This window comes from Bidens hawaiensis, unplaced genomic scaffold (genome assembly GCF_021521415.1).
Source record: "Bidens hawaiensis isolate Kalapana, Puna unplaced genomic scaffold, B.hawaiensis_p1.1 tig00042492_1, whole genome shotgun sequence".
In the NCBI taxonomy this organism is placed as follows: Eukaryota; Viridiplantae; Streptophyta; class Magnoliopsida; order Asterales; family Asteraceae; genus Bidens; species Bidens hawaiensis.
The window spans coordinates 27,739-99,827 of record NW_027497537.1 but is presented as its reverse complement, the minus strand read 5'-3'; the positions used below and the strand labels follow the sequence as shown (position 1 = coordinate 99,827).

Genomic DNA, 72,089 nt, shown 5'->3' with positions numbered 1-72,089 from the left:
ACCTATGATCCAATATAAGGGGTAATGGTAAGACCATGCCCAGTAATGTTCTAATACTCTAATTAGGACCAAAACGCCGTAAACGTTTAAATAATGGAATATAGCCGCCGAACCGGCCAAATCAATGATACATTATACAGTGAGACGACCAAGATATGAAACTATGAAGGAATTAAAGGTATACTAGTCAAAAATAATATGAAGTTAATAATTTAAACAATCCATAAAGGATTACAATATGGAGCACTATTTAACCAAATATAACTCCGGGCTAAATTTAAATATACATCATACCGGGAACCAAAATAAATACGGGTTCCATATCATCTATAATATACCCAAAGTTCAAACAGAAGAGTGGAAAAACTCTGCGTGACATTGGGAAACCCGTGGGAAGAATCCTTGTGAAAAACCCTAAAAACCAAAAATCCTTTTCAAAGACCCTGTGCTCAAAGTGCTCAAAGACCCTGCGGGAAGACCTGCGGGAAGACCCTGCGGGAAGACCTGCGGGAAGACCCTGCGGAAGAACCTGCGGGAAGACCCTGCGGGAAGACCCTGCAGAAGAACCTGCGGGAAGACCTGCGGGAAGACCCTGCGGGAAGACCTGCGGGAAGGGAATACTTCCGCCCAAAATGAGCCAGTCTATGCTTCTGGAAGATCTTATCTTTTACCTACCAAGGTATGGGCACAATATTGAAAGTACTACAAGATCAAGCAAAATCTTCCTAACCATTCCCTATGGCCGCCTACCCCCATTCCATCAAATAAACAACAATAAAAACCATGCTTTGACCAACTATTTCACTTTATGGTGTAAGATTTGACACCCTTAAATCAAGGGATTGTAATCTTTTGGATCCCCCAAATCAAGGGATGTGTTCCCTTGGGTTTGCCTATAAATAAGACCAATTATTTTGATGAAAAACACCACACACAAACTCATACAAACCCTTAAACACACTCCAAATTTCTCTCTTTTCATGGCTGAAGAACAGCAGCAGCGCAACACCAAGCAACCGCCTCTTTGCAACCCAATTTCTCTATAATTCTGCCCTGAACCCTCTGAACCCTATATATCGTTGGAAAGCTAGAAGAAATCCTTAAACCTTAGTGGAAAGCCTTGAACGGATCTCTGCCCGGAAAACTCGGTAAGAAGCTTTGAACCTTCGAAGGTCACTGCTGGGAAACTGCATTTTCCAGCAGTACCCACCTCTCTTCTTTTGTTCATATCTCACAAACTACTTGGTATTTTTCGGTTATTCTTGTTTAGAAATCCAAGGAAACTCGTAAGGATCACGAACCATCTTTTGAATATCCATTTCCGGCTTAATTTCAGCACTTGGTAAGCCTAAAAGTCTAATTGTTCTTCATAAAATACTTGCTGGAAAATGGTTCTTTTCTGTCCAGCCACGGTCTCATCATTTTACTTGACCCTAATCCACCTATTTCATGTTATTTGAACATATTGTAGACTCTTAACATCGTGGTTAACGTCAAGGAACTTGGATCTCGTCTTAAATTGCTCAAAAACCGACATTCCCAAGGTAATAAAATCATATTATGTTTAATAGAAAAACATGGATTAAGCCTAAGATACATATATTTAATGAGGTGATAAATCATGAATATAAACTTGAAGTGTGACATATAAGTAAGGATAAATCATGTTAAGTAAAAGATATAAAGGATTTAAAGGGGTGTTTAAGGAAGGTTAAGGTAAAAATGATCTTCAGTAGTAAAACCCATTTATAAATAAACAAGATGATCTAAATGTAAAAATGGAATTTTGGTTATGTTAAACTTTACAAAGGATATAACTAACGTATTAAAAACCGTATCGGGTTCGTCATAAAAGTAAAAATAATAATAGTAATAATAATAGTAATAATAATAATAATAATGATAAAATACGAGTACTAGTAAGATATATATAATATATGCTTATAAGATTTAAAAAGGATATTAATAATACTTATAATATATACATAACAAAATAAGTATACAAGTCATACACATATATTCCTATATATGTGCAATAAATATAAAATACGGGTTTTTGTGATGGACATTGCGAGTAACTGGAAGGGTGGAGGTGCCGGTAGTCGGGACGTCCTGTCTAGGCTGGTAACTGAATATATCATAGATGGGCCCGTTACCTACCTGGGGACTAACGATGAGAGCTCCAAAACCTATTAGGCCAAAGCATGTCACGAACGTCATGATTACCGACTAATAATTTGTATCGAGCATTCCCTAATGCTCGAAGGATATATATATAAAGAGAATATAACGGGCATATATATAACAAGTATAAGACGTTGTCTAACGTCCATATCGCTAAGGTATAAAAATACATATATACCGCCACCTCATAAGTATGTATCGGGCTAAGTATTAATAGTAGTATAAGTATTATGTACTGAAGAATGTACGTATACGATATAATACAGGAAACTCACCAAGTATAACGGAACATTATTCCTCGATTTAAGGTGAGTCTCACAGCCCCTATTTTCACTATTTTCACTATGTTTTAAACTGTTTTCGGGGCGAGGGACACGTGTTTAAATATGTTTTATCATGGTGTATATCTTGATTTACAATGTGCGTGTACATGAGATATTTGGCGCGCTCATGGTACATAAAGTCCCCGGTATATATTGTAACCATAAACTATAGGCAACTATAGCCGAGGAACTCTACAGGTAGTACTACTGGTCTGACCAACCCACTCGTAAGTGGTCGCGCCACTTTATAAGACGGGTGCTTAGTTTTCCGATTTATTTATTCCCTCGTGTACTCGTGGTATGTTATGTGGGGCTTTATGGTGTTTATATATATAGTCAAGGAATGGTTACGAACTCATGTATTCACGTTACACTGCAAGTCATGGATATTGCATTCATGACGTTATGAGAATTATATTAGAAAGCATTTTATCGAGTCACAAAACTTGTGAACTCACTCAGTTTATACTGATTAAATTATTTTACGTGTCTTTCAGGTATTTAGCCACGTGGAGAAGTCACGGTGTCTCACTACGATTTTATGTTTAACTATGAAAATTTCATGTATGAGGATTTTATATTTTGGAGTTTTCATGGTTTTATTCCCCCTTCGGCGGGACATAACTGTGAAATCTCAATATGTTACATGTAAACTTTATTATTGGTATTTTGTAAAACTTATATCATGAATGAAATCCTCATGTATTTTTATCATATAGTTGTTTGCTTAACCGCGCTCTCGAAAAACCTTTCATGAGTCGCACACCGGTTGTTTCCGCCTATGGACCGGGTGTGACAAGGGGTCCCCATGAGAACGAGCATAGCTATCATCCAGGTAAACAAGCATTGTTTTACACCAGAAGGATCCAAGCCCGTTAAGGCACCGAAGCTGACAGTGAGGACTGAACCAGAAAAATAGGCGGTGAACCCGAAGTTTCCGGAGCAAACGGTCATGATTGGGACCCACAATCTCGAAAATGATGAGGTCGTTTTTGAAGCAGTTACTTATCAAGAACATGGATGTCTTTGCATGGCAACCGTCTGATATGATTGGCGTGCCAAGGGAAATCTCAGAGCACAAGCTGCGGGTAAACCCCGCGTACATGCCAATCGTCTAAAAGAAGCGAAAAATGGGTCCATAACAAACGAAAGCAATGAATGAGCATGTCCAAGATTTGTTGCACGCGGGGATAATCCATGAAATTCAGTACCAAACATGGGTGGCAAACCTAGTTATGGTCCCCAAAAGCAACGGAACCTGGCGGATGTACATTGACTTCAAGGATCTGAACAAGGCATGTCCAAAAGACTATTATCCGTTGCCTGAGATTGATTTAAAGGTGGATGCGGTTACATCGTATAAATTCATGTGTTTCTTGGATGCATACAAGGGATACCATCAGATTCGCATGGCTGCCAGGGATGAGGATAAGACAGACTTCCGGACGGATCAAGGAACCTTCTGTTATAAAATGATGCCCTTTGGGTTAAAAAAATGCGGGTGCCACCTATCAAAGGTTGATGGATAATACCTTTAAAGATCATATTTGTCATAATTTAGAAGTTTACATGGATGATCTAGTGATTAAAAACGTGGAGGAAGATCAACTGCTACAAGACATTGAGGACATCTTCAACATGCTGAAGGGAATAAACCTGAATCTCAACCCAGCCAAGTGTTCTTTTGGTATGGAAGAGAGAAAGTTCCTAGGCGTCATTGTGACGTGTGAAGGGTTTAAAGCCAATCCGGAAAAATTCAAGCAGTAGCACACATGCCGTCACCTTCCTCCATTAAGGAAGTTCAAACTCTGAATGGGTGGTTGGTCACTCTGAACATATTCCGGGCTAATCACGCGTCAAAATCATTCCTTTTTGTGTCAACACTTCGAAATTGCCTGAAGAATGAAAGATTCGTTACTCTTCAAATCCAAACACCCGACCCATTTTAATTTTTTGGTTTTGTTTATTAACATATATATGTAAATATATATGTCACACGTTTCGTTGTACATATACATTTTTTCATTTTATTTATTATAATTGGGTTGTATTCGCACTCGTTAAATTGACCGTTTCATTGTCTCATTGTATTCGTTTTTAACATTCATTGTTAATTTAATATGCACGACAATTTACATTTACCTAGAGTTTGTTTTCTATTCGTTTGTTCAATTAACAAGACTCCGGGTATTAATGTCTAAACAATTGCAAACTTTACGACTATAATAGAACTAAATAATCCAAGCATATTATAACTTTTATTTCGTGTCTTATACATCTCAAAGTTCGGGAATCCAAATTCGTAAGTAACAATTGAATTTTCTAATCCAAAAGTAATTTTAAACTTCAAGGTGCAAAGGGTAAAAATTTAACTTAATCCTGTTTTAATAAACCTTGATAGGTGATGGGTTATTTGTGTAAATTCTGTTTTAAAATATTATATTAAAATAACTAACCCAGCCCCCCCCCCTCCAGGCCCGTTTTACCGGCTGCTCCTTCCCGGCGGTCGGAATCCACTTTCGGCGACCTTAATTCTCACCGTAGATCACATCTTTGCCCAATAATCTTTCGTAACGACTTAACCTATCAACGACAATCTTTAATCAATAGTTTAATTGCACCATAACCTCCGGTAATTCGTCAACAAGGCCGTGAGACCCGCCGGCCTAATATTAAATTGCAATAACACTGAATTAACGAGTTTATGTTTCAATTGGTACTATAAAATTGATCGAAACCTTCAACTAAATCTGCAAGAACCATCTTTTTGACATAAAACACTCTCAATAACTCGTATTAATGCTTCAAAGTTCGTTTTTCCGGCGACCATGGTTCTCCATCAATTCGTAACGATACAAGGTAATCTTTACATTATTTTTCTTTGTTTTCGGCCTACTAATAAAAACCCTAAACTAATTTGATCGAACATGGAGCGGATTAGGAGAATTAAATCCTAGGGTTTCTTGTAGAAGAGGATGAACTTGAACATCAATATATGTATATTTGTTTCTATCCATAAACAAACAATATGTCTAGTCCATTTGGTTAACTTCCTTTGTTTGGTCTAAAGCCCGGGTCAGTTTGTTTTTGAATTAACTTTTTATTATTATAAAAAGCGATTTAAGGTTAATAAATTTATTAAAATCACAATAAAACCGAATACAAATTATTTTTGTTAAATAAATCAGTTTTTTTACCAATTTCCATCCAAAAACCCAACATTTTCTTTCACATTCGATAAACTTCATAAAACCCGATTTATATTATTTAGTCTTTTCGTTAATTTATAGTTCACTAACGTAATATTTTCAAGATAAAATCTGTGCTTCGTAAATAATTAAATTCTCATATGAATAATAATTTAGTTGAAATAATATTTAAACAATATAGTTCGTTAACTTTAATATTAGTTTTGTTAGCTTTTAATCTATTAAACTTTAATTTGCTAATAATAATTCGTTAAACCATTAAATATAACTTTATTCGATTTTGTTAACCATTATAATTAGAGTTAAAACTGTCATTAAAATCCGTAAATCTCAAATATTATATTTCTCATAATTGTGTTAAATTATTAATAAAAAATTAGAATAATATTTAGTTCGTTAAAAATTCCGTTAAAGTTCAATATAATATTATCCCATAAAATACATTAAAATAATGCATAATTCTGAAATTTAATTATTTAACTTCTTCAATCCCATTAGTTAGATTTGGTTTTTGTTTTAAATATAGTTCGAGAAGTTCAAACGTTTCGGGTTCTTTAACGCATTTTTGGTTGCTCCAGTTTCATTACTGTGCTTTCGGTTTTCATTTGCAATGTTATAATCAAAGTCAATATGAGTTTCTCACACCCCCTTTTTACTCTTTTATTACTTTTGGGGGTAGCATATGTATCCTACAAAATGCAAAGTATTTATGATTTCGTTTACAAACTACAATTCATTACATGGATTTGTGTGTTTACTTGCTTACGTGCGTTGTTTTCAAGTGGTTGCCTTAATAATAATGATCATACCCCCTTCCCTTGCGCTCAGGACCATTGTTTCAAGTGGAAAAGGGACCTCATTATCCGAGTACGTTGGTTGTCCCCAAATGGAAAGGACCTTCGTTTATTCTTTACACTAAGGACCATTGTTTCGAGTGTAAAGAAGCCTTATTTGCGCTTTTCAAAAGTTTCATGGAATTATATGATTTTTAAGTATTATATCAAACTATGTGAACTCACCAACTATTCAGATAGTTGACATTATTTTATACATATGCTACAGGTTCAAACATTAGAGGATGATACATGGAGAAGATACTAGACTTAGGTTATTTAAAAAATGGGCAAATTGCTTTGTTGTATTTATTTTCCTTTGTATTTCTTGTATAAATTTATGTATTTGAAATATTAATGAATTAATGATAATATTGTCACTCAATAGTGTCACGTGTGTTTTGAACAATCTGTACGTCACACTCGGGCATTTCTACTTTATCCGGGGTGTTACAGATTGGTATCAGAGCCGTGACTATAAGATAGGACACTAGACGTAGTGCCCTAGTTAGTTATAGCTTATTTGTTTAGGTTGCATGATTAGAAATTATGTGAACCTTACTTGATTGTTCTTTGCACATGCTATTGCTTTTAACCATTGATTCGTTTAAGATTCATGTCAGCAAGCACACACACAAGTCCAAGGCTTATGCCTAAAATGAAGATTTTTAATCATTTTTAATCGATTTTATTTTGGTTTTCGATATTCCCTCTTCTTAAAGATGGTTCTACGTGGCGGGTATGTAGTAACTGCAAGGGAGACGTGCTTGTTTTCCGAACTCTTGACACCAAGGTTATTTAAACCAAAGGATAAGCAATGCGTATAAATCCCAGTCAGACACGGGACCCGGTTGCCTACCTGGAGAGTTCGGAAAGGGCATGAACCTATTAAGCCAAAACATACCACACCAAATACCATACGAATCACAACTTTATGCTTTCAAACGTGACCATGTTCTCTTTGTGAAAAGAATATGGTTACACTCCTAAGGATGTCACACAAGTCATGGTGGTTCATGCGATGTGTAACTCCGACCCTCAATGTTTTACAATGTGTTTTAACTAAAAGTCTGACAAGTCGTGGTGATACACGAATAACCAGCTTTTGATTCGATATGATTTCGCATTTTGATTTATATGTTTTAACTAAAAGTCTTACAAGACGTGGTGATACACGAATAATCAGCTTTTGGTTGGATGTGAGTACGCATTTTTGAATTTTAATGGAACATACAAGTTATGATAATTCATACAGCGTGTGATTCCGAAAACTTAATTGTTCATATTATGGATTTGAAAAGTCATTGGGTTATGTGAATAGTCGAGTTTTAATTCGTTTCCCGGGTTTATATACTCATAGAAATTTCTAAAAGTTATGCTATTACATGAATTGTTGAGTTTTCACCCGCTTTTTGTATTTATAAATTCAATTAATATTACAATTTGAAAATTCGAAAGGTCATGGTGATGCATGAATAGTTGATTTTCAACTCTTTTTCTTTATTTGTAAATATCCATTATTTCGTATGTTTTGATTGAAAATATGAAAAGTCATGGTGATGCATGAATAGTCGATTTTCAATTTGTTTTCGTTATTGGTATATATTCATTATTTCTTATATATTATGTTTTGAATTGAAAATACGAAAATTCATGGTGATAATAGTCGATTTTCAATTCGGTTTCCTTATAAAATGCGTTCATTATTATGGATTCAATTGAAAATTCGAAAAGGTACGGTGATACATAAACACTCGATTTTCAATTCGATTTCACTACTTATATTAAGTTTGTATTAAATCAATATTGTTTTATGTTAAAATTTGATATATTTTTCTTGTGTTTATTCAAAGATTTTCGAGGTTGTTATTGATATACGAAAACTAGTTGGGAAGGGTCAGGCGCGGGTTTAAGGCTCGTAAATCCAGAAGGCCATGAGTTTACATATGACATCAAACTAGACTTTAAAAGTATAAACAATGAAGCCGAATATGAGGCATTTCTGGCCGGATTACGTTTCGCTAAGAAACTGGGCTTGCGTCATTTAGAAGCGTGGGTGGATTCAATGTGGATAGCGGGACACATCATTGGGCGTATGAAGCAAAAAATGAAACTATGTCCTCATATCTGTCCCAAGCGGATAGAAGTTTTGGATAGACCTTCGGTCCCCAAGCATCAGGATTTGGTTATTCAAACAGGGGCAGTCTCGTGGATGACACCGATCGGGGATTACTTATCTTCTGGAATCCTTATAGAAGATAAGGTTATGGCACAGAAAATCCGCCATAAAGCCCTGCTTTTTAAGATGCAAGACGGAGTCCTTTACCGGAGATCCTTTCTTGGCCCCCTCCTTAGATGCATGATGCGGAAGACATGAACTACTCGGTCAAAGAAATTCATGAAGGTATCTGTAGTCTCCACGCGGGGCCAAGAATGGTGGTCGCAAAAGTTATGAATGTTGGTTATTATTAGCATGGTACGCACGTCGATGCATTAAAGAAATTCGGAAGTGTGAATCCTGTCAGAGGCATGCGCCATACATCCTCCGTCCCCTGAATGAACTAGTGTCGGTATCGTCCGCATGGCCATTTCAAAAATGGGCGGTCAATATCATGGGTACATTTTCCAGAGAAGTCGGGGTGCATTAAATTCTTGATTGTTGCCATCGATTACTTCACAAAGTGGGTGGAAGCCAAACCTTTGGTGTCTATGATGGTTGCAAGTGTTAAAAAGTTAATTTAGAATTCATCATCTGTTATTTCGACCTTATACAAACTATTATGAGTGATAATGGAACACAGTTTGCAGACAAGGGTTTGCAAGAATGGCTGGCTGAGTTACACATTACTCAGATATTTACTACAGTCGCTCATCCGCAAGCCAATGGGTAGGTGGAGCGAGCGAACAGAAGTATTAAAAAATGAATCAAGGCACGATTGGGCTCGAAAAGAACTGGGTGGGTAGATGACTTTCGCACGTCTTGTGGGCTCATAGAACCCATAAAAACCGGTAATTCTGAAACGCCATTCAACCTTACTTATGGTAGTGAAGCCATGATTCCAGTGGAAATAGGGGTTCCATCCGAGAGAACACTCCTCACTATTGAGAATGAGGAGTTTGTGCTTAAATTTAGACCTTTCAAATTAAAGGCGGGAGTTGGCATTTATAAGAGAAAGCAAATACAAGCGTCAACTCCAAAAATATTATGACTCGCGGGTGAAAATTTTCAAATTCATTATAGGGGACTATGTGTTTCAGAATAATGAAGTATAAAATGCTGAGCTCCCTGGAGACCTAGCCCCAACTTGGGAAGGACCCTATAAGATTCAAGTAGTTTTAGAAAAAGGCGCATACAGGTTAGAAAAGTTTGACGGAACGCTGATTCCGCGAAACTTAAATGGTGCTACTTATAATGGTCTGCATACCATTTTTTATTTCAAGCCTGGGTGCCAGTTGTACGTTTAATCTTAGCATGCGTGCCAGTTTTCGATTTATGGTTTGAATACCACTTTGTTTAATATAAAGAAAAATTCGCTCACCATCTATTCGTGCATGAGTTTTTGCGTATTTTAAATTTCAATGTGAATAAGTAGCCTGCGTGTTAGTTATTCATTTAGGATAAAACTCTGACCAGCGTGTCAGGTTTTAACCATTATGGCATGCATGTCATGTGAGTGGAAAACATGTGTGTTAACTTTTTACGGAATTGTCATGCGTGTCATTCCTATAGTTGACAAGTTTTTATGAATGATCTGTATATTATTTTAAAATGTACTTACAACATATATGGCATGTGATGGCCTGCGTGCCAATAATCTATATGCTAATCCTTTATTTTGAATACATGACAGGTTTAACTTAGTACATTTATATTGTTGTTTACATAGCAAAACAAAATGTTCAAACCTTGTCATTTATTTTTCAAAAAAAGGGATAAAATTACAATGATTATTTACAAAGGAAAATAAAAATACCTACAACTAGATACATTCATATAGAGCAGTTTTGATATACGCTGGAGGAGTTGGAAATTCAAAAATAGTTATGGGTCGACATGGAAGTGTTCTTGGAGATTCTGGACGCCGTTATCATCTAACGCAAACTCTTGAAGGGCGTCCTAGATCTCGAAATGGAGTTCATCAAAAGCTTGAAGTTTGGCTTTATATTCTCCTTCTTGATCCTGCCCATGTAGCTCGAACTCTTCCAGTGGTCGCCCTTCTTCCTTAAAAGAAACTCCCTCTTTGAAACCCGCTTGGCGTTTGGCCTGAGCTGAGGCGTGAAGGAGTTCTGCGAGACAATTCCTCAGCTTAGAACCATCCCCGATATGCTCAATCATCTGTGACGAAGAATGTTATAGCTAGAACATATAGCAATTAGAAGAAGTAAATACAAGAAAGGGATAATTTCATACCAGTGGGAGATCATAGCTCATGAGCCATTTCCTCTCATATATGGCTTGCTCAGCCTTTTGATTAAGCTCTCCTTGTTCAACGATAAGTTTCACGTTGTGCGCAGTGAGACCATGGCTCATGAGCCATTTCCTCTCATATATACCTTCCAACATCCTCTTTTAGCTCCTTCATCTTGTTCTCGGTTGCGCCCCACTCCTCACCCATTGTCATCCATTCTCGATAAATTTTTTGTCCAGTTGACATGAAATTAGCCATATGGTAGCAATGGGGGTTGGCAAGTTCCAGGCAGGGGCGATCGCGTTGATGGGCCCGCTCTGCCGGAGAAATGTTGAGGCTCAAGAAGTCATAACACATATCAGTGTCCGAAATCTTGATCCTTGGGTAAGTGACCACCGCGGTTGGAGAATCAAGAAATCCTCCAGTGGGTTACGAGCCCCGTAAAATATAGACCCCGCCTCCTCTTCTGGATGAGATTGAGAATACTAGGGAGGCGAGTTCCCTGCAGCATGTTGGGGAAGAATGAGACGGGGAAGAAGAAATGTCCATATCTCGGACATGCGGGTCAGATTGGGACACCCGCTCAGCATTGTTTTCAGGAACCTTCCTCTTATCAGAGGAAGGATCAACAATAATATGAACCTTAGGCTAAACGGGGTCCTGGATGACAAGAGTAGAAGACGGTTTTTGAACAAGTTCTGACATGAACAAAAAAAAAAGGAATGTTAGTGAAAATCCGCAAAAGACAGAAAAAACAGCTGAAAATTGTAAGTACCTCGAAGGTTTGCGAAGAAACATTTTGGATCTGATCAAAAAGACTGATCTTTTTAATCTTCTTGAGCGGTGGAGGGAAAGATAAACTAGGACCTTGAGAGCTGGTCCCCGCCTCTTTTGGATTTTAATCAAGACATTTGGCGGAGACGGATGGATTAGCACTAAGCTTGGTTTATTTCCCTTTATCAGTGGCGGCGGATGTTTCCTTCCTCTTGCGCCCAGCATCTATAGAATGATCACTTAAATAACAAAACTGATAGGAAGTGCATAATGAATCAAAGACATGAGAAACCAAATTGCTTCTTACCTATCACAACCATCATTTCAGAGACCACGGGTTCCGGGCGGGTAGTCTTGGGAAAAGAAAGTAATCTCGAGTTTGTCTAGGAACCGGAAGAGCTTTCTTGTCACACAGACGGTGCTTCATGCATCCTGGAACGGCATCCACAAGCATCGCCAGAATTGTTCCCTCATCTGCACAAGAAATAAAGGTTGGAAGATAATGGAGACTTGTCAAAGTAGAGTGACAAAAATACTTACATCCATCAGCCTTCGGGTAATATAGTACAAGGTCTGGGAATGGCCACAAACGGCTCATCCCCGCACGCACTAATGCAGTTTCGTTTATAGGACGCATCGGTGTTAGCGTGTGGGTTATAATGTTATACCAGCCTTGGCCCTCATGAGACGCAAAGGTCAGATCCGGAAGCTTTGCATCAGGCGATCGGCGGGTCATGGAAAGAGGGATAACGTCCTCAAGTATCCAAAGAAACTGTGTACGCCATTCGGGATTGCTGTGAAGGGGATCTATTCCAATCACTCCCTTACCAATAGGCGCACAGTTGAACCACCTGTCGCGGCTGTTCATCTTATAAAACAAAGAAAATTTTTCTATTGTACGGACGATATTGTGCGCCATACAATAGAATTCAAAATGGCGGATCAGCATTAATCCCAGCGTATGCAGTTGTGAAAGATGGATCATGTTCCCCGTTAGCATATTCCCGATGAACTTGGTAATGGTAAAACAGAGGTTCCCGAGAGAGAAGTAGTCGACATAAACAATCATCTTGCCCCAAGGGAGTTTGTCAGCCGTAGATCTAGGAGCAGGGAACTCCGATTCCCATTCTGAGGCGAGGTCGTAGCCATTTACAATATCTGGGAAACTTCTTTCCTTCCAATTGATTGGAATACGTTCAATGGAAGGGTAAGCTCGTTTATCGGCCATTAAATAATCTTCCAGATATTGGTTACAGCGAGCTATTATGGAAAACTAGGGTTTGAAACCAAAACTCAGTTCTCCGGCAAGAATATTAGAAAGCAAAGTGGAAAGGTTTGCAAATGGCTGGATGAACTCATATTTATACTAATCACAATAAATGGATGAACTCATATTTATACTAATCACAATAAATGAGATTTGGGACACCCAGTAGAGAGGGAAAGAGGGGTCCATTAGACTTGTGACACGTCAAGCGGGAAAAGAAAAAAGTAGGGGAACAGTTTTCGATGATAGCCATCAAAGCTGTACAACTATCAAATCACCGTTCTAACTAGCACAGACCCATCGTATCGATAAATAAAAATTATACTAAAACCTAGTTATATGCCAAAGAACTCAATTGTGACAACACTCAAACCACGAAACCAAACATTAGTTGGAATTAGCATACACGTAAGAATATTTCAACTTGATAAAGTGTTTCGCTTATGGTTCGCAGGTCAGAAGTTATACAAGTCTTGGCCTTAATAATAACAAAACCTTCAAAGCACCCGCGTGATAACGTGGGCGGGTAAGATTATTTTCATGGAAAGGCTTACACACTAAAGCAACATGACCTGCGTGTCATGTTATACTATTACAATTGCTTATTCGAGAATAACTCATGAAACCTATAAGTAGGCGTATTATCCAAATGGAATAATAAGATGAAAAAGTCATTCTTATATCATACAAAAAGAAAGTATTTGGCTCCTATTACTAAAGTCATTTACAAATATTTGGCTCCTATTACTAAATACAAAAATTCAAGAGCCAGGCGGATCTTGGCGGAGGCATATAACCCTCCTTGTCCATCTTGAGGAACTTGAAAATGCTCGTGCAAACGCACGACCCCATCGTTACGGGTTAAACAGTCTTTGAAGACGTCTTGGAGAGCAAGATAATTCATCAAATTCCTGAAGGCTAGCGTGTTACTCAGCATCTGTATCCTGATCGTGCAGTTCAAACTCAGATGCTGAGCGACCTTCCGCCCAGCTCGAGAAGAAGTAAAGAGAAGCTTTGCCAAGTGTAACACCCCGGCTAAAGCGGAAACGCCAGAGTGTGACGTACAGATTTCTCAAACACACATGACACTATTAGGTGACCATAATAACATTATTTCGTTTAAATTTTCATGTAAAACAAGTTTATCAAATAATACAAGTTGTAACAGATAAATAAACAAATGATAAGTTGTTTTTTGAATATCTTATAGGCATGATATGTGTCTTCTACTTTCATCCTCGTATCTTTACACCTGTAACATATGTATAAAATAAAGTCAGCTATGAACATAGCTGGTGAGATTCCCACAGTTTGATATAATACATAGAAATCATACAATCCATGGACAAGTGATAAACGAGCAAGTAAAGTCATTTCCAGTTGGTATCAACCAACGTACTCGGGTAATCGCGCAAGTAAGGTCCTTTCCAGTTGGTAACAACCAATGTACAAGGATAATGAGGCCCTTTTCCACTCGATACAATGGACCTGAGTGCAAAGGGGAGCGTATGATCATACTTATTGAGGCCACCACATGCAAGTAAAATTCGAGCAAGTAATCAAGCAACACACAAGTCCATATAGTGAATTGTAGTTTGTAATCGAAATCATAAATACTTGAAGTTTTGTAAGATACATATGCCACCTCAAAATATGAAATCGTTTAAAAAGCGGTTGTGAGAAACTCACCTCGAAAGTGAAGATAAACATTGCAATGAAAACCGAAAGCATGATAACGAAACAGAAGCAACCAAAAGTGCGTTACAGAACCCGAAACGATTGAACTTCTCGAACTATATATAAAAATAAATACGGAAATTTAAAGACTAACTAACGGGATTATTAAAGTTAATTATTGATTTGATTTTAGGAGTGTTGCATTATTTTAATATTTAATTCAAGGCATTTTTGTATTAATAAATATTTTTAAGCTTAACGGGATTAAACTAACGCTAATATGGTATATTACGAGGCACATATTTTAAATGGTGATGTTATCTTGAAAATAATTATGATAACGAAATAAAAGCTAACGACTTATAAACTCATTTTAACGGTTTATTATTTTAATATTGATATGGAAGAATACGAAGCACGGATTAAAATTAACAAAATAAAATTGACGAGTTAAGGCTAACGAATCGTAATAAAATCTAATTATAATGATTTAACGAAACATTTTATTCATTTAAGAAATAAAAGCATTTGCCTAATAACTTGACATTAATAAGAGAAACATGATATTTGCAAGGCATGGGTTAACGTTTTCGAGTTAAAACTATGTTTAACGATTTAACAAATAAGTTAATTAATTAAAGTTTGCGGGGGGATAACTTAACGAAATAAAGTTAGCGGGTTAACGAGTTTGGAAATTAGTTTTTATATAGAAAGGTGAAATATAATTTTTATAAAATTTATTTTGGCTAAAAAAATAATTTAATTTGATTTATAATTATATATGGTATATATTAATTTATATGAGAGGTTTAGAAAAATTTAAACACAAAAGGCATGCAGTGACCCGGGTTCGAAACCAGGACTGCATGACCAAAGTACACAAGCACAACCATTGGACCAAATAGGATTTTTATTAACATAAACAAGAAAAATTATCTATAACCAAATATACTTGATCATCTTCTTCATTAACAAAACCCTAGATTCCAATTCCCTTAATCTGTTCTATATTTGATTAATTTATGTTATGGTTATCGTTAGTCGATACATAATGATTAAAAAACATAAATCAATTATCTGCAAACTTAAAGGCTTGTCGGTGAACTAAGCTCGCCGGAGTTCGGATCTTGGTCGAACAATTACGGGAGTTGGAGAGTTTATTTGGTTAAATCATTGATAGGGATGAGTTTAGAAGAAGGTAAACGTCCTATTTATACTAACAATTTGAAACGAACGTCTATTAATTATTGTATTGCGTTTTTGCGAAATATCCGGCCGTTTTCCGACTAAATTTGCACAGGTTATTATGTTATAACACGTTAATTGATTATGATTAAGGTCGTTAACCAGTTATATGTCCGCTATGGGTTTTAATTGAATTAAAAAGCATGATTTACGGAGTTTTATATGTTGCCGGAAATCTCGTCGGTGATATACGCCGGAAAACCGTGGCAGTTAGGGGGTAGGGACGGCTGGGTTGGGATCTATTATTATAATAATTATAATTTAAACTTAAGTTACATATATGGTTCCTCTAGTTCCAGGTTTCCTTTAAACTGAATTATAATTTAAATTACAAAGTGAACCTTATATTTTGAGAATGTTATTATTCTGATTTAACTTTATAAGTTTTGGGTAATTACGCATTTGGCTCGAAAGTTGATTAAAGATAAAGCTCGAGATTTTGTAAACGAATAAACATACTAACAATTGAGCGAACATTGAATATCAAACGTCGAGATATATATATATATATATATATATATATATATATATATATATATATATATATATATATATATATATATATATATATATATATATATATATATATATATATAAATGCTTAAAAAATTCGAAACAGGTCGGGATTTCGGGTTTCAAAAGTAACGAATGTTACACCAAGCAATCTCCGAGCTCGGGTCCATCTTTGATAGGCTCAATAACCTTCAAAAACAACACAATGATTAGCATATTTCAGCCATAAGAAACAAAGGAAGAATGAACATAATTACCTGGGGAAGGCCATATTTCGTCAGCCACTTCCTTTCTGCAGCTGTCCGTTCAGCAGTTGCTTTGGCTTCAGAATAACCCCTTGTGAGGTGGGTATTATTAGCGTTAAGCTCAGCAATCTGCTTATCTTTCTCCGAGGCCTCAGCCCTCAGCCGCTGGATTTCTTCTTCATGGCGCCTGATAAGATTACCCTGGGTAGAGACTTCTTGTTCTAGGACAGTGCTAGTCTCTAGGGACTTCAGAAGTTATGAGTCTCTAACCCAGGAATCTTCGCGGGCAACATCTCTCTCCTCCTCCACCTTCTTCACAGCTTCCTTAACCTTTTCCATGTCTACCTCCATCGACACCCATTCCTTAAATATTTCCTGACCCTTGAAGATGCCATTAGCAAGATTATAATTGAAATAATTAGCCAAATCAGACCGGGAACGCTCGTGCTGGCGCTCACCCCCAGCGAGCGGGAAGCAAAGGTCAAAAAACTCAAGACAAGTGTCAACGTCTGAGAAGCGTGAGTTTGGACCAAGCGTCCATTAAGGGAGAAATATGGAAGGACCTCCTTGAGCAGGAGGGGCCGAAGTAGAAACCTATGAAGGTCCTCCTTTGCCACCTGTGACGGAAAATGGAGGAGCTTGAATGATTGGCTCTGTCTGCGGTACATCCTCACTCCCCGTCACAACTTCCTTCTCAGGAGATTTCCCCTTATCACGAGTGGCTGGAGGGTCTTGTTTGGTTGGCGGAGACGGAGGAGATGGTTCATTGATAACCACCTTAGCGGGACCCGTTAAACATACAACGTGGTAAGCTACAGATACACAAAAATAAATTCAGAAGAAATCTTTACCTTGAGAAGCTTTGGTGGCAACCTTGAGGATCCGGTCGCCCAAGCGAACCTTCTTGGGTTTCGGAAGAAGGAGCATTTTCTTTAAACCCTCAGGTTGGCTGGTGGTGGTGACCGCCGGAGCTTTCGTCTCTGAAGTAACGACGGGTGGTTCCTCATGGCCAGAACCCCCATCCTTGGAACTTCCACTGGCGGAGTCGTCCATCCGCTTCCTTTTCTGAGTAAGATCTACAATTGCACGCAAAACGCCCACATAATCAGTGGGTGAATGTCCTTCATCATAGGACGATGACTCCTCACTAGAAAAAAGGAGTACAACCATCCCATATGAATCAACAATGGAAAGAGGGCGAGGGTTTAAGACATACCCACCTTTAGCAAGGAAGTTCTCGTCAATGACGGGTTCGAGAGGCCCGTGTTCGGGAAAGAGAAAGTTGTCCTTCGTCTTGTCTAGGATTGGAAGCGTCGCGGGTTCATGTGGTTGGCGATACATATCACCGTGGACGCTATCCAAAAGGACATCGAAGACGGTACCTTCCGCTGAAACAATAAACATGCATTAAAAAAAGAGAAAGATTACAAAACACTTACACCCATCGCCCCGAGAAAAATATGGATACTCATCTGGGAATGGCCATAGACGGCTCATCCCCACCAGCACAAGCGCTGATTCAGGAATCAGGCGCACGGGACTTGGTGTGCGGGTCAGGGTCTCAAACCATGGCTAATTTTTGGAGTTAGTTATGGTAAGATCTGTAAACTTCTCCGACAAGGAACGACAGTCCATTGTCAAAGGAATAACATCTTCCCTGATCTAGAAGAACTTGGTTTTCCATTCGTGTGCACTCCGCGGGGGCTCGGTGCCCAACTCCTTCTTCCCAATTGCAGTACAGTTGAACCAACTCCCGTGACTTTGGAGTTTGTAGAACACAAAGAATCTGTCGACGGACGCGACGACGCCCTGGGAGTGGCAGCAAAACTCAAAATGTCGAAGTTTCATCAATCCAAAAGGATGCATCTGGGATATGTGTATCCCAGTCAACACCAAGAATCTACCCAGGAACCTCGTAATCGGTAACATAAAGTTACCAGTGGTGAAATATTCGCCATATAAAGTTATTTTGCCTTTCGGAGGACTATTGGCGGTTGATCCGGCATTCTGGAGTTTCGGATCACACTCAATAGTTAGGCCGTATCCCTTAACAATATTTTCAAAGTCTTTTTCCTTCCAGTTGACCGAAATATGGTCGACAGTGGTTGGAGGATCATCTCTTTTACCACCGACCATTAAGGTGTCCTAGAATTTATCGCAGCGAGATATGGTTGGATAATAGCAAGATATCAAAGAAGAGGAATCACCAAAAGATACATTTGCAAAAGTGAATGATGAATGGAAATGGTTTCCCCTTTTTATACCCATCGCAATTAATGAGACGGGAAGGGGAACAGTAAACCAACGGCAATCGTCCACTCAGCAGTTGACATGATAGGCGGGAACAGATGAAAAGCAAAAGGCAATTTCAAGAACAGTCACCAAAGACACGTGTAGACACCTCGAAAAACACGCCTGACATAGCTCAAAGCAAAACCGTCGCATCATAGCCCTCAAAGTCCAAACCCTAGTCTAATAAATATAATAAGGACGCGTATAAGGATGAATTTGAACACACTTACGTCTAAGAAAGAATATTAAGTCCAAAATTTCATCCGCAGAAAGATACCGCGGAAGAAATAATGGAATGGGGTGACTTATAGAGGTAAGATAGCAAAAGTGACCTGCTAGCCCAAGAAAAAGATCTACGGATCACCAATAAACCCCGTGGGTCATTAAGATACTCGCGGTAGAGATCCGTGGACCACAAAGAGCCCCGCACAAGGAAGAAACAATAAAAAGTTCCTACGTGGTGAGGGAGAGCAGTTGTAACAATATAGTTCTGGAAGATCGCTATAACATTCCCTGACATGGACGTTAGCCAATGAAAGAGGGACAGCTGGACACCTTGTAGCAACCATGCACATGGCCAGGCTGCCACATCCTATCAAGGTGCGACATGTGTTCATTCAGATAGAAAAGAATATTCTAGACGGTGACAACTCCACCAATCACCTTCCCCCATCCGCGGCTATAAATATCTTGATTAACATCATGGGGTACTTATTCACTTTTCACATATTACATCAATCACTTTGTACTTTCTCTCCTTACAAAGAACAGTATTTATTCTCACGCCGGAGGGTGGTTAAGAAAAGCCCCCCCCCCCCCCTCTTGTGTCTGTTTTGCAGGAATCTAGCTGAGATCTGTATAGTCTGACTTTAGATTCGTGTTGTAGTTTGTACTTGGTGGAAACAGAGATCCGATCCTAATGGATGAGATCCGTACTTCTTCGGTCCATTTTGAGTATTTGTCCCTTATATATTTATATAGATTGTAGTAACTTCTTGAAAGTAGACTGTAACGCATGTACTTTTTTGTGTTAATGCTTTCAAAGAGAGGCAAGAATAATTTAGTAACTAATGGAAGTTGGTAACCGACCAATTGAAATAGGTTGAATATAGTTGAGTATCATAATCTTGGAATTTCTAAAACCCCAATTGTAGTATTCTACCTCAGATGACATAATGGTAGGGACCGTAGATTATAAACTACACAATATTGTAGTGTTATGGGATTTCGTCCAAAAGGATATATTTCTGTATCACGTAGTTTGTTTTTGTATTAAAGTGTTCCGTTCAATACAAAATCAAAAATGGGATTAATCAAATCAGGTGATTCCTTTATATACATATAGGGTTTAACATGCGCAATTAACATTCACAAGCTACTATAAAACATTATAAAAATTAGCGGTTATAACTGTTATAGCGTTTCAGTTTCATCAGCTTCAATTCCAGTCCTAAAATTTAAAGTTGATTGTGTTTAACAACTTTGATTAGGAAAACCGAAGTTAGTAATGATGAACAACTCTAGTTGAAGAAAGTTAAATACTAAATAAAAGAAGATAGTGTTGAAGAACAACTTTGAATCTGAAGACCAAAGTTAGTACTAAATAACATAGGTTTTGAAGATCAAAATTTGTACAAAATAACAAAGTTGCTACAAATCTTTTGTAATAATTATGATAAGATTGGCATAATCAATTGTAACACCTTAGACAAATTTCACATCGCTTGTGGACATGATAATTCTTGGTTCATAAAAAATGTTCTGTCTCTTAAACTATCAACACGCTTTTTATGTTATGAAGCAGATGGAAACTCCACCGTGAAGTGTGCTCATGTGGTACCAATACCATGATGGAAGACTACATGGGAAGTCTCAATCGGGGAAACCAAAAACAAATCCAGAAGTTCCTGAATGCATCGCTATCCATTGGGGGAAAAGCGGACAATATTGGTGGTATGAGGGGTCGGATGTTACGTCTTCATTTAGTATCGAAGACTATTTTAATATGAAGACTAGAGTTAATACATTTGATCAAATTCAAGCAAGAAACCTTCAACAACTTTATGATTCCAAAGTAACTTCAAATGCATAACAAAACAAGAAAAATATTTTTTTCCAAACTTAACCACAACCCAAAGGCTTTGCCCCTTGAACCCCAATAGGGTTTGTTGTTTCTAGAATCTCACTACTAAGAGCATTGCCCCTAGTCTAGGGTCGGATTGGGCCTGTGTAGGCTGTGCAGTCGCAGAAGGCCCAAAACCGTGAAGGGCCCGTAGTTATTTTTATGTTCAGTAGCTATAAGTCCAAATATGAATGCCTAGCCCAAATATCAAGACCTAGATCCAAATAACGTTTTCAATCGAGAAGGCTGTGATAAAAGAAAAAAAGAGGCCCATAGTTTCTTTTTTTTCCTTTTAGTATTATATGAACTATGTTACATAATCGTGATATTAGTTTTATCAATTTAGATTTTCTTACTTTTTTAACTCTTAAGTCAAGTATTCAACCGGATCACTTTATATAATAACTAGATTTTATCCCCCGTATTACGGGGGATGTTTTACATTATTCGTTTTCAATATTTATATATGTCTATTTGGATTTTAATTTTATTTATTGTTGTAACATTTCGGATTTTCCAAACCCGTATTCGTTTACGTTTAACCCAACTCGGGAATAATTTGGACCTTTATTATTAATCAAAATAAATATTTAGTTTCCTAATGTTCACTTTAGGCCCTTGTACTTCAATCAATATTCAAAACCAAATTATACCAAAAACTAGTTCAAGTAATGTTCATTTAACAAATTACATGGACTAAACTTGTAAAATTGAAACATACACCCAAAGAGGGCCGGGGCGCTGCACGACCACCATGGGTGGTGGCCACCGCGCGGCGCTATGGCACAACTGGTCAGATCGTTTAAGCCTTAGTTCGTTTTCTAGTTCGTTTAAGGTATAAAATCGATTATATTAGGTATGTTTGAGTGAATTTGTAACATCCAACTTTTGTTAATTAATAAATAACGGAAAGTTTTGTTGTTAACTGTGTGTTGTTAAATTAGTCGTGTGTTAAGTGTTTGATAAGGATTGGGTTTGGTAAAGGAAGTGGGTGGTGGGATCCATAGCCCTCTATATAAGGCCATCCCCCCCCCCCCCCCCCATCCTTTCACCATTTTCTTCCCATAACACACACACACACACACACTCCCTAGAACACATACATACTCTCTCTCAAGACCCGAATCCGAATCCGGGCTAAAGTAAGAAAGATCTTGGCGTTCAGGTGTCTTCAAACAACAAGAACACGTCCAGATCCTCGAGTTGTCCAGATCCGAACCGAACCCGAAGTCAAAGGTGAGTTTTGGCCAACAAGGTTAAGGTTTGTGGGTGATTTCGACATGCAAATCAATATCTTAGTAGATCGGGTTATAAGATGTAAGAAAAACATAAACTTGGTGAGTTATAACCTCACGGGTATGTTGTGGGATAAAAAGGTGACGTCTGGACTATGAGAAACACGGGTATACAAAGTTGGTACAACCCAAAACCCATAAAAGGGTAAAACGGGTCCTAAGGAAGAGTCACGAAGTAAAATGGCTTTAAAATGGTAAAAACGAAGAAATGAAGGAATTTTGCTTCGCTCAGCCATGAGAAGCGAAATAGGTATTTCGCTTCGCTCAGCCGTGAGAAGCGAAACAGGTATTTCGCTTCGCACATCCATGAGAAGCGAAACAGGTATTTCGCTTCGCTTAGCCATGAGAAGCGAAAAAGTTATGCGAAGCGAAATTCTATGCGAAATTCCTCCCATGCGAAATTGTTTTAGTTGTTATTAAAATGTGACCCCAGCCAGGGGCTCTGCCCCTTGGACCCTGCTAAGGGCTGCCGCCCCTAGACCCCCGCTACCAGGGGCGCTGCCCCCGGACCCCCGTTAGTTGAGGGTTTCATTAACTTAGATGTAAGAAGTAGTAGTAATGGTTAATTGACTCGCGTAATGTATTGAACAGTTAGCCGTGCATAGCTAAGGAAGGGCATTACCATTAACGGCGAGAGAAATCGTCTCCAGGTGAGTTCTAGCCCCATTTCTCTTTGAGATGGTTTCGGGGCTGTGTGCATACTTGTAAGAATAGTAACATACATACTTATGTGCTTAACGTGAATGATTAATGCAAGAATGAAAGAAATATATATATATCTATGTGATTAACTCAAATGATCAACGTAAGAATGAAAGAAAGAGGTGAGAAATTGTATATGTTAGTTGTTTAACTTAACATGTTTGTAAGAATCTAGAAGGAATGTGAAGTAAGAGTCAGGGTGGCAGGCCCTTCTAATACCTGGGCAAGAATAGTAAGAGTCAGGGTGGTAGGCCCTTTTAATACCCGGGCAAGAATAGTAAGAGTCAGGGTGGCAGGCCCTTCTAATACCTGGGCAAGAATAGTAAGAGTCAGGGTGGCAGGCCCTTCTAATACCTGGGCAAGAATAGAGTGGCCAACTCTACGATATCGGTGCAAGAAGTCGGGTGGCAGACCCTTATAATATATGGGCAAGAATGTATGTATAGTTGTATGTTTGTAAGAATGTGTAAGAATAATGTAAGAGTGGTACAAATAATATTTGTACGTAAATTAAAGAATGTGTAAGAATAATCCTGTAAACTGTTAAACTAGACTCACTCAGCGTAGCTGACTTTTTAGTATGCATGTAGGCAAATAGGCTGAGGCAGCTGGCGTGAGGAGGGACACATGGCAGGGACTAGAGAGACTGGCATCTTGGAATAGAAGTGTTACGAGTTGTGATGTTATGTTAAAACAATTCAACTTTGTTTGAGACAAGAATTGTTGTTTTTGTAATATGATGGTGAATGTTTAATTATTCCGCGAAAGTTTTAATTAACTTTGATTTTAGAACTGTATTTATGAGTAAATCCAACGCCAAAGTAGGGTTACCGGGAACGGGGCCTTACATAATTAAGGTCCAAGTAAATATCCTATAACTAATATACAAATTCTAATTCGTTTTCCCCTGCCAAAGATCAGATCTTTGTGAATAAATCGTTGATTCTTTCCTTAAAACGTATTTACTTGCTTAAACGGGCCAAAAAGCCTATAATTAGTTCGGTTTAGCAATTCCTATATAAACAAGTCATAATTCTGTGCTGTAAACTTTAACCTAACCCTAATACACCTCCTCCAGCCGTCACCTACCTCTTTTCGTTCTCCAACCCTTCGGTTTTTGCATATCCGTTAAAGATTCAAGACTTGTTCATTGACTTTGCAAACTCAAGGACCTTTGACTTCCGTTTCTCATCATTCCTTTCACTTTCTGGGTAAGTTGTAAACTGTAAAATCGTTCATACATATTCCCTAGTCAATAACCTTCAATCAATTTCGTTGGTTGAAGGGTGTTGACAGGTCAATTGCTTTAAAACCCGTTAAAACAGTCAACAAGTTTGACTTTACTTTTTCTCATGCTTCTGGTCGGATTCAATGTTCGGTCCAGAAGACTTTTATTCTCGTAACGTAATTTTAAGGCTACTGCCCAAAACCTGACTTCCGACTCGCTGTTTGGATTCTGGTCAGTACCAGCTCGCTAAAACATTTAATTCAACATAACTTGAGTTCTACTCATCCGTTTCGATTGATTCCAGCGGCATTAAGGTCGTTTTTATTTATAGTTTCATATCGCAAAGTTTTAGGTTCTGATCAGTTATCTTGTTTGACGCGTATTGGACGACTCGCTTGACTCGTTTATTCTTAATTGTACTCACTTGCCTTTAATCTAAGGTGAGTTTCATCATTCCCCTTTTTATACACTGTTTTCTAATGTTTTGGGAACATATGCGTACTTACTCATATTTTCTATTCTATATATATATACTCAAAATCGCAAACATAATTATTGTGTGAATATCAGTTGAATGCTATTTGCTAATTGCTACATGTTTAATTGTTTACTTGATAACGTTCGGAGAGGTCCAACATATCCCCTTGTAGAGGGTTGTCATTAGTATGGTCATACGACCGTCTTAGTAATCGGAACCCGATTCGCTTGGCCAAGGTAACCGACAATTTAGTCATTGTAATCAATGCCCGATTCGCTTGGCAACGATTCATTGGCACACGAGTACAACTTGGTTTTGGTTTGTTAAGGTTTGATTGATTATTACCACATAGATTGGTTTGCGCATTTAACACTTATTATTTATTATTTATTTATTATATAACTATTTGTTGTGTCAAAATTGGTGATCATCTCACTCAACATGTTTACTGACAAAACTCCATTTTCTACGCATATGCAGGTTGCCTGAGTTGAAGGATGGACACTTAGAAAGACCTTAGGGTTATATTGAAGACAAACTTGAATTTAAATGATTGTATTTATTTATTTGAATTGTTTAGTTGTATTTGATTATTGTGTGTGTTATTTGAACAAAATAATTAATTAGATATTGTCATTTATATTTATGATAGTACCTTCGAGCTGTGAGTAATCGGATCACGCCCCGGTATTTCCGCCTTAGGTTGGGATGTGATAGATTGGTATCAGAGCCGAAGGTTATAAGATAGGTCGTTAGAAATTGTCCTAGACATATGTTAGGAACCCTATACGTGCTTATGTAAACTGCCTTATGTGCTATTTAATAAATTGGTTACAGCTTTCTTAGATTAATTATTTAAATTGTATTTATCTTGTTTATTTGTTGCACACACACAAAAATTCCGAGGTTATGCCTCAACTTTCAAAATATTTTTAAATTCTCTTAATTTTTGGTAGTGTGGGGAATTCCTTAAGAATTCCCGTGTTGTGTTTTGCTCTTTCACCTTGAAGCGTGGGGGTATGACAAATCTCGTACAACCATAACTTCAAGTGGTACCCGTAATCGGCTAAACGGTTGCGTGGTAAACATAACCGACTAAACGGTTATATTTCCAAATTGTGTTATTAAATTATTTTAAATGCTTAGTCGGGTGAAAAATCCATGGGCACTCCAACTATTCATGTGACATTTGAGCCAAAACAAGGTACACCTCAGTATGTATTTACCGATTAAGCAAATAAACGCCTTTTGCATAACGAACGAACGATTAACCGAACGGGTCGGGTTATGACCCAGATATCTCGGGGGGCCATTTATAAGTGATATACGATCTATACAAGCTAAAATATTAGAAATATGGTCTTAGTTTGATAGCAAACAAGTTAAACGAAAACATGCTCGTTTAACCACCCGCTATAGATTTAAACGCGAAAGATAGTTACAAACCAAGCATTGTATCATCCGTTAAGCCGAAAAAGACTTACCAAACACTTATTTGAAATGTTTTAAGCGATCTGTGAAAATATTTTTGATTTTTACAAACATATAGTATGTTTTTATAATTTTACACAAAACTAGCCGAAAAACACTAGTTTTCGCGCTGTTTGTCGCACCCGATAAGTTTTTCGCGCCAAAAACCGAACCCGAACTAAATTTGGACCGGGTTTTTCGTATTTGGGCTTGAGAATCAGAAACTTGGGCCAAAATGGGCCCAAAAATGGGCCCATGGATTCCGGCCGCAGCCGCCACCCCACCCCCCCCTTCATTTCCTTTTCACATATAAACTAGATCCAAGCCATTTTTCCACATAATTTCTTGAAATCTCTGTATACAACTCTGCTCCAGCCAAAAACAGCAAGAAAACCTAAGGTAAGGAGCTTAAATAAGTAGCTTTTTACTTGTTTAATACATTAAAAACATGTCTTGGTTACTAAAAATCATTCCTAACCGTGTAAAAATCCTAAAAATGGTCCATAAACATGTTTTGATCATACACATGGTAAGGAACCTGTTTTGATAATTTTTTTGGCCATAAACACGGATTAAAGGGTTGAAACGACGTTTTTACGATTCAAAAGTTCGTTTTTGTGCACTAGCCGAAAACCTAACTTAAGGGCTGTTATGTTGATGAAATATTGCTTGTTTTGTGATATAGGACTTGTAACTAGCTTTCTTAGAAGCACAAGAACCTGAAAACTTGATTAAAAGGTAGGAAACGAGCCAAACCCGCTAAGGTAATGCCGAAACACTCGCTTACGGGCTATTTAGGTTAAGGTTGTGATGTGCATATTTTTAAGAATTGAAATTTTTCAGGGACATAAAGGATCATGTCAGTGAGTCCATGTTTAAATTTGGTAATTTTTTGACTATCCGAGAATATTTGGCGAATTTATTACCGAATTGGGACGTTTATTTGGGAAAAATAGCTAAAATACTTCAAAAATTATAAAATTTTTCTGGGAACTCATATTTGATGTATTTTGATCACATATGAATTTTGGGATCATTTGGAGAAGTTTAAAGGTGTTTTGTTTATTTGCGTTCGTGTGAATTTTTATAGCCGAATTTGGGCCGAAAAGAATATCGCACGAGCTTTTTACATTCTGGAATTGATACAGGTTGTTTTGGGACATGATTTGAGTATTTAGGAATTTTTGGTGAATTTTTAGAAATTTTTTGGTTTAAACGGACGATTTTCAGACGAAATATAGCTGATAAAATGAACTTTTATAAATTAATAAATCAGTAAATAAATTCCAGAAATATTTTTATAAAAATATACATATTTTAATTGATAAGTGGTTAAATTTTCATAATTTAATGATTAACGATTAATTAATTATGCTAATCTGAATATTAAACAAATTCAGTTTTTATAAAAACCGGCAAGTTCGCGACTAGTGAATCTGCGGGAATATCAAAACACCAAGAGTGATCAAAAATCATATGTTTAGACTAATTAAGTAAAAATGAACTTTTCTATGAGAAACCTGGACAATCCGGGTGGATTGTGCGCGTTTCTTCTCAAATCAAACTGAATAAGCGGAAACGGGCCCCGTGGCTAATCCGGGACCCCAATATGTGATCTTTCTTTATAACTTAATCATTTTGTTAACCAATACATTTACCCAAGCTTATTTTCCCATAACTGTTTTCTGAACGCGTAAACGAACAACTTAGCCCAGCTGGGAAAACGGGAATCTGAGCCAAGTTCAGTTTTAAGTATTAGACATTGAACAACATCACAACCTAAGCCTACTGCCACTTTCTGGGCATTCCAGCTACGCCCAGATTAGTTATACATCCCAGTTTAGTATTGAGATTATAATAATATTAAAATATTAATATTATTATAATATTGATTATAGGAACTACTGATAGCGGACCGAACAAACCACGAGCCGATACAGTTCTGATTATCTACTAAACCGTGAGTTTCATGACCCCACTTTTAAACTGTTTTACGAACTTTTGGGGTGAAAAGCATGTTTGCTTATATCTATATACTTATCTGAAACATGTGATGATGTGAATTATCTAAGTGCTAACACATGAAAGTCCCCACAATCACAGTGATTAACTTCGAGCCGGTGGCTTGTGAATAGTACTATTGGTTTGACAAACCCAAACGGAATCGGCCTGGTTGCCGTGTCACATAGCACCGTTTGCACATGATCATATTTATACAAACAGGCTATGTAGTGTTAGACATAGCTACCGGGGCATGTTGTGGGCGGAAGGGGAGCCACAGTGGTTGATTGAGCGTGGGAAATGGAGGTACGCAGCACGAACAGTCCAGGCTTCACTGTAGCTTAGCATAATTACATCACATACATCATTTACATACATACATACTTATTTCATAATTACAAGTGTTGACTTGTGAACACTCATTACTGTTCTTGAAACTCGTGAAACTCACCAACTCTAGTAGTTGACCAGTTTTAAACTGCTTTTCAGGTGTACCTAAATCGGAATGATTGGGTGATCTGTTACTTGCCTGAAGTGTGTGGTTGATGCTATGTGAATAGAAGCAATGGCGTTATTAGTAAGAATGTATAGTTAACGAACTAGTTTTGTTTGTATCGCTTAGACTGTTAAACAATGATTGAACAAAGAAATGTAATATATTGTAAATTAGTTTGTAATGTTTCTTTATAAACAATGTATTGATATCAGAGGTGTCTGTTACATTCCGGTTCTACGCTTCCGCATTGTGCTAGTCGGGGTGTGACAATTCATTTCTTAAACCATTTCCGATTTGATTTTTGGGTTGGAACGTATCGTCCGGGGTGGTTCCCGAGATACACCAACTACTTATATTTGACTCGTTGATTCGATATTTAGTTGAGTCGGTTAAATGCCATGTAACGCTCATGGTCCGAACAACTCCATTGATTCGATAATTCGTTAATTAGTTGGGTCAATTAAATGCCATGTACACGCTCATGGGCTGAACAACTCAATTGTTTATTACACGTTATTTGAATTGGGCCATCAAAATTGCCATGGAACTCTCATGAGAGGTCAATTCACAAACTTTATGATTGTTTATTTAGTTGGGCTATTCAAATTGCCATGAAAAGCTCATGGGAGGTCAACTCATTTGATATGCTTGGTTATTTTATTTTTGGAAAATTTTATAAAACATTATTTACTTAAATGCTCCAAACTTATACATATTATTTTAATTCTTGGCTCGTCCTCGAGTCTTCACTAGTACTAATTCGTATACATACACATACGCATCCCCATTATTTCATATCAACTTATTCCTACAACTCACCTGTCATCTTACACATTTCTATTGCTAGTCCTCATAAAATGTCTTTCCTAAGAATCATCGTCGTAATCAACGTCATTCTTATGTCTTCCGTAATTGCCATTCGACTACTAGAATCACCAAGGAGTGCTGATGTATGCTATTAACCGACCAACCGCCAACCTCGACAAAACTATTAAACCCGAACAAGAAATCTTATACTAACTCATATCCGTTAAATAATGTTTAAATCATCGTTTCTTATTTATATCCATATGCTCAAACTATAAATTTCTAAGTACATTTAAATCCTTTTCTCAACGTTAAACTAAAAATATTCTATTATCTCTTGTTTTATTTAATATCATAATGGTTTTCACAATTTACTTTCCACTCTATAAATCTTTAAAATTCGATTATTGTAAATTTTATTATTATTAAACTAAATTATGTATTATCTAAATTTAATTACCATTTTTAAATTAAAAATTTTCTATTAATTAATTTAACTTTTATTATTAAATTGACTTTTTGATTGAACCTTCATCATAAATATTTCAATTCCCTACTTTGACTTTTGATACGTTTTGAAAACCTTAAACGTTTTAATGATAAACTTCGTAGTTGTTAGATTAGTCATGGTGGTTCATGCATTTCTAGCCTCGTGTTTATCGTATTTTATTATATACTCCACATCTTATTTTGGTATCACAATTAATTTAAAATTTGTTATTTACTTGAATTTTTCATGATAAATCATCGATAATTTAATTTACTTATTTCCTAATATTTATAACGATTTTGCGAAAAAGGAAAAATCCACGAATTTTCAATTTAATCTAATTCAATTACCTACCTTATATTTTATATAATTTTAAAGGTTTAATTGGAATAGGACTATCTCGGTGGTTCGGAAATATCCGTTTCCCAATTTAATCTATTAACGATGTACATTTTCGCAAAATCAATAATATTTAAATTATTAGCTATTGTGATATTTTAGAATATCTTAATCGAATTAATTTCATCTCAAAATCACAAACTTGAAAGGCTATAATTTTATATTAACTTCTATTCGGATCTCATAAGTTCTCAACTGACCAAACTCGACTTACCAAAATTTTCATTAACTATGTTTAAACTTATATTCTCGATCTTAGAAACTTCGTTCCTAAAGAATACGATATTTAAGGACTCCGCATGCCATTAACTATTTGTTATAAATTAAACCTTTGAGTAAATCATCCCCTGAATAAAGTTCCTTTATTGAAGTTAATCTATAAGGATCTTGTATCTCCATCTCATTTCCTTAATCTCGATTATCACAATAATATCTGTTTCACCAAATCTATTTTCTTCAATTTTCAAAATTTTACTTTTAAAACCAAAACAAGGTTTCCGAAATCTCACGGTTTTATTAATTCAACTAAACACTATTAAATATAATTTGAAATTACATTTAGAATTATCAAAACAATTGCTTTCTCTTAAAATTTTATTTTAAATGTTTTACAACCCATATAATGAAACGAATTATGCGGACCATCCGACGATAAGAGTAATTATGGTCGCGAACATCATTATTCAAGTCCTCGCATGGAAATCATAATACGTACAATTATGTGTCATGATTTAGAACCTAAGATAGCTTGGGTAACGGTTACGAATGATGAGATGATAAGGACATGGTGGATACGCCGCTGGTACATCCTATATATAAGTGCCCTTGTCGGATTTTCATTTGAAGCGTTGTCGGATTGTACTCACTTGCCTTTAATCTAAGGTGAGTTTGATCATTCCCCTTTTTATACACTGTTTTCTAATGTTTTGGGGACATATGCATACTTACTCATATTTTCTATTATATATATATACTCAAAATCGCAAACATAATTATTGTGAGAATATCAGTTGAATGTTATTTGCTAATTGCTACATGTTTAATTGTTTACTTGATAACGTTCAGAGAGGTCCAACATATCCCCTTGTAGAGGGTTCTCATTAGTATGATCATACGACCGTCTTAGTAACCGGAGCCCGATTCGCTTGGCGAAGGTAAACCGACAATTTAGTCGTTGTAATCAATGCTCGATTCGCTTGGCAACGATTCATTGGCACACGAGTACAACTTGGTTTCGGTTTGTTAAGGTTTGATTGATTATTACCACATAAATTGGTTTGTGCATTTAACACTTATTATTTATTATATAACTATTTGTTGTGTCAAAATTGGTGATCATCTCAGTCAACATTTTGTTGACAAAACTCCATTTTCTACGCATATGCAGGTTGCCTGAGTTGAAGGATGGACACTTAGAAAGACCTTAGGGTTATATTGAAGACAAACTTGAATTTAAATGATTGTATTTATTTATTTGAATTGTTTAGTTGCATTTGACCTTAGGGTTATATTGAAGACAAACTTTATTATAAAATTGTTTCTTAATTATAAATAATATTTTTTTTAAATAAAATAGGATATTATTTGGTTTATTGGATTTTAATAATCCCTATTGACTGGTATTGACCGATAATAATCCCCATTCATTATATCACCACTGGCGGTCCTAGATTTAAAAAAGTTGGCCCCCAATGGTCCCCCGTTAAAAATAACTTAACGACGTTATATTTTTTCCGAATTTCAAACTAATATTTTAGGGCTTTTAATCGATAAGAGGATACGAGTCGATTGATGTAAAACATAGCTCAAAACGGTGATCCAAACGACTTGATTTTTGTTAATTGTAAGTTCAAACACCTGAATTGAAGCGTTGTTTCGTCGATTTGGAGCACCATTTCGAACAAAATTTTATATTAATCGACTCGTATCCTCCTTCCGATCAAAAGCCCTAAAATATTAGTTAGAAATTGGAAAAAAGTATAACACCGTTAAGTCATTTTTAACGGGGGACCATTAGATGTCAACTTTGTTAAATTTGAGACCGCCAGTGGTGATAAAATGAATAAGGATTATTATCGGCCAATACAAGCCAATAGGGATTATTAAAATCCAATAAACCTATTAATTTTTAGTATATCCCTATTTTATAGGATTTTCATATCAAATACTTGATGAGATTAATTTTTAATATAATGAGATGTTATAACCCGTTTAAGATCTATAAGGGTTCGGTGAGACCTTTACCCGTTAATTCGAGTCAAATGTGTGCGAAGCCTTCATTTACAAAAAAAAAAAGCAATCTAATGGCTTAAGAGAATGGTTGTTTTACATTTTTCGTTTTTTAATATTTACTTTTTTAATTTTAATTTTCTTTATTATAAGAAAGTTAATAATATACTTAGGGTTTGATGATGAAATGATTTCATAAAAAAATGATATGTTATAGCCCATTTAAAAGTTATCTGGATTTGGTGACCCATTACCCGCTTATGTTTTTTACTATAAAATTGTTATTAATTATAAATAATATCTTTTTCTTTTTAAATTGGATATTAAATTTTAGTATATCCCTATTTTATAGGATTTTCCTATTAAATAATTGTTAAGATTAATTTTTAATTTAATGAGATGTTATAAACCGTTTAAGATTTATCTGGTTTTGGTAAGACCATTACCCATGAATTTGGGTTAAATCAATGAGAGACCTCCATTTAAAAATCAAACAATTTGGTGGCTTCCATAAAAGGGGGGAGCGACTAAATCGCGACACGTAGGATTTTAGGGGTTTCAATTATATATATTACGGGGTTTGTTTTACATTATTCATTTTTAATATATATATATATATATATATATATATATAGGGGTGGGTTCTAGTGAAAACTCCTCTTAAAGAGAAAACTTAAAAAATCCTCAAAACTTCTAAAAATCTATTTTTAACTTTTTTAAAAAAAAATTTAAGTTTCTTTTTTTCCATTATTCTTATATATTGTTATTGGTTCAAAAAAAAAACTTGTTGGTAACCTCGTCGGTATAGTGCGCATTTGTAACACTGTACATTGCATATACGCAAAAGTGTTTGTATTGCCTAGAATACAACACTATTGCAAATATTAGAAACACACTATTGTATATATGCAATATAAGACTAATACACACAACGAATACACATTAGTACGTATATGTAATACAACATTAACGCACATGTGCACCACATCGACTTTTATTTTATTATTAATTTTTTTTCATATAATACAACACTAATAAACATATACAATACACAAATATTGAACATATGCAATAAAAAAATATTAAACTCAAAAATACATAGTAATACATATGTGTAATACAACGATATCACACAGTAATACGTATGTGCATTACAACGGTTTTTATTATTTTTTTCGAATGAAATATAAGAAAATATAAGAATAAAGGCTAAAAAAGAATTTTGAAAATATTTTTTTATTTTTAATTAAAAATAATTCTTTAGGAGTTTTTAAGTTTTCTCTCTAAAGGTGAGTTTTCTCTTGATCCTCTCCATATATATATATATATATATATATTTGGATTTTAATTTTATTTATTGTAAGAAAGTTAATAATTAATATACTTGAGGTTTGATGATAAAATGGTTTCACAAATAAATGATATGTTATAATCCGGTTTAAAAGTTATCTGGGTTTGGTGATACCCATTACCCATTTATTTTCTTTCTTATAAAATTGTGTCTTAATTATAAACTATATCTTTTTTTTAAATAAACTAGGATATTAATTTTTAGTATATCCCGATTTTATAGGATTTTCATATCAAATATTTGATAAGATTAGTTTTTAATATAATGAGATGTTATAACCTACTTAAGAGCTATCTGAGTTTGGTGAGACCGTTACCTGATATGCTGTAAAACACACTTATTTTTCGCACCTTTTATCTACGTTATTATATTATATTTTATGTATTTTAACTAGTTTTATATAAGTTTTACATATTAATCTTTTTCTTGTAGGCTATGGGTGAAAGAATGAAGAAACCGGACTTTTCGAGGAGCTTACGGGCCTTTTACGCATACGATTTCAAGAAACAACTCAAAGCCCGGCCCATATGCATCATGGAAGCCCAAGCCTTACAACAATATTATAATAGAAAAATAGAAAAAAAAACCTAAAGAGCCCTAAGCAGGCCTATCGTAGCAAGCAGCAAGGAAGCAAGAGAGAAAAAGTTTTTTCGACTTAGGGTTGGAGCTTGTGGCGGCTAGGGAAGAAGGAAGAGGCAAGAACCAAGGCTTGGATCGTTTACCATCAGTTTTTACAGCCAAGAGCAACTCGGAATCAACCTCATATCCTTTCTTTTACACATTGTTCATCAACTTTAACTTTCTTGTCCAATTATTACATAGTTTTGCAATTGCTTGAAAGATTGGATTGTTTATGACTAGAATAGATTGTTGAATGATTGCTATGATGATTGGTATGAGATATTTGGTGATTTTATTGATTAATAGCTGCTGTCCAAAAATGATTAGAGGCTAAACTTGTCGGTTCTACCTAGGAATGATGATTATTGTTAGAGTTTGATGAGTTTATTGGATTGTTTGATTGACAGACTTGAATTGTTATTGTAAAGTTTGATTTAGACATGAAATAGGTTGTGTTTAATGGCTGAAAATTTTGGTAATTCATTGCTTAAACTCCTTGCGTTGGTTGATTAGTTTTGTATTGATTGATCGGTGCTTGTTCGATTCTAGACTTTGTGTTTAGGATTTGTTTGCGGTAGGTACAACCGTAGGGTTTTATTGCATGAATTTGTGGTTAAAGTACAGCAGTTAAACAACTTCTTAAAGACCGAGAGGTGATAAGAAAGTAGGGTTTTCTCATTGTCTTTGCATGCTAGAATAAAAATTGCGCGAGAGCGAGTTCGTTTCTTGTCCGGTGTAGGTGTTTTGAGCGACTAGTTGATCTATTTTGGTTAAAGTTAGATTGTTCCTGTATCCTTGGTTTTGTAGTATTCATTACCATTAGGGTCGAGTGTTGGTGAGACCGAGAGGTGAGTCAACATTGGAACACGTTAACAATTGTTTTCCGGTTTGGTCGTTTTAGCCGATTAAAAGTAGTTAAGGTTTATTTAGTGAGTCCGAGAGGTAATCCAGTGAGCCTGAACGATCGTTAGTCGTGTCATCTTTAGGAACCGGTGTCTTGATATCATCCAATCCATTTGCTTGTTAGGCCTAAAATTTGATCCAAACCTAGGTAGACGTTTTTCTCCATCCAAAGTCAACACAGTTAGTTTGTCGTTAAGTTTTCTATTTTTGGTAACTTTTGTCAGTCAGTCCGGTTAAATTATAAAAAATCAAAAATCAGTTAAATATTATTCTTAGGTAGGGCTTGTCTAGGGTTAGTGAACATTAGCGTTTATACGTTTCCACGTGTTCGATACTCGGACTTCCTATGTCTATACTACTTGCGATCGGTACACTTGCCGGTTGTATGTGGTTTTAGGAATTTCGTTTTAAATTTAAAGCTTAGTTGTGAGGGTAATTCTTTTGGACATATCCGACGCACATCAAGTTTTTTGCGCCGTTTTGAAAGCGACTCGAGTTAGGATTTACCTTGTTTGCTACTTGTAATTATTTTTGTTTTGCTTTGCTTATTTGTTAGAATAGTTTTGCTAATTTTATTTCTTTTTATAGCTTTAAGCGACATACTCGATCTCGTGGACCACCTGACACTGAAGCATTTCCCGTGCCAGAGAGAGAGTTTCGTGAGAGACGTTGCCCCGTTTCACCATCGTCGACTTCTTCATCTGTTGACTTCGACGATAGGGATAGGATTATGGCCGAACCAAGGAGGACATTTGCAGACCGGGCTCGTTCGACCAATGTTGGCGCGAGATCCAGCATCACACCACCCGCTATTGGAGTTACTACGAACTGGTAGATTCCGTCGAACATTCTGAATACCATTTTCTGCTCAGTTTCACGAGTTACTTCACGAGAAACCCGCATTCTCATCTTACTCGCATCGTGAGTATCTGCGACACTTTCCATCTTGCCGGCGTATCCGAAGACACCGTTAAGCTCCGCGTCTTTCCGTTTTCACTCGTTGATCATGCAAGTCTGTGGCTTGAGTTCCTCCCACAGGGCTCTATAGCTACATGGGCTGCCATGCACACCCAATTTCTTGAGAAATACGAGCCTCCGGCTAAGGCCGCTCGTTTGCGTAACCAGATTCATTCTTTTCAGATGGAGGACACCAAGAGTTTCTACGAGGCATGGGAGCGTTTTAAAAATCTGTTAGTGTCGTGCCCGAACCACGGCTTGCAAGATTGGGCGGATGTCGAGAAGTTTTATAATGGAGTGACGTACGCGACGCAGAACATGCTTGACACGGCGACGGGAGGAAATCTGTTGACGACGAAGGACCCGGGTGAGTGCATCGCTTTGTTTAATGGGTTAGCTATGAATGGATACCAGCGACCACCCGCCAGATGTGGTAAGACCGTTGATTCCATATCACGCGGCATGCATTCGATGGACATGAACACCGCACTTACGGCACAGGTCGAGGCGTTGGCAAAGATTGTGAAGGACTTGCAGACGAAGAGCAAGTTGTGCGAGATACGCAGAGGAGGGTATGATACTGTTCAGTGCCCAGTCAGTTCGCAGGAGGAGGCTGTAGACTATATAGGCAATCCAAACCGAAATCAAAATTCTTTCAATTCTTATAATTCGGGATGGAGAGGCAATCAGAATTCGAACTGGAGGAGCGGGACTCAGTCCGGCTTTCAGCAGTGTCAGAGTCTATTCCAGGATGCGGGTGAAGGAGCGAGCAGTGGGGAGAAGAAGCCCACTTTAGTGGAGATGATGGCGCAGCAGACGCATATGTTGTCACAGCTCATGACGCAAGAGGATTCCCGTCATAAAGAGACCCAGGAGAAGCTTCGGGAGTATGAGTCATTCATGAGGAATCAGGGAGCGTTGATTTAGAGTCTTGGGCGGCAGATGGGAGAGATAGCTAGCCGGTTGAATGAGAAGCCGCAGGGTGCGCTACCGAGTAATACCGAGCAGAACCCGAAGGGATTCGCGAAAGCTGTGACGACAAGGAGCGTTGCAGGGGCATGAGATGAGCCCGCGATTCAGGAGAGTTCTAGAGGAGGAGTCGTCGAGGAGCCTGCAGTTGATGATAGAGAGGAGCAGGTGGATGACGAAATTCAGATGGAGTCTCCAACGGCCCAGGTGCATCAGAGGAGCAGCCCAGGGAGTTTAGCACAGGCCGAGAGACAGCAGTTACCGAGCGAGCCACCGAGAGTCTACAAACCTAGAGTGCCATATCCCGGGAGACTCCGCAGAAATAGAGATGAGGAGCAGAACTCCAAATTCCTTGATCTTTTGAAGCAGCTTCACCTTAATATTCCATTCCTTGAGGCACTGACTCAGATGCCGAAACATGCGAAGTTCCTTAAGGATATTCTCTCGAATAAGGAGAAGTTAGCTGAGGTCGCTTCCATCCCATTGAGTGCTAGTTGTTCTGCTGTCTTATAGAAGAAGTTACCAGAGAAGATGTCTGATCCAGGGAGTTTCACGATTCCCTTCATCTTAAGTGATGATATGGTGACTCATGCGCTGGCTGATCTCGGTGCTAGTATTAATCTTATGTCGTATTCCGTGTACAGCAAGCTGGGTTTAGGCGAACTGAGGCCTACCAGGATGAGTATCCATCTTGGTGATTGTTCTGTGAAATACCCTCGAGGGGTGGTCGAGAACATGCTTGTTCGTGTTGACAAGTTCATCTTCCCGGTGGGCTTTGTCATTCTGGACATGAACGATGATCATAGTGTACCGCTTATTTTAGGCTGACCATTCCTTGCCACTGCACAGGCTTTGATCGACGTCTGCGAGGGTAAGTTGATCTTGAGAGTTGGGGATGAGAACGTCACCTTTGACGTTTGACAGTCACTTAAACACCCCAAGTCTGCTGATGACTCCTTGTACTTTATCGATACCATCATAGAGCATGTTGGGGAGTTTTTCAGTGAGATATGTGGAGGATCTGCCTCCGACACTCAGATTCTCGATAGGGACATTCCGGAGATTGAGATGGTTGCCATGACCGATTAGTCAACGGAAGATGACACCGAGTCACATACCCCTGAGTCTGAAGTGTCTGCTGGGATCGTACGAGACGATCTGATGGACCGACCATCCGTCGAGAGCCCCCCTCCTTCCTTAGAGCTTAAGGATTTGCCCGCATATTTGGAGTACGCGTTTTTGGACGAGGAAAGGAAGCTGCCGGTTACTATTGCATCTGCGTTGACGGAGGTCGAGAGAGAGAAGTTGTTGAGGGTGCTGAGAGAGCACAAGGAGGCCATTGCATGGAAGATTATCGACATTAAAGGTATCAACCCTTCGTTCTGCACTCATAAAATCCTCATGGAGGGTAATTTCAGGACTGTCGTTCAGCCACAGCGGCGGTTTAATCCGAAGATGCAGTAGGTGGTGAAGAAGAAAATTATCAAACTCCTTGATGCGGGGATCATTTTCCCCATTTCTGATAATTCATGGATTAGTCCAGTCCAAGTGGTTCCTAAAAAGGGTGGCATGACTGTCGTCACCAATGAGAGGAACGAGCTCATTCCCACTAGGACTGTGACAGGTTGGAGAGTCTGCATTGATTACCGCAGACTGAATGATGCCACAACATAAGACCACTTTCCTTTACCTTTCATTGATCAGATGTTGGAGCGTTTGGCAGGTTAGCAGTATTATTGCTTCTTGGATGGTTTCTCTGGGTACTTTCAGATTCCGATTGCTCCTGATGACCAGGAGAAAACCACGTTCACCTGCCCATACGGAACGTTTGCCTTTAGACGTATGCCGTTCAGATTGTGTAACGCTCCAGCCACATTTCAGAGGTGCATGGTGGCTATATTTCATGACATGATCGAGGACTCCATGGAGGTGTTCATGGACAATTTTTCTATGTTTGGGAGCTCTTTTGATCAGTGTCTCTCCAACCTTGAGAGGATGTTGGCCCGATGCATTGACACCAACTTAGTCCTTAACTGGGAGAAGTGTAACTTTATGGTACACAAGGGCATCGTTTTAGGGCATCGTATTTCTAGTGCCGGGATAGAGGTCGACCGAGCGAAGGTCGAGACCATTTCTAATCTTCCCCCACCCACTTCTGTGAGATCCATCTGGAGTTTCTTGGGTCACGCTGGGTTCTACCGTCGGTTCATTAAAGATTTTTCTAAAATCGCCAGACCTATGAACAAACTTCTGGAGAAGGATGCCCCGTTTGTGTTTTCTGAGCAGTGTATCGAGGCGTTTGATCTTTTAAAAGACAAACTCGTTAACGCCCTGATCATGATTGCTCCCGACTGGTTGCTTCCTTTTGAGTTAATGTGTGATGCGAGCGACTTCGCAGTCGGAGCGGTTCTTGGACAGCGGAAGGATAAACACTTCCATCCGATTTACTATGCTAGTCGGACCTTGAATGGTACGCAGGAGAGTTACACCACCACCGAGAAAGAGCGTTTAGCTGTGGTGTTTGCATTCGATAAATTCAGGTCCTATCTATTTCTGTCCAAGACGATTGTGTACATGGATCATTCTGCCATTCGTTATTTCTTAAGCAAACAGGATGTTAAGCCACATCTTATTCGATGGATCCTGTTGTTTCAAGAGTTAGATATTGAAATCCGCGATAAAAAGGGGGCCGACAATGTGGCGGCCGATCATCTTTCGTGTCTTAAGGGAGTTGAGTTAGGAGAGCCGGGGGTCAGGATTAATGACCACTTTCCGAGAGAGATTCTCATGTTTTTTGTGGCTCAGGATGAGGGTTTTCCATGGTTCGCCGGCTTCGCGAACTATCTTGCAGACGGGTACTACTCGAAGATGCCTTACCAGCAAAAGAAGAAATTCTTTGCTGATGTCAAGTTTTACCTTTGGGACGACCCGTATCTCTTTCGGATAGGTGCTGACCAGTTGATCAGGAGGTGCGTTAATGTTAAGGAGGGAAGGCAGATTCTGAGCCATTGCCATGTTGGACCGACAGGAGGTCACCATGGTGCGAGTTTGACAACGAATAAGGTCTTTAATTGTGGTTTTTATTGGCCTTCAATTCTTAAAGATGCGCACGAGTTTGTTAGGAGTTGTGATCATTGCCAGCGTGTCGGCAACATCTCGTCGCGAAATGAAATGCCCCAAAATGTTATTCAGGTTTGTGAGGTATTGATGTGTGGGGCATTGATTTCATGGGACCGTTTCCATCTTCGCGTGGGAACAAGTATATACTCGTGGCTGTGGATTATGTTTCGAAATGGGTTGAGGCCAAGGCCTTACCCACGAATGATGCCCGAGTTGTAGTCCGTTTTCTCAAGAGCCTTTTTGCTCGTTTTGGTGTCCCAAAGGCGTTGATCAGTGATAGAGGTACTCACTTCTGCAATGTGCAGATTGATTATTACCACATAGATTGGTTTGCGAATTTAACACTTATTATTTATTATTTATTTATTATATAACTATTTGTTGTGTCAAAATTGATGATCATCTCAGTCAACATGTTTGTTGACAAAACTTCATTTTCTACGTATATACAGGTTGCCTGAGTTGAAGGATGGACATTTAGAAAGACCTTAGGGTTATATTGAAGACAAACTTGAATTTAAATGATTGTAGTTATTTATTTGAATTGTTTGGTTGCATTTGACCTTAGGGTTATATTGACACAAACTTTATTATAAAATTGTTTCTTAATTATAAATAATATCTTTTTTTTAAATAAAATAGGATATTAATTTGGTTTATTGGATTTTAATAATCCCTATTGACTGGTATTGACCGATAATAATCCCTATTCATTTTATCATCATTGGCGGTCCCAGATTTAAAAAAGTTGGCCCCCAATGGCCCCCGTTAAAAATGACTTAACAGCGTTATAATTTTTCTGAATTTCAAACTAATGTTTTAAGGCTTTTAATCGAAAAGAGGATACGAGTCGATTGATGTAAAACATAGCTCAAAATGGTGATCCAGACGACTTAATTTTTGTTAATTGTAAGTTCAAACACCCGAATTGAAGCGTTGTTTCATCGATTTGTAGCACCGTATCCTCCTTCCGATCAAAAGCCCTAAAATATTAGTTTGTAATTGGAAAAAAGTATAACACCGTTAAGTCATTTTTAACGGGGGACCTTTAGTGGCCAACTTTTTTAAATTTGAGACCGCCAGTGGTGATAAAATGAATAATGATTATTATCGGCCAATACAAGCCAATAGGGATTATTAAAATCCAATAAACCTATTAATTTTTAGTATATCCCTATTTTATAGGATTTTCATATCAAATACTTGATGAGATTAATTTTTAATATAATGAGATGTTATAACCCGTTTAAGAGCTATAAGGGTTCGGTGAGACCTTTACCCGTGAATTCGAGTCAAATGCGTGCGAAGCCTTCATTTACAAAAAAAAGCAATCTCATGGCTTGAGAGAATGGTTGTTTTACATTTTTTGTTTTTTAATATTTACTTTTTTAATTTTAATTTTCTTTATTATAAGAAAGTTAATAATATACTTAGGGTTTGATGATGAAAGGGTTTTATAAAAAAAATGATATGTTATAGCCCATTTAAAAGCTATCTGATTTGGTGACCCATGACCCGCTTATGTTTTTTACTATAAAATTTTTATAAATTATAAATAATATCTTTTTCTTTTTAAAATGGATATTAAATTTTAGTATATCCCTATTTTATAGGATTTTCCTATCAAATAATTGGTAAGATTAATTTTTAATTTAATGAGATGTTATAACCCGTTTAAGAGTTATCTGGTTTTGGTAAGACCATTACCCATGAATTTGGGTTAAATCAATGAGAGACCTCCATTTAAAAATCAAAAAATTTGGTGGCTTCCATAAAAGGGGGGAGCGACTAAATCGACACACGTAGGATTTTAGGGGTTTCAATTATATATATTACGGGGGTTGTTTTACATTATTCATTTTTAATATATATATATATATAGGGGTGGGTTCTAATGAAAACTCCTCTTAAAGAGAAAACTTAAAAACTCCTAAAAACTTCTAAAAATCTATTTTTTTTTAAATTTAAGTTTCTTTTTTTTCCATTATTCTTATATGTGTAACAGTGTGCATTGCATATATGCAAAAGTGTTTGTATTGCATAGAATACAACACTGTTGCATGTGTAATACAAGAGTAATACACACATCGAATACACATTAGTATGTATGTGTAATACAACATTAACGCACATGTGTACCACATTGACTTTTATTTTATTATTAATTTTTTTCCATATAATACAACACTACTATACATATACAATACACAAATATTGAAAATATGCAATAAAACAATATTAAACTCAAAAATACATGTGTAATACAACGGTATCGCACAGTAATACGTATGTGCATTACAACGGTTTTTTTTATTTATTTTTATTTTTTTCGAATGAAATATAAGAAAATATAGAATAATGGCTAAAACAGAATTTTGAAAATATTTTTTTATTTTTAATTAAAAATAATTTTTTAATAGTTTTTAAGTTTTCTCTCTAAATGTGGGTTTTCTCTTGATCCTCTCCCTATATATATATATATATATGGATTTTAATTTTATTTATTGTAAAAAAGTTAATAATTAATATACTTGAGGTTTGATGATAAAATAGTTTCACAAATAAATGATATGTTATAATCCGGTTTAAAAGCTAACTGGGTTGGGTGATACCCATTACCCATTTATTTTCTTTATTATAAAATTGTGTCTCAATTATAAACTATATCTTTTTTTTAAATAAAATAGGATATTAATTTTTAGTATATCCCGATTTTATAGGATTTTCATATCAAATATTTGATAAGATAAATTTTTTAATATAATGAGATGTTATAACCTACTTAAGAGCTATCTGAGTTTGGTGAGACCGTTACCTGATATGCTGTAAAACACACTTATTTTTCGCACATTTTATCTACGTTATTATATTATATTTTATGTATTTTAACTAGTTTTATATAAGTTTTACATATTAATCTTTTTCTTGTAGGCTATGGGTGAAAGAATGAAGAAACCGGACTTTTCGAGGAGCTTACGGGCCTTTTACGCATACGATTTCAAGAAACAACTCAAAGCCCGGCCCATATGCATCATGGAAGCCCAAGCCTTACAACAATTGATTGTTGAATGATTGTTATGATGATTGATATGAGATATTTGGTGATTTTATTGATTAATAGCTGCTGTCCAAAAATGATTAGAGGCTAAACTTGTCGGTTCTACCTAGGAATGATGATTATTGTTAGAGTTTGATGAGTTTATTGGATTGTTTGATTGACAGACTTGAATTGTTATTGTAAAGTTTGATTTAGACATGAAATAGGTTGTGTTTAATGGCTGGAAATTTTGGTAATTCATTGCTTAAACTCCTGGCGTTTGTTGATTAGTTTTGTATTGATTGATCGGTGCTTGTTTGATTCTAGACTTTGTGTTTAGGGTTTGTTTGCGATAGGTACAACTGTAGGGTTTTGTTGTATGAATTTGTGGTTAAAGTACAACGATTAAACACCGTCTTAGAGACCGAGAGGTGATAAGAAGTTAGGGTTGTCTCATTGTCTTTGCATGCTAGAATAAGAATTGCGCGAGAGGGAGTTCGTTTCTTATCCGGTTTAGGTGTTTTGAGCGACTAGTTGATCTATTTTGGTTTAAGTTAGATTGTTCCTCTATCCTTGGTTTTGTAGTATTCATTACCATTAGGGTCGAGTGTTGGTGAGACCGAGAGGTGAGTCAACATTGGAACACGTTAACAATTGTTTTCCGGTTTGGTCGTTTTAGCCGATTAAAAGTAGTTAAGGTTTATTGAGTGAGTCCGAGAGGTAATCCAGTGAGCCTGAACGATCGTTAGTCGTGTCATCTTTAGGAACCGGTGTCTTGATATCATCCAATCCATTTGCTTGTTAGGCCTAAAATTTGATCCAAACCTAGGTAGACGTTTTTCTCCATCCAAAGTCAACACAGTTAGTTTGTCGTTAAGTTTTCTATTTTTGGTAACTTTTGTCAGTCAGTTCAGTCAGTCCGGTTAAATTATTAAAAAATCAAAAATGAATTAAATATTATTCTTAGGTAGGTCTTGTTTAGGGTTAATGATCATTAGCGTTTATACGTGTCCACGTGTTCGATACTCGGACTTCCTAGGTCTATACTACTTGCGATCGGTACACTTGCCGGTTGTGTGTGGTTTTAGGATTTTCGTTTTAAATTTAAAGCTTAGTTGTGAGGGTCATTCTTTTAGACATATCCGACGCACATCATTACCCGTGAATTCGGGTCAAATGCGTGAGAAACCTTCATTTACAAATAAAGCAATCTGATGACTTGAGAGAATGGTTGTTTTACATTTTTCGTTTTTTAATATTTATTTTTTGGATTTTAATTTTTTTATTGTAAGAAAGTTAATAATATACTTAGGGTTTGATGATGAAAGAGTTTTATAAATAAATGATATGTTATAACCCGTTTAAAGCTATCTGGATTTGGTGACCCATGACCCGGTTATGTTTTTTACTATAAAATTGTTTATTAATTATAAATAATATCTTTTTTTTTAAATTGGATATTAAATTTTAGTATATCCCTATTTTATAGAATTTTCATATCAAATAATTGGTAAGATTAATTTTTAATTTAATGAGATGTTATAACCCGTTAAAAAGTTATCTGGTTTTTTGTAAGACTCATACCCATGAATTTGGGTTAAATCAATGAGAGGCCTCCATTAAAAATCAAGCAATCTAGTGGCTTCCATAAAAGGGGGGAGCGACCACATCACGACATGTAGGATTTTAGGGGTTTCATCTATATATATTATAGATATGTGGCGTTTATATATTTGTGTCATTCGATGTCAAAAATATATAAGAAAGTGATCTGTGATATATAATTATAAATGCGTTCGACAGAATATATACTTCAGTATTATGGTTCTAACCCATCGTCTCAATAAAATAATATAAGGTAAGGTGAACTCTAGAGGAATATTTAATTGGGTTTCAGTTGACTCATTTACAAATGCACTTTGATATGCTTGATTAGTTTAAGTTTTAGCTTAACAATATCGTATGTTTTTCAGAAGATATCCCTCCTAAACGCTTATACGGTTTTCAAAAATGAAAAAAAGATTTTGCTAAATATTTATTACTAATTATATATATATATATAAGTTTATATTAGGGTCCAACTTTTTACTCGCACAGGGTCTATAAAGGTCGATGCATTCTTAGGGATGGCCCTGCCCTAGGCCCCTGTTGTTTAGTGGGTTTAGCCTACTTGAACTATCGAGATACATTAGCATCATAAAATAGAACAACCCCGCCCACGCCTCCAACCTTGCATCATTTAGTGTATAATACATGAATCCAAATTAGCCCAACGATCGATGCTAGTAAAATCACCAACAAACATTAGACTCTTAAAACTATATGATCTCAAAATCTTAAAATTACATAATCAAAAGCAGTGGCAGATATAGAAAAAAATTTCAGGGGTAACCTATTTTTTTTTACCGTACGTTTATACAGGATCATCTATGAGAATTAAAAAAATCATCGGGCCCTATACGAGTATGTGGAACAGTGGGCCCCTACTTTTTTTTATTTCCTGAATTTTTAATTGGATTTAACGTTTAATGACTCTAGTTGTTTATAACATCATATTTGGCCAAACTCGTTTTGAATAAAATTTATGTCGAAATGTAGAGTGGATTTTTTTGAATAAACTTTATATTGATACGTAGATAAAAATAAGCGTATCGTAACATATTTCAGAGTATAGAAGCCACTATATTTTAAAGTTACAAGAGAATAACAAAAAATATGTGTCCAAGTATGGCTAAAACGAAAAGTACTAACAATAGCATAATATATATTTATTTATATTACATTGTGATAACATTTTTTAAGAATATATATTAATAAAACAATAAAGTAAAAATTAAAGCAAATATGATCAACTAAATTAAATATACTAATAAATCTTTAAATACATAATTAAAAGAAATCCAAAATCTGGATGAACTTTTCCTCTATTATAAAATATTTTATGTTTTTAATTTAATAAAAAATAAAAAAAAGGACAAAAGTAATAGTACTTGCAGTTTTTACTTTTCTATTTACCTGAAAGAACTAAAAATAATAATAAAAAAACTATCTTCTTCATTATCATCTTCTTCCTACTAGGCTAAACCTGCAACTATGCATCGCAAGAAAAAAATTTCTCACCTTCTCTCTTTATATAACGTTTGCTCAGGGGTATCCTGATATATAAAACCCTAAAAAATAAATAAAATTTTGTACTACGCAACGAAAGTTGAGAGGTAACCCGAGTTACCCTTGAATATATGGTATATCCGCCTCTGATCAAAAGCCCATATATATGAAGACAATCAAGTATAAGATATCAGAATATACCTATGATATAATATACATAAAATACTAAGAAAAAATAGCAAAATACGTCTTTTATGTTTAAACGTTTTTTTCAATAGATGTTCTTTAGCAAAAGAAATGGCAGAAGACGTATTTCATGTTTCAAATTCCTTTCATGTTATGTCCTTTGGCACTAATTCAGTTAAACTTTTGTTTTGTTAAATCTGGTCATAAGCCTCGCATATGAGGGCAGTGTGGTCATTTTACTCATTTAAGGACTATTTGTGTAATTAGACTAAGGGTACTGTGGTTATTTTACCCCTTTAAAGACACATGACCATATTTAACAAAAAAAGTTTAACTGGGTGAATGCAAAAGGACGTAACATGAAAGGAATTTGAAACATGCAATACGTTTTCTGTCATTTCTTTTGCAAAAAGACGTCTGTTTTTTGAAAGAAAAAAAAAAGTTTAAGCATAAATGGCGTCTTTTGCTATTTTGTCAAACACTAATTAATGAACCTTTTCAATGTTGATACGAATTAGTAAGCCAACACTACATAAATATTGCATCATAATAAAATACCGGTAAGATATAATAACATATACCAAAATTAGTAACCTCACGGCATGCACACCAAATACGTGTGATGAGGTGTGATCACACACACAACTATATGCCAAATATGTTATATATCATTAGATCAATCTAATGCATCATTCCAATAGGAAAAACTTTAGTTAATAACTTATAGTCAAGTTTTCAAGTATTTCAAAGAATTTTATTTTTTTATTCACTCAACTTTATTGTACCAATCTGCTCTTAATTTAAATGAAGCAAATGAAATACATAAAAATCTTAATTTAAATGAAGCAAATGAAATACATATATATATATATATATATATATATATATATATATATATATATATATATATTTTTCAATTTGTTTGAATTAGTGTGGTAATAACGAATAAAGAAAATCCATTACATAATACCCCAGCTCTGTTATTTTTAAATTTAACTTAAAGAAAAAAAACTGAAAATTATCTATCGATATTGACTTTGTAGGATTTAAACCCCACATGAATGTACAAATACTTTATGCCACACGTTGACTTTCAGATGTTAATTAATTTAGAAAGTTTAAGGAGTCAAGCAGTTGACTATATAAACGAAAACCCTAAAATCCTACGTGTCGCGATGTGGTCACTCCCCCTTTTATGGAAGCCACCAGATTGCTTGATTTTTAAATAAAGGTTTCTCATTGATTTAACCCAAATTCATGGGTATGAGTCTTACCAAAACCAGATAGCTCTTAAACGGGTTATAACATCTCATTAAATTAAAAATTAATCTTACTAATTATTTGGTATAAAAATCCTATAAAATAGGGATATACTAAAATTTAATATCCAATTTAAAAAGAAAAAGATATTATTTATAATTATTAAACAATTTTATAGTAAAAAACAAAGCGAGCCACGGGTCACCAAATCCAGATAGTTTTTAAACAGGTTATAACATGTCGTTTATTTATGAAACTCTTTCATCATCAAACCTTAAGTATATTATTAACTCTCTTACAATAAAGAAAATTAAAATAGAAAAAATAAATATTAAAAAATGAAAAATATAAAATAACCATTATCTCAAGCCATCAGATTGCTTTATTTGTAAATGAATGTTTCTCACGCATTTAACCCGAATTAACGGGAAAAGGTCTCACCAAACCCAGATAACTCTTAAACGGGTTATAATATCTCATTATATTAAAAATTAATCTTATCAAATATTTGATATGAAAACTATAAAATAGGGATATGCTAAAAATTAATATCCTATTTTATTTAAAAAAAAAAGATATTATCTATAATTAAGAAACAATTTTATAATAAAGAAATAAACGGGTAATGAGTATCACCAAACCCAGATAGCTTTTAAACCGGAGTATAACATATCATTTATTTGTGAAACCATTTCATCATCAAACTTCAAGTATATTAACTATTAACTTTCTTACAATAAATAAAATTAAAATCCAAATATACATATATAAATATTAAAAAAAATAATGTAAAACAACCCCGTAATACGGGTGATAAAATCTAGTAAAATCACATATAAGATCCAAGACTAGACATGGTCCAAATATTCAATTAAGTCAGCCGTCATATGTGTATTTAACACAAGATAAGTATCTAATTTTGCTTTGGTTTTGAATTTTGATAAATAAATTATTTTTTTTAATTATGTTAAAGTGTTTATTTTGGTTGATTTCATCCAAAATGAACCGAACCAAAACTGAATTAACCTTCAAAGTTAAGAGGTAAGACCGAGAACTAAACTAGATATGTTTAATTTGTCCGATCTCTAATCAAATATCTGAGTTACTAGGTCCAATCAAAATAATTGTAGGTGCCAGATGTCGGTTTTTACGGTTTTATAAAAATGTATGATGTAAGCTAGACATTATATGATCGATATTAACATACACTCACAACCTTGATTTCCATTCACACATGACTCATCATGTCGTCATCTTTCCATCCACGCATGACTCATCATATGATCTTTGTTCTTTTCCTATGAATGCTCTCAATCTTTCGTATCAAAAGTTTTCCCTATAGTCCAACAATCAATAGTGGTGCTAAAATTGGGTATATTAGTGTTGAAAGTTAAAACCGGTTCCTGTTTCAATCAGCAAATATCAAAACCGGTTTCTATTGAAACCGCGTTACAAGTGGAGAAAATTTAACCTTATTGAAACTAGTCAAGGTGAGTTCCAAAAATGTCAAGTAAGAACCATTTCGGGAACTAGTTTGTTTGTTTGTTTGTTTGTTTTGTCTTTTTTTTTTTATGAAGGTAAACCAAAAAATAAATTTTATTTTTTAATTATTTTTAATTTTGAAATTACAAATAAACTAAAATGTGTTAAAAAAACATAGAAATTACAATAGATTTTATTTTTGGTACTTGATCATTGTCATTGTTGTTTGATGTATATTCGTAGCCCAAACATATGCTTAGTTCTTTATCATAAGCTTGAGTTTTTTTTATTTGTCGTCATCGTTGTTTGGCGCATACTACCTGTTGAGGTTGTTTTGTAGGACGTCTTCGTGGTCGAGTACTCCATTTGATAGTGGTATAGACATTCCTTGTGCTACCTCTTCCTCTTGTATTTGTTCATCCACACTATTTTCACCTTAAATTGTAGAAATATGTTGTATCTATTCTGAAGTGCAAGTAATGCTCCAAACAAATTGACAATTCCACCGGAGGGATCCTTATTCTTCCTAAAGATACAACATTGCCACTAATAGAAAATGCAAATTTTGGTGTCATTTACCTCCTATTTCTTAATATATTTAAAATGGGTATTCGATGTGTTGGTTTACTCTAACAAATAAAGCACTCATTATTCTCTTAGATATGTATAAAAAACAGTTGTAAATCTATAAAATCTAATTAATAAATGATAAACAGACGTAGCTCAGTGTGGAAATTTGTTAATGGCTTAAAATACAGCTTGAAGCAACCTCTCATAATTTAACGAGATAGAACTCAAGCTTTTGCTCGACTCAGGTCGATTATATCCCTAATACAAACCACAAAGAAATATACTACAAATGAGGAGCGTGAAAGAAAATTGTTCTTTTAATTTTACAGTGTTGTAGTTATCTATGAGAGTTGATTTTATAGTTAACAGAATAAAAAAAGAACTTATACTATCAATACCATTATGATAACTTTCAAAAAAATGTAAATTGCAACTAAAAATTAGAGATGGAAAAAAAGCCGGCTTGGGCCTGATAAACTGATTTATAACCTGACTTGATAACACGCAAAACTTGCTTTGACCAAACCAATTCTACCCCAGCCCAACCCTATCTCGCATTTTGGATATCGGTTCCCCCTCCCATGGACCGGTTTGTAATTTGACTCAATTCCCTCAAACCGGTTTTAAACTGACCCAAACCAATTTGTATAGGGTTAGAAGTTTTTTCAACAGAAGCAGTTAATTAGCGGAACCAGTTTCTCCTCAACTCAGTTTTGACCAAATTTGACCACACCAATTTGGGCTACAACCAAAACTGGTTTGGGCCCAGAACCTGATTTGTGTCTACTTCTACCTAGACTAGTCAAAACCGGTTTGGGAATAAACCGGTCTGCCTTGGTCGAACACTAGTCACGGTTTGGGTCAAACTGGTTCGGTTTAGTAATCGGTTTCAAAGGGAAAATATACGAACCAAGTCGGTTCAGTTTATAAACCGGTTTGAGGGAAAAATAAACAGTTTTTTCTCAAATTGGGTTGGTATGAAAAACCGGTTTGACAAATGAGAAGGAGAATCGAAATATGAACCGGCAGACCGGTTTTTGCTTTGTACTGGTAGGGTTTACCGGTTTTTATGTCCATATATCCTCAAAATGAGGCGAACCCAATTGGTGGATTAATATGGGCCGAATCCAAACACAGATTGGCGGGTGTCGACGTGGCCATTTCTGAGCTTCGTCTCATCTCATGGTTAAACTCCGTTCAGTCTCCACTCTCAATCAAAGAACAGTCATGGATTCGATATTCATCGTACCAACTCTTACTCCTCCAGTTGGCTGCAAGATTTCAAGACCCAAAAGTCTGTATCACGGAAACCGACTCCGGTTCAGCAGCCGAATCTCCGCCGTCGATGACATCTCCGGCGTTACTTTCGTTCCGGGTGACCCAGAAATCACCTGGCAAATTGTCGTTGGCTCCATTGGTTGGTATCTCATTATTTGCTAATTCAGTTATTCATTAGATTTTTATCTGTAGATAGTAATTAGGGATTATCGGTTAGTCGGGCTTGGATTATGGGCCGAAAAGGGTCGATTCAGAAATGGGATGTTTTGGTTCAGGTTGAAGGGAATCAACCCATTCTGCCCGTTTGAATAATAACACCAACCCATTCTGACCTGTTTGAAAAATGACGCCAACCCATTATGTTCTGTTTGAAAAATAACGCCAACAACTCTTTCTGACCCGTTTGAAAAATGGCACCAACACATTCTAACCCGTTTGAAAAATAACACCAACCCATTCTGACCCATTTGAAAAATTGACACCAACCCATTCTAACTCGTTTGAAAATTAACACCAACACATTTTGACCCGTTTCATAGGAAAGGGAGGTCTCAACTCCCAACCAGCCTATGCCGACCTATTCTTTGAGAAACAACCACCCATAGTTGTTGAAAAACGACTCATATCAACCCATATTTGGAATGGTGGGTCAAAATTGTCAGGCCTAATTTCTGGGGTTTGATTGTGAAATTGCAGCTGGAGTTACACCGTTTGTGGTTGCGGGGATCGAATTCAGCAAGCGAATTGTAAGGAAGCCGGTCGTCTTACTTATTGTTATAACTGTTTTGAAGGTTTGTTATGAAGTTGCGGTTTCATTAATGGCAGGTGGCTCAGAAGAAATGTGACGAGTGTGGAGGTTCAGGGCTTGTTTTGATAGAGAAAGAGTATATTCGGTGCCCTAATTGCGGTACTGTTCTTCTGTCCAAACAGTCAAACACCCCCTCATTGGGAGCTGCAATGATAATGTGATTTTGTGTTTGTGTGTTTTGCAGGTGGATTTCTGCCATGGCAATCTTGGAAGAGATTCTTTTCTGGTTGAATTTGACCATTTGTCAGTCTAGATCACAAGCTTGAAGTCATTATATGGTGTTAATACATGATATGATATACAAATCTGGTTTGCAATGTATGATATGATATACAAAATCTAGTTTACGATGTATGATATGCAAATCTGGTTTTTCGTTTCATGTTTTCCGGTACATGAGTTATTAATCATAGCTGCATAGGTGATAGGTGCCAATAGAGGTGCACAAATCGGGTTCTTCTGATACCCGGTTTCGGGTATAAAACCAGGTTCGGGTATGGCCGGTTATTAGAAAATCGGATATTGGTCATACCCAGGTTGGGTTCGGGTCCAGGTATTGTCTCTAAAAATCATACCATAGGCATCGGGTTCTTGAGTATAGAACCGGGTACTCCAAAACTTGGTATTTAAATACCCTATTTTCGGGTATTGAAAAAGCCCTATTTTCGGGGATAGATTGGGGTTTTTAAGGGGCTACACTTTTTTGGAGTTTTTTTCGTGTATTTTTCGGGTATTTGAAAAACACGGTTTCAGGTATGGAACCAATTCCAGTTTTCGGGTATTACCGGGTAAAAATGGGGTACGGGTTTTGGTATTGAAATACATACCCTATCCTTACCCTACGGGTAGGGTCGGGTATTAAAAACCCGGATATAGAAAACCGTTTCCGGGTTTTTTTTTTTTTCAGGTCCAGTTACGAATTTAGGGTTTTTTTTTTTTTGAATATCTAGGTGCCAATACGATGTGTATTATAGATGGTGTGACTTGAAAAAGTACACAATAATAATCACCCATTTAATAAAGGAGACATTTCATTGTTGACTTTTCTTCTTTAATTATGGAGGTTTCAACCCGTTTAACCTATTTATTACAACCTCTTTAACATGTATACAACTGTCAATCTATTTGAATTTATTTAAAAAAGCGGTTAAACATGCCTTTAGTCGATAAAATAAATTTAAATGTGCCAGAATTAGTAGTTCACATAGAAATAGATCCAATGTTGGGCCAGCAATAGCCGAAGGTAAAAAGTAGAAGACAGAGAGGAGGAGATTCAAAATAGTCACTCCACTCTATGGATAGTACACGAAGATTCTTCTTTCATTTGCAATTCCTTTCGAATCGGAAACAGATTTCTAAACAAAGCTGATCAAACCAAAAACTGGCTTGGCGTTGAACCAATTCGGTAGTTGTAATTAGAGGTGCACAAATCGGGTTTTTCAAATACCCGGTTTCGGGTATGGAACCAAGTTCGGGTATGACAGGGTATTGGAAAATCGGTTATTGGCGATACCCTGGTCGGGTCCGGGTATTGTCTCTAAAAATCATACCCCGTGCATCAGGTTTCGGGTCGGGTATAATTCGGGTATTCCAAAACCTTGTATTTGAATACCCTATTTTCGGGCATTGAAAAAGCCTATTTTCGGGGATAGATTGGGTTTTTTAAGGGGCTACACTTTTTTGGGGTATTTTTCATGTATTTTTCGAGTGTAGATCAGGTATTTGAAAAACCCGGTTTCAGGTATTGGCAAAACCCGGTTCCGGGTATGGAATCGGTTCCGGTTTTCGGGTATTATCGGGTACAAATAAGGTACGGGCTTTGGTATTGAAATACATACTCTATCCATACCCTACGGGTGGGGTCGGGTATTAAAAACCCGGATATAAAAAATTGTTTCCGGGTTTTTATTTCAAGTCCGGTTAGGGATTCAGTTTTTTTTTTTTGTGAATCTCTAGGTGCCAATCTACTATTATAATAAATAAAAACCTATTTGTGTCACTTGACACCTAATTGCATTATATTTGTGCCACTTGGCAAAGTTTTTGTACAATCATTAAAACCTTTTTTTTCTTTATTTAAATACAAGGATAATCAAAATAGCAAATACTTTTGTAACCGACCCTTTATTTAAATATGTCCCTCCTATTATGAATTAATTATTTAGTAATTAATAATAATAACTAATAATCATCGTGTAGCATTGTAAGGTAACATTATTGTAATTTTGGAGACTCCAAAAATTGAAGTATCTCCACCGGAAATGACTCAGATGAGTGCATATTATTATTCCATGAATCATTATCACCATTATTATTTAAGAAAACAAGATTAAATGGCTTAACTTAAAGAATCAGTGCTCAGTTTTTATCATTTCAATATTATAGTAATCTTTATAATTAATCATATTATATATACATGTATCCACTTCAAAACTAATTTGAAGTAGAAAATTATAAGAATCGCATAAACACTTCTACATCATGCATTAAAAATATCATCACATGTAGTGAAGGAGAGTATATATGTCTATATTTGTGTCATTTTGCAGGTTTTTATTTTCAATCATTAAAACTCTTTTTCTTTAAAAAAATAATCAAAATTGGTAAATGGGTATCTCGTAACCAACCCTTTGGTATAAAAAAATTTATATTGATTCCCATTTAATTTATAACACACATGCTAACTTTAGGTGCCTCCCTAAATCTTTTTTTTTTTTTGAGAAGTGAACTTCATTGAACACAAGCGAAAACCACCTAATCTCCAAGACAGAGAGAAGGGGTCACCTACAACATTACATCAAAAACAAATTACACCACGACTTCTAATCCTTATCTTTACTATTTTGCCTATTACTAAACCATAAGAAAATAAGCGCCTTTACATCCGCTACAATCTCTACCACCTTACCTTAAAATTTTGCTCGTTTCTAGCTTTCCAAATCCTCCAACAACACGCAATGATCACCCCTCTCACAATCTCCTTCCGAAAAGCAGACAAACCATCCATATTATGCAACTCCATCACATCTTTTAAGCTAAAAGCAAAAAAACTGGGTAAACCACACCATCTTAAAATACCTTCCCACACCCCCACAGACAATCCACACCCGGTAAACACATGATCTGCCGACTCCTCCCTATCTTCACACAGAACACATAATGTGTTATCCACGTGAATATTCCTTCTCCTTAGCGCCAATTTTGTAGGAATGCAATCCAACAAAGCTCTCCACATAAAAATATTACATTTATACGGTAACCACTTACACCACTCGAACACTGCATCTCCATTATCCACATTAGTTCTGGTTAACCACCTTCTAACCGTATTAACAGAAAAACACCCATTTTTATCCTCGTTCCATCTCCAATCATCTACACACTTGATTAGCGATACCCGATGACTCACCTCCATCAACTCCTCCAATTCCTTTAACTCGATCTCCGACTCCGGAGCCCTCTTCCACGATCAATTCACCGAAGTAATCATATCCTCCCGATTTAAAATGTCAAAAACCAAACACATCTTTCTCTCTTCCAACTTAAACAGAGATGGAAATGTATCCATCAATCTCCCCTTGTCCGTCCATGTATCGACCCAGAACCTCACTGACCTTCCATTCCTCACTGAACATTTGATTAACTCATTAAAGGACGAACCATGCATATGTAATCTATGACTTTCTTTGACAATGTTCGACCAAACACTAGTCAAGCTCTTTTTAACCGGATATAACTCCTATTTCCTACTAGAACCATGAATAGCCTTAACGACCTTCTTCCATAAAGATTCCGGTTCCGTTCGAAAGCGCCAAACCCATTTGGATATTAAAGCTCGATTACAGTCAAACAACCTCGACAAACCCAAACCACCTTCCTTCTTTGGCCTAGTAATCCTATTCCAAGCAACCTAGTGTATTTTCTTGACATCTTCAGTGCCTCCCCAAAGGAAGTTCTTAATAAGCGATTCTATATTTTCCAACACCTTCATGGGAGCCTTATACAACGAAAAATAATAATTTGGCAAAGCTTCTAGAATTGATTTAATTAACACAACCCTTCCCCCTATCGATAAAGTACTTGCCTTCCACTTGGTTAACCGAGACCGCATCACCTCCATAACCGGCTCCCAATTGGCAATTCTATTCATATTTGCTCCCACACGAATTCCCAAATACGTAAAAGGAATTACACTCGCTTGGAATCGCATAACATCCGCCATTCTTCTCACCTCTTGCCATTCCACACCAATACCCATCATAGTCGATTTATTTATATTTATTTTCAAATCGAACAAATATGGAACACCCTCAATATTCTCTTCAAGTTTAGAAAATTAAATGTCGACCACTCCCCAAATATCATAACATCATCAGCAAATACAAGATGGGAAACAATAGGACCATTATTAGGAAGATTAATACCATCAAATGCGCCAATATGGACTGCTCTTCGGAATAAAACCGATAAAGCCTCCATCACTATAATAAACAGGAAAGGAGATATGGGATCTCCCTGCCTTATACCTTTCTCACAACCAAATTCAAACGTCGGGGACCCATTCACAAGAGCAGACGATCTCGCAGACTTAAGAATACCACGAATCCATTTACACCACTGTAAAGGAAACCCCATCTGTGACATGATATTCAAAGAAAACTCCAACTCACATTATCGTATGCTTTGGCAAAATCAATCTTGACCAAAACACACTCCTTGCCAACTTTCTTCGCCCAAGATAGCAATTCATTAGAACCATTGGGCCATCCAATTGAGGTGGCTGTCCAATTGAGGAATTCCGGGGCTGTTTTGATTAGGGTTTTTGCACCAAAATCTTACTAGGTATGTCACTTACATCATACTAAAATTTCATGGCCAATGGAGATGTTTAGGTTGGTCAATCGATTTTAGTTCGAAAACTAGGGTTTATCGGATGTAGGATTGGCAATTGTTGAGTTTGATGCGTTAAACGACCGGATGACCGGCCAAATCAGTTTTTACAGCCCGGGGAGGGTTTAAGGGCTGTGGAAAAGTTAATTTTTGAGGCTCGGGGCTTTTTTGGTTGGTGCTTGATCAATCGAGTCGGCGGTGCGCGAATTTTCGTTTAAATGTTAAAGTAAGAGTTGTAAAAAGGAACCGTCAACCCTATCAACTCGGGTGACGTAATCTTGATAAATGAAAAGATTTAAAATGGAATTTGGTCCATTCGGGGCTGATTCGTTTAACAAATGGTTTTAAGATTTAATACACGCGCATTCGACCCGATTTGATTATCCTTGGGCCTTGGGCCAAGTTGTTGGGCCTTGGGCCAAGTTGCTGGGCCTTAGGCCAAGTTGTCGGGCCTTGGGCCAAGTGTTGGGCCTTGGGCCAAGTTGTTGGGGCATGGGCCAAGTGTTGGGCTTGAACGGCCCATTAGGCAAGAGTATTCTTATGGACTAGTTTAGTAACGTGTTGTGTATAATTTACAAGCCCGTGCTTGTGATTGTGCACTTAGGGATTTCCTAGCTCGTTGCAGGTGTTCGATTGATTCCAGGTGAGTTCATGATGCCCTTTTTAATATTTTTACGTTTTGGGCTAGCATACACACCCTATTACAAATTTTACCCAATTTTAATCGTTTTAAACTATTTGGATGGTATTACATGGCTTTATTCGTGATTGTGCATTTATGCATTTATGTTTGAATTATATTCTAAGCCTTAGGATATTTTAGACTAGTTATAGGGTCATATACCCCTTACGGGTATGCATATTACTTGGACTCTAAGCCTGGAGGTTGCTATTAGGCTTAGTATTGAATGCCTAGATTATCCATTATTTATGGATTGTATGTGGTGATATTGTTGGTTGGATGTTTGAATTAGATGTTATATGTGTGTATGTGAATGTATATGTGATGGTAAACTGTGACCGGGTCAAATATATTACTCGGGGAGGACCCGAGGTGAGGAGGCCCGTGTTGCATGTTTATGACGCGGCTGGGTCAAATATATTACTTGGGGAAGACCCGGGGTGAGGAGGCCCGCCGTTCTATAAACCGTGGTCGGGTCAAATATATTACTTGGGGAAGACCCGGGGTTGAGGAGGCCCGTGTCACGTGTTTGGATGTTAAACCGCGACCGAGTCAAATATATTACTTGGGGATGACCCGGGGTGAGGAGGCGCGTGTTGCGTGATTTTGTTTTATTAAACTGTGACCGAGTCAAATATATTACTTGGGGATGACCCGGGGTGAGGAGGCTCGTGTTGCATGATTTTAACGGTTTTGTTAAACCGCGGCTAGGTCAAATATATTACTCGGGGAAGACCCGGGGTGAGGAGGCCCGTGCTGCGTGAAAAGATGTTTAATGTTTTATTCACTTATGATTTGGTTAAGAAAAACTATTTATGATTTTATGGTCTCATGATTTTCCACTACATTCCATACTCATGGAATTTAAATTTTTAATGAATGTCGTTTACGAAAACTTGAACTCACTCAGCTCAAGCTGACTTTGTGAGTATTTTAGATTGACTTTCAGGTTAAGAAGTGGATGTTACCGCTTGGACGTGCTGGATGCTACTCGGGAGGTTGAAGGCACTTCTGGTCGAGAATTTCAAATAAAACAAATATTTTATTTACATTTGATTTTGGACACCTGTACCCGTATTTGGGATTTTCAAATACTTACACTTTTCCGCTGTTATTTGCTCTGAACTGGTTTTAAATAAACTGAATTGTTTGGTTTTTTTAATTTTTGTGAATTTGTGGACGTGATTACCAACTGTAGGATTCCCGGGATTCGGGGTCTTACATCTTGAATGCAAAGCTGTCACGTGCTTGTCACATGATTAATTTAACTTGCAATATAATCTCTTTCCGTTACCAAATTATAATTTTATGGCATCAACATAATATTATTGGTTAGTTATACATCTACGATTAGAAAAACTCCATGTGTACGGTGAAGATCTCGTTTATGCAAATACTCAATTTGGTATGGGTTTATGCACATGATCCTAGAGCCTTCTTCCACTCCTATAATTACCCGTTCATTTCTTACTTTTTGTAGAACATATTTCTCTATCTTATCACTTGAACATCTAGTTAAACAAATGGCAGTCCAGCTCCCGTTGACTAATCAGACGACACAGATGAACTTACAAGAGAGATTTCGGTTTAGCCCCACTGACAACGAGCTTCAGAATTACCTTTATCGGGTTATTGGAAGGCCACCGTAACGAATAAAGATATCGTGTATGGGAATCGAAAGCGTGGGGTTAAGAAGGCGATGGTGTTCACACCGGTAATGCTCCGAAAGGGGAAAATCCGGTTCGATCATGCATGAATATCAGTTAACTGAACAAATACCAATTGATAACTACAGTTTAATGGTAAGTAAAGTCCTAACACACACGATCGTATAAGTGACCAGTATATAGAACTCAATTTGTGTTTTGTTAACAGGTTGATGATTGGGTTCTTTGTCGGATCTACCAAACGAAGTCAAGTGAAAAGATGGCGGGTGATATGGTCTAAATTATGCATATTATTATATATATCTCCTACACTTTTGAGTATATTTAGGGTCGTTTTATTAATTTATAGACGTTTCTAGTTCATATTGAAAGTCTAAAGGTTTATAGAGATAATGAGCTAAACCTGTTTAAGTAATTATATTTAATGTTGGATTTAATTAAACAATCCTTTTATTTATAAAAGGAATAACTGTAGTGCACAATAACATGTTAGAATTTTAAACAAAAAAAAAGATCCACATAAATAAAAATACTAAAAATTTGGATTCCTTTATTTACGTAAACTTATATGTGATTCTTTTCCTGTGAATTTATTTGCAGACCAATAAGACGAGCTGGACTTCATGACTTGTATGGGCCTTTTGTGGACTTTTGTATTCAATCAGGAAAAAAAGAAAATAAAACCTAAGTTATACTTTATATATAAACACATGAATGACTGAAAAAAAAAGGTGAGGGGGAATCGCCCCTTATGGCGGCGGAATCGAAAAGCAAAAGAAACAAAGAAACAGGTTGAGTGCTCTAAGTCAATGGCCAAGAATTAATTGAAAAGTTGGGAGGCCAATCAAAGGGGGGAACCTCCTAGTGGTGGCGTCAAGAGAGAAAGAGAGCTACGAGAGGTGGAAATACAAAAGGAATACAGAAAAAAAGTCAACAGAGAAAAAAATCTCATGGCAAAAAGTCAAAGAGGGGCCAAAAAGTGAATTAATTAGGAGCAGGCAGCCAGGTAGCTCAATTAATATTATTTGTTTTACGATGAACCGTGACTTATACATTATCTTTGTTTCATCAATTATTATGAGCGGCTAGTCTGTTATACTGTCTGGGTTTAGATGAATACTTTTTAGGCTTGTTTTATTTTTGGTTTTGGATTGTTTATTGACTGGTTTTTGCTTTGGTAAAAGTTTTGATTATATTTGGTTGTGATGCACATGCGTATTTGTTATTAATTTATAATCAACTTATTGTTCCATATGCGTCTTTGTAAACGTCTTTCATGTATGGATGCATATTAGGTTGTTTACTGTGTGTTTACAACTAGTTTTATGGTTTATTGTTAACGTTTACCATAGGAACGGTAGTTGAGAGTTTAGAGATACCTTATATTCTGCCACTTGAGAGACCGGGAGGTAATTAAGGGTCGTCTGTTTTGGTCTTTTGCGGGTTTGGGTAGTGATTGCACGGGAGTGAGTTGCCCTAGATTCTTTTAGATTCTTACAGATCTGAATTATAACCGAATTTAATAAGAATACCCCTTTACGCCTTAGGCTATATTGTGATTAGAGAGACTGGGAGGTGATTTTATCTTTGGGTACCTTAGCATAGTTAGGTAAGGTGAGACCGGAGGTGATCCGAACCATTAAACCATTGAGCTTACATGATATTTAGAGTTCTTAGGTATTGTTTGTGAGACCGGGAGGTGATCTAGCATACTCTAGTTATACCTTAAGTTTCATATTTTTAGAATCCGGTTACCGATCATAAATCCAATTCCGAGAGTTTACGAGTTGACTAGTAGGATTCCTTGCCTAGATAGTTGTTTCCCCTATATAAGTGTCGTTCCAATTTTGTTTTCGTGTCAATTTTAGTTTAAGTATTATTTAGTTTATATTTAATAATTAAAAACAAAAAAAAAATCAAATAAATCAATTTACTTAAGTCTTAGTCAGAGTCTAGTTTAGGTGTCGCTAGTGTCCTGTGTGTTCGATATCCGAACTTCATTAGCCTTTACTACAGTTGATAGGTACACTTGCATGTCTAATGGTCTAGCATTAGGATAGTCTAGATTTATAAATTTAAAACTAGAGTGTCTAGGTTAGGTTAGGTTTTTATAGACCGCGTTTTGCACATCAGCGGGTTTTGCTGGTCCAAGCCCTCCGTCATCATCATCCCCGTTTGATTACTCTCTCAACAATTGTTACGTTCCTAAATTCGACTCTGGGAACGATTATCGGATGCGTTCATATGCATTCGGCTTACCGGAACCGATCAATAATAATAACCCACACAAGGGTGGAATTCCAAACGAAATTCCAATTCATAATACAGAGAACTCTGGTTATAATGCCGCATAGGACCTCCTCGATTCAATGGATCCTTTTGATATCCCAGACCCAACAAAGCAGTTCGAATTATGAACCATGATAAATGTATGCTTTAGGGTTTGGGATAGACATGATTCAAGTTAGATGCACCATGAACCGAAAAGGGTACTTAATTAGGGTTTGTATTTCAATGGGATAGTCAAGAATACAATCTTTTCTTCGTATTACTATTTATACATAAATATGGAGTTTTGGTTGGTGATTTTTTTGTTTTATAATCTTGATAAAATTAAGAAACTCAATATTACAAATATGAAGCTAACATAACATGATACCCAAAATGTTTTGATCGATAACAATTGCAGTTCAATTATGACAAAGTCGGATATATCAATTAAAATTTACAAAGCTCATCATAAAACTTACAATCTTGTAATTAATGACTAGTCGGGTGTTTAAAGGATAAAACTAGAAATGAGATACTTTTATGTAAAGTCGGAAATACAGTAGAATTTAACGTTTAGACACATAATTATGAATACACAAAAGCAAGAAAGACAATCGATCATCGTTTATCATGCATATTCGAGCCACCTTTAGCAACTTTATGTATAACTTTTATGTGTTTTAGTAAATCAACATGTTAAACTTATAAACTATTAGCATCACATTTCATTGATTGTAATAACTTTTATTCAATTATATATGTATATATATATATGTATGTATATATATATATATATATATATATATAAATAGAGAGAGAGAGAGAGTAAATACTATATAGGAATATAATAATAGATGCATAAAAATTACATAATATTTAGATACGTGAAACAATCACTTTGTTTTCAAATTACATAATATTTGCATATTAATATTAATGTTGGTTCGTTGGTTTATATGCAAAACAGTTTTTTCTTATTTTATTTTCACCTATTACACTTTAAATAATATACCTCTTTGAATCATATAGTATTGATAAATATCTATTTTTATACGATAACTACGTTCAAAAAACTAAACATGTGTAAGACCCCAAATCCCGAGAATCCCACAGTTGGTAATCATGTCAAAACTTTACAAAAATTAAAAAACCCAAAGCAATTCCTTTTATTCTGAAACCCAGTTCAGAGAATATAATCAGCGAAAAGTCATAAGTATCAGAAACAAATTCCCAAAAACTGGGAAATATGCCCAATACCAAATTTGAATGCGTTTAGTGACAATTGAAAAGAAACAAATTTCATTATTAATTTCCCCGACTAGATATGCCTTCAACCGTCCAAGTAGTCTCGAGCACGTCCAAGCGGTAAACATCCTCCTCTTAACCTGAAACTACAACTAACATACACACAAAGTCAGCTAAAGCTGAGTGAGTTCAAGTTTTATATAATCAATGTTCATAATTTCAGTTTAGCTTTCCAAAAGTAAAAAACTTGGAAATCATAATTAAATAAATAAATGTCTTTCCTTTAAATTATTTATGCTAAGACGGGCCTCACACCACGAGTCGTAACTCGAGTAATATATTGGGCCCAGTAGCAGAAACAGTAAATGGGCCTCTCACCAAGAGTCGTAACTCGAGTAATATATTGGACCCTAATACAGAAAATCCACATAGTGCGGGCCTCTCACCACGAGTCGTAACTCGAGTAATATATTAGACCCATGGATATGCAACACGAGCCTCTCACCACGATTCGTCACTCGAGTAATATATTGGACCCAGCCACAATCCATACAAACACACACCCAAAGGCACACTTACACGTAAGTACATCAAGTACACACATCAATAGGTATACGTATAAATATATGCCCTATGGCTTAATCATGACGAACTATTACATTTCTACAAGTGTAGATCATAGGTAATATGTATGATGCATCTAAAATACAATTACTTCAAGTAAACCTATAAGCAGTCACTTAACAGTTTAACAGGTAAAACAAGTAAGTGTGTATGCTAGCCCAAAACGTAAAAAGTAAAATAGGCATCATGAACTCACCTACATGAGGCACACAATCACCACAAGCTAGAGAACCCCTAAGTATTCCCACAACTCAAACGCCTGTCGGTTTACACACAATCATTACTAACGATACCGAAAGGACTCGTTTATCCTACGAGGCGTTCTAACAAGGTTCGAGTTACCTAGAGCCTCAATCTCACCAAGTTCCATTACAACAGCCCCAGGGGCCTTGTATTTACCAAAACGACCCTTAGATACTCCCAGGAATAAAGAATTCCCAAACTACCCCCGGAGGTTGCTAGATAAGACGAATATACGCGTTTATGAGTTGTTTATGTTCTTAGCAACCAACTCAGCCCCATGTGGATCAAATTTAATAAAATCACAGCCAACAAGTCCACACGACGCTACACGAGTTGGATGGGTGGGTAATTCGCAAGCATGACGCATAAACTAACAATAAACGCGAATTTGCGTTGTACCGACCCGTTTGAGTAACCGACAACCAATTCAGCCCCAATACTCAAAAAAATCAGTTTTTCACAGCCAACAAATCATACCGAGGCTACAACATTCTAATTGGTTGTTAATTTCCTCAAACAAGCGCTAGACCCAACAATTCACAAACTAGTCAACCAAATCCTAATTTTCACTTCATTAACAATTGACCAATCTAACGAATGCCAAAACTCGTGATACTTAAGTATGATATACAAGACGTACCTAGGAAGATGACGGAGAAAAAAACCTTAATCAAAACAGCCCCAAAAGTGCTCGAAAGGACAGCCACCAATTAAGCCTAGAATAAGCGATTTTTTGATCAATACGCAAGATATAAAAGATGAATTAAGGTGTAAAAGACTAGTATGGGTGTAGGACTAACCTTGAATTGATGTTTCACACCTTAATCTTGGCTGGAAAAAGAAAAAAATGAAGCTAGGGAATGGTTGCTGAGTTGCGATCGGCCAAGAAAAAAGAAGACAAGAGTTAGGGTTTTATGATATATTATAAAATGTTACATTCCAACCCCTCAATTATGAAAGATGTAGCAAATTGAATGAAAAGTTAATTAATTTAACTTACGGGAATGACAAGGAGGTCCCCGATGAATGCCTGATCAAACCCGAGAATTACACAAACTCTACATCGCTTCCAACACCAAATAGAAATTAACGGGTGTTACAACATGAAACTTATTTTTTCATGAAATTTGGGTATATATTTTGTTGAAAAGGTTGTCGTATTCAAACTAGGTATAATTTTGGTATCGTAAGTTATATGAGTGTTAACATTCTTTGGGCATATGCCAATGCATTTTTTTTTGTTTTCTCTTTCATTTGCTATTGCAAGTTCCGAGATCGTAATGAACCTAATTGATAACGACTGAGTTCCCGCCGCATGCATGCGGGTTTCGTTAACTAGTTTGTATTTATTATTCATTAAAATGTATAACTCTTTTTCTTTAATTTCTTTATTTTTAAGAGCATGTTTGGGATTGAGTTTGAAAAATACTTATAGGCTTATTGGTGTTTTCAAAAAGCCAATAAATTAAAGTGTGTTTGGCAATCACAAGAATCTTTCATATTTTAGGTTTTTGAAATGGTTAAAAAGCAGTTTTCCAAAAGCCCTAAATTCTGGTTTTTCAAAATGGCTTTTTGAAAAAGCTAATAAGCTAATAAGCATTTTTTAAACTCAATCACAAACATGCTCTAACTCTATTAAACTTTTCTCAAACCGAATTGACATATCATTCTATTATTAATTATGTGAAATAAAGGTAAATTGTAATTAACGTTTGTTGAATTCTATTATTAATTCTATTTATTACGTAAATTGTAATTAACGTTTGTTGAATTACTATATTTTTTCTACTTTTCTTTTATTACAAAACTAGGACTCTAGTATGCAAAGCCGTCACATGCTTCTCACACGATTATTTTTTTGTGAATATAATCTCTTTTAGATATCATATTATATTTTATTGAAGTCTAACATATTATCTATCATATAACTTAAGTTTTCTTTACAAGTTAACTTGGTAAGAACCCGTGTGATACACGAATGACTAAAAAAATCAAACAATAATATTAAATTTAATAATATACATAATAACATACGTTATGATTTCATAATATATAAATAATGATAAGTAAAATTTTACAATTCATAAATCTCATAAAAGCTTCTTGAATACATGATTTGAAGTTATATCCATAACATTTTAGTTATATTTACCTATTATAAGTATGGATATAAAATATGATAATGTTTTTAACAAAAAAGTAAGTCAACTTATTGAAACTGTTGATAATTAGGTGCTTTTGAGTTGTGGGTAAAAACCAAATGACACAGGTTAGACAGTTAAGAGATTATAAATGAAACATTGAACCAAATTACATAAAGGATAAAATTAAACAAATAGGTCCCTTTTCCAGCTTTAATTGTAACTCCTCTGCTTTTTTCTTTTACTATATCAGGACAAGAAATAATAAATAATATTTTAGAAGAATAAAAAACGCAAACATAAAAGAACTAACGATAATCAATAAGGTCATATGCGCATGCTTATGCTTTATAATAAAGGGTGTTCACATTTTGACTGTAGTGTATGTTACTTGCTATCTCCTAGAAAAACGCAAAACATATACTAAACATGTAATTATACATGATAAAAAAAAGCCTAAGAGTAGTCAATTTGCATATAATCCATTAGAGTTTGATTTTTATTTAGTATGTCGATTAATTCAAAATTTTATATAGAAAACTTGAGTTTAGTCTAACATTACTCATCATATGGGCTATGGTTAAAGATGTTGGGTCCGAAAATTAACATGGAAGATTGAAACCTTCTCAACATCCTCAGAAAATGGCTAAGTATGGAACTCAAGCAAGCTTGGACCTTCGAGCACGGCTTTTGTGGGCTCGAGCATGATATCTTACTCGCGTAAGATTATCTTTTGGAATTATTCTAAGTGTTTAAAGTTTTGAGCAAGCTACATTTTGTGGAGCAAGGATGTTCTTCATCAAGCACAGTTTGCTATCCGAGCAAACACTTGATCTATCCGAGCTTAAACCAAAGTGTACAAGTATTTTGGTGGGTTGAGCATGGATACAATAAAGGATAATCTCATTATGTTCTAAGTAAAGTGTAAGGCCCCAAATCCCGGGAACCCCACAGTTGGCATTCATTCTAAAAACTTAATGAAATAGTTGAACTTGAAAACCGTTTCTTCCATTAAAACGAACATATCAGAGTGTCAATTTAGCGGAAAACATGAAAAATGAAACAAGTTCCCGAAACCCGGGAATTTTGCCCAAAACCAAATTAAGTATAACTTGTATAAGTCCTTTGAAATAAAATGTTCATAAACAATTCTTCATTCTAGTATGCCCTTCACCGTCCAAGTAACTCCGTGCACGTCCAAGCGATAAGGCATCCTCTTCCTAACCTGAAACTCACACTAACATGCACACAAAGTCAGCTTGAGCTGAGTGAGTTCAAGTTTTAAATAAATATTATCAGTAATGGAAATCATGATAATCATACCAAAAGTTTTTAAAGTAAAAATAAAAGAGTACATTCATTAAGTCATCATTACCGAAGACTGGACATTCTCATACATATGTAAACATCCTTTAAATACATCCATATATGTATAACAACATATATATATAACATTCACGTATAACATTCAGGGTCGAGCAAACGTACAACCCAAACACGTAACATTCAGTGCATGCAAACACAAAGTAGGCATGCACAACATTCAGTAGTCGAAATGACTACAACATTCGCCAAATAGAGGCCAAACAATAATTTATATATATGTATATATGTTAACATTCCAAGGCCTACCCTATTCTAGCAAGCCTATATAAAATCGTTTAAAACATTTCATCCAGTAGGAAAACACTTAGGTGTGCATGCTAGCCCAAAAGTTAAAAGAGTAAAAAGGGCATCATGAACTCACCTGAAATCAATCAAACACCAGCAACGAGCTAGGAAATCCCTAAGTGCACAATCATAAGCAAGGGCCTGTAAATTATACACAACGTGTTACTAAACTAGACCGTAAGAACACTCTTGCCTAATGGGCCGTTCAAGCCCAACACTTGGCCCAAGGCCTAACACTTGGCCCAAGGCCCAACAACTTGGCCCAAGGCCCAACACTTGGCCCAAGGCCCAACAACTTGGCCCAAGGGTAATCAAATCGAGTCGAATGCGCGCGTAATAAACCTTAAAACCATTTGTTAAACGAATCAGCCCCAAATGGACCAAATTCCCATTTTAATCTTTTCATTCATCATGATTATGTCACCCGAGTTGATAGGGTTGACGGTTCCTTTTTACAACTCTCGATTTAACATTTAAACGAAAATTCGCGCACCGCCGACTCGATTGACGAAGCACTAACGAAAACAGCCACGAGCATCAAAAATTAATTTTTTTCCACAGCCCTTAAACCCTCCTAGGGCTGTACAAACTGATTCGGTCGGTCATCCGATCAATTAACGCATCAAACTCAACAATTGTCAATCCTACACCCGGTAAACCCTAGTTTTCGAACTAAAATCGATTGACTGACCTAAACACCTCCATTGGCCATGAAATTATAATATGATGTACATGTCATACCTAGTGGGATTTTGATGTGAAAACTTCACTCAAAACAGCCCCGGAAAAGCTCAATTGGGCAGCCACCCGGTTAGCCTACAACAAGATGTTTTTCGATCAATACGCGGAATATAAGGATCAATTAACGTGTAAAAGTCTTGGGGAGTCGTAGTACATACCTTGAATTGAAGTTATAAGGCTTAAACTTGGCTGCAAAAAAGAAAATTCGTGGGTCTTGGTTCCCTTCTTCCTGCCGATCGCAACAATGGGGGGGGGGGGGGCTAGGGTTAGTTTATGTTATAACATAATATATTACACTCTAGTCCCTCCAGATTGAAGTGTAAGGCAAAATGGAAGGAAAATTTAGGTTCTTTAACGTGCCGGGATGACGTAAAGGCTTCCGAGAAACGTCGGTTAAGTCCCCAGAGTTATACATACTTTACACGCGCTAAATCATTAAACCGGATGTTTGACGGGTGTTACATAAACCCGAGCATACTGGAGTTGTTCTCAATAAACCTTAGTGAAGATTGAAGAGATCTAGAAGAATATGTTTACTCGTGGGATTTGTCCGAGCAAAGTTGGGATAAGTCATGAAAATTGAAGTCTGCTGGATTAGAATATTTTCTAAGGAAAATATTCTAAGTAAAGGTTGCTCGAAGACAAGTTTCGAGCATACTCAATGTTACAAGCTCTGCTCGATAAGGATAATCATATTCGAAGACCTATTTTACACTTGAATTTATCTTAATTGTATTTTGTAATCATTAGGGCTTCTAAAAGGAACATCTATGGGCCTATATAAAGAATACTAGGTTTACGTCATAGGGACGCATGCATAAACGATTAATGAGAGGCTGATACCTCATTCATGCAAACCTAGTACAACCGTCAATGAATACGAAACCCTAGACACTCCATGCAAACCTTAAACACTTCCATTGTTCTTGAGTGAATATTCTAATATATTGGAAATATTTTGAGTATATTTGTGAGTGTTTTAAACAATCATATTGCTATACCAACATCCTGATTATAACTGTTTCCGCCGGATATAATCAATAGGTCTTCATATATTGATTTCGTGTTTTTGTTCTTGCCAATTGTTTTAGTTTAACACGAGATCCCAGTCCTGACAAGTGGAAGACAATGATAATGCATATACAGTCAATGGACATGCTCCATATGTACCAACCAATGCAAGCCAAGGAAATGAATATCAAGCTTTGTTCTCTATGTTGACTGATTCTTACAATGCATTTGTGGCAAAGAATTTTATTCACACAAGTATTGTTCAAGAAGACCTTGAACAATTGACGCTGATGACTTGGAATATATGGATCTAAAGTGGCAGGCGGCAATGTTAGCAGTGAGAAGCAAGATACTACAGCTGAGCTGGGAGATCAAATTTCTCTGGTCCAAATGATAAAATTGGCTCCGACAAGTCCAAGGCAATCTGTTTCAATTGCCAGCAACCCAAGACACTTTTCCAGGGAGTGCAATCTTCCAAGGCAATACCCAAATCAAGTTAATCAAACCCAATTTTATCAAATCAAAATCAAAACCAGCAGCAGTACCAGCAAAGAAACCAACGACAAAACCAAAATCCTTATCCTCAACAAAGACAATAACAAAGCAACTTCCAGCAGCAACCCAGAAACAAGCAACTGCAACTACAGACTAACCAAAATAGGGGCAAGCTGGAGGAAACAATCAGGGAAAGGATCAAGGGGATGTGGTTATCACCATGGAACCTCAAGATGGTGAATTTGACTGGAGTAATCATGCAGCTGAAATGGAGAAGGCGAATGTTGCGTATATGGCTAAGATTAATGAAACTGGAGGAGCAGCATCAAGTTCACAGGTACCTTATGAACTTTCAACTTTTGATTTACTACTAATGGTTGATGATTTTAAAAGAGAAGTAGGAAAATGGAAAAGTGAGTGCAACAGGAAAGATGTGATGATCAATGTCTTTGATATGAGTGAAAGAAATGAGAACCAAATCAAAAGTCTTGAAGAAGACTGCCTTGAAAGTTATAAGACTCAGTCTTGACTGAATCTGGAGGTTGAATGGTTGAAGAAGATGTATACTGAAGAGAAGTTGAAGAACACTGAGTTGCAAATAAAGATAGACTTCTTGAAGAATCTTGTGTCAACTGGAAATATTTTGGGAAAAATTGAGAGGATGAAACCATTTTGTGACAAGAATCCTTTGAAAGTTGACAAAGAGCATAGAGAAGAATATTTGAAGCAGTTCAAGTCAACTTTTGAAGATAAAGAGGAGTTTGTAAGCTTATATGAGAATGCGGTTGTCAGTGAAGAGGGTGAATTTGTCATAATGAGAAAGTTCCACCAGTTGATCAGGGTGTAGTAACAAGGGAAGAAGAGGATGGTTTGGAAACTAAGGGAAGTGTCTCAAGTGAATGTAGCTCCTGCAGTTGCAGTAGCAAGAATGAAGAGGGTGAGAGAGTTGATAAAGAGTCTAACAAGAAGAAATCAACTGAAAAGGTGCCAAGATTACCAAAGCAGTCCAACAAAATGAAAAGGCACCATGAAAAGATGAGGTCTAAGCACAAGGTGTTTGACTTGTGTGGAAATTCACAGACTCATAAAACAAAGATCAAGAGCTCTACCGTTGTTGACAAATTTCCACCAATATACCCAGTTTTCTCTAATCATTTGCTGTTTGATGTTGGAGATCCTGACTTTGTGCCTAGAAGAAGAATAAGTCCAGAAAGAGAAGCAAGATCAACTAGTTGACAAACGAAACTGAAGTAAATAAAGTTTGTAAAGGCAAAAGAACAGCCAATGATAGATGTGTGTGGACCCATTCAGGTGGATTTTGATAAATGCACATGTTCTCAGAAATCACTAGGATTGGATGTGCCTAAACCAAGTGAAAGGTTCAGCAGTGAAAAGGTATCACAAGATCTTGGAAGTTTAGGCAAAGTGTCATGCAAGAAGTGTGATACCTACAGTCATCACACAGACTCATGTTAGAGCAAAGATGAAGATGAATATGTGATTCCTGACATGTTTTGTGGGCATGATCTGGGGTTATACAAGAAGAGGTATGAAAGGTATTTAAGAAATGAGAAAAGTGATGAAACTTCAGGTGATGAAAAAGAAAAGATTGAGAAAAGCTTGAAGTTGTGCTGAAATTGAATGAACGATTAAATGCACAAGGAAAAGCAAAGGTTCAGTTCAAAAGGAGCATCAAACATGAATATCCTTAAGAAAGGGTTAGACAGACTAAATGATGATGAAAATTTCCTATTGAAGCAAGGGATTGAATCAAGAGGGTTTCAACAGAAAACCAAAAAAGAAAGTACAAAAGTCAGTATGAAGAGAGAAGAACCAGTGTTAGAACCCTGTATGATGTAAGAAAGGGAAAATAAAGTTGAGATTGGATATGAATCTGATGACTCTTGTGAAGTTGTGCATGAAGATCCAGTTCCAACTAATATTGATGTTGTAGGTCCCCCCTGGGGCGTCGCCGATCGATACGAGATCCGCACGAGGTCTAGGAGTGCGGAATCCTCCTAGACTCGTTAATGGTGTACAAGATGAAGAACACAAACACGTACACGAACA

The 72,089-nt window shown here is 36.3% G+C and overlaps 2 protein-coding genes across 2 annotated transcripts; one reads left to right on the top strand and one right to left on the bottom strand.

The window, feature by feature from the left end:
• The first annotated feature begins 51,471 nt into the window (after positions 1 to 51,471).
• LOC143593685 (uncharacterized) lies at positions 51,472 to 52,635 on the top strand. The gene is made up of 4 exons (XM_077073240.1): positions 51,472 to 51,669; positions 52,227 to 52,276; positions 52,356 to 52,437; positions 52,523 to 52,635. Exons 1-4 carry the CDS (start codon positions 51,480 to 51,482, stop codon positions 52,567 to 52,569), a joined length of 369 nt encoding a protein of 122 aa, XP_076929355.1. The 5' UTR covers positions 51,472 to 51,479; the 3' UTR covers positions 52,570 to 52,635.
• Positions 52,636 to 56,622: 3,987 nt separating this feature from the next.
• Positions 56,623 to 56,973, bottom strand: LOC143593686 (putative mitochondrial protein AtMg01250). The gene has a single exon (XM_077073241.1). It carries the CDS (start codon positions 56,971 to 56,973, stop codon positions 56,623 to 56,625), a length of 351 nt encoding a protein of 116 aa, XP_076929356.1.
• Between the last annotated feature and the right edge of the window lie 15,116 nt (positions 56,974 to 72,089).

Coding starts and splice junctions, on each gene's coding strand:
- LOC143593685 (XM_077073240.1), top strand. CDS start 51,480: ATGGATTCGATATTCATCGTACCAACTCTTACTCCTCCAGTTGGCTGC. Junction 51,670..52,226: donor AATTGTCGTTGGCTCCATTG/GTTGGTATCTCA, acceptor GTGAAATTGCAG/CTGGAGTTACACCGTTTGTG. Junction 52,438..52,522: donor TATTCGGTGCCCTAATTGCG/GTACTGTTCTTC, acceptor TGTGTTTTGCAG/GTGGATTTCTGCCATGGCAA.
- LOC143593686 (XM_077073241.1), bottom strand. CDS start 56,973: ATGGGGTTTCCTTTACAGTGGTGTAAATGGATTCGTGGTATTCTTAAG.